The sequence below is a fragment of the Eleutherodactylus coqui genome, chromosome 1, assembly GCF_035609145.1.
Source record: "Eleutherodactylus coqui strain aEleCoq1 chromosome 1, aEleCoq1.hap1, whole genome shotgun sequence".
Classification (NCBI taxonomy): domain Eukaryota; kingdom Metazoa; phylum Chordata; class Amphibia; order Anura; family Eleutherodactylidae; genus Eleutherodactylus; species Eleutherodactylus coqui.
Window position 1 is genome coordinate 393,083,981 of NC_089837.1, and position 72,089 is coordinate 393,156,069.

A 72,089-nucleotide genomic window follows, 5' to 3' on the forward strand; every position below is an offset into this window, starting at 1 on the left:
TCTTCCCCCCCCCCCCTGAGAACCTGCTCGGACGAGAATGCAGTTACTCGAGAAGAGCGATGCTCGCTTGAGTAACTGCCTTATCCAAGCGTGCTCGCTCATCTCTAGTTGAGTGGCTGCTGAATCATTCTGCACCTGAACATTTTTGCTCCTCCATATAGCAATCTGGCTTACGGCATGCTGTCAGGTCAAATGGTGATTGAGAATTTCCTGTAGTACATATCTTGTATCTGGCCTCTTTTTCTGTGACCCATTCTGAAAAAGCAACACAAACCACTCATCTGCGACGTATTTTGAAAACATGAATAATTTATTCTAAATATGTACATCCTGACATGAGTAAAACTGGTGTTAAAACAGCTTTCATACAAAGTGAACATTCTTACAATAAGATAGAAGCCCTTGCAATTTGATTGTGAGCATACTGTCACTTCCGCTGTATCACTTAGAATCGTTTTTCATAGATAGTGTGCTAAGGACTCATTAGAACATTGTATTATCTAATGGATGTCCGCCTTAGTGCGTGAATTGCCACAGGCACAAAAAAAAATGATTCTGCTCATTGGATTTCAGGGCAGATCCTGTATATGTATCACTTGCTGGGATATTGCAATGGAAGGCAACTAGAATTCATTTACTATTGAGTATGAAAAACTTGACCCATGACATTCAGAAAAATACCATCAGTGTACATTACCATAGCCAACCAGAATTAGAAGGAACTATTGCTTATACTCCATTATATGACCATTTATTGCAATGGGTGAAACAATAGATGTGCGGTATAACATAACTGTGGGCTAATCATCAGTCCGCATGTCCCCAATCTAGGAGTCATACCGTAATGAAGGACACTGAGGTTAAACCTGTCCGGCTGGCCCGCAGTAAACACTTTTCATACACAAATGAGGTGAGGATGTGCATTGCCAAGGTAAAAGATAGAAACAGGAAAATAATACAAGCATGCATAACAAGATTAACTACTGAATGAATTGCACACAATAGTAGAAATCAATCTGCTCATCACAGCACATTAAAAAACACAGAATGGATTGTGACAATTACCCCCCAAGAACTAGACCTCTATGTACAGTATGTTAGACAACCTAACAGATACTGCATGTATCTACTGTGTGGAATGCGTTAAAAGGGCCACTCTGGCAGAGACGCACTTTTTCCATCCCTACCCTCCCTCCTCACCTGATTGCCTGCCACACTCTGGAGCTCTCCTATGTATATTGCAGTCACTTCCATACAGTACAGCCTCCTGTCTTGATGCGGAGATGTCTCCCTATTCACTTTCTCTTTGCTCTGATAACACTTCCATGGTGCATCAGCACGACCAGCTAGAGTCACTACCATCTCTGCCCGCTGGGAGGACACTGCCATTACATTCTGTATTCTATATTCACCTAAACTACAGCCCATAATCATACAGTGAGGAAGATGAGCTGTGATCTCCATCATTAATCATCCGCAGTAACTGTGATAGGAGTTTCAGTCCCCCTATGAAGAGCTTGTGTGGTAGGGTCCACTGAAAAACTGACTTCTTGGGAAAATATAAACCAAGAAAAGGAGTGAGATCACATCACCCACCTGAAGAGAAGGATTTCAGGACGTTTTAGACAGAGAAATAACTAACCAAGGTAACAGACGACTCATAAATACTGGGGCATAGCTACAGAATGACTGAAGAAAAAAAAAACAAAAAACAAAATTCACCAGAGTGGCCCTTCAACTGGTGCAGTAGTCTCACTTAACTGGTTAATCCTCCATAACTTTCTCTAGCATGAGCATAACTTTCTTTTTTCTTAAGGAGGACATAAAAGCTGTTCTCCCTCTATTCTTAAAGGGATTATATAGGATTAAAAAAATAGTCTTTTTTTTAAATAACGAATCAGCGCCATTTTTGCCCATGGGCTGTCCCCAATATTGTAACTTTGCTCTATTCACAATACCAGACGCAGCCTATAGACAAGACTAATCCTAATCCCAAAGAACTCTTTCAAAGTCAACTGCAATATTTGTGCCTCTTAGTGTTATTTTCAGAACCGGTGGACACAACCAGGGCTTAAAAATATGTATGTAGAACATAATAAAGACAGTTGAGTCATTCCAGATAATGCCAAAGCTACCTTATAAAACCAGTGCAGCAGTCAGCTCAAAATGAAGGATACGTTAAAACAGTGCATGCACTGAACTGGAGTTTCTTAAGAACTCTATAGAGAAGTGTAAGTCTATCCGAACTCCATAGAAGAGAAGGCTGAAGTCTCAGCTACATAATGGACGCGCTCTCCGCAATTTACCTTCTTATGTTTGGAAAACAAACAGTACAAATGACATTCTTTTAATCAAGTCTCACAAACTTAATATACAACAGTGCAAAGGGAAGAAGTTGGCATTCATATTATTGTCACATTTGATGTTTTTGCATTTTCTTCTGGACAGTGATTACTGGTCAGTTCTTTTATGAATTGTTCAAGTGCAGCAAAGTAGCCTTGGCACTGCCAGGTGTCATTATGTGTCCCATCTGGGAAGATGGCTAATCTTTTAGTCCGGGACGGGGAGAGTTCGTAGAGCTGTTTCATCATGAACGGAGGAATTAATTGGTCGGATAACCCAGAGATGAATAAGGAAGGCATTCGGCACTGAGAAATTTTCCTGTAGGACAAAAACTTATTTTTGTAGCACCATAAAGGAAGGTACCTCATAGGAAGAAAAGAAAAGAGGGTGCTGGCCATGTGAGGAATGCTAAGAAAAGTATTTTCTAATACTATCGCTGATATTCGGTGTGCATTTTCAGATGCTAAATGAATGGCCACTGCACCCCCTAGTGAGCGGCCGAAGAGTATAATTTTTGTTTTATCAATGTCAGGTCTGGTCATGATGTAATCAAGTACAGCTTCAGAGTCTAAGTAGAGGCCTTCTTCGCTTGGATCTCCTTCACTTTTTCCATACCCTCTGTAGTCAACCAACAGTAAGTTCACTTTTAGGTTGACCAGCATCAGCAATGCATTGGGTAACCTATGGCCAATATTTCCCGCATTACCGTGAAAATAAATAATGGTCGGAGAAAAGTTTGAGTTATCACCTGTGTATCTCAAGAGGATGAGGTTGAGGTGTATACCATCCTTTGTTTTAATGAATATATTTTCATGTGGAATTCCGGTGGGCATTGGTACGTAGAGTCGTGATGAAGAAGGCTGGTCAGGAAAATAGAGAAGTACGTCCTGGAATTTAAATAGTATTCCAGCTATGGAGACAAATATCAGAAGCAGCAGAATAATACCACCATACATATTAAACGTTAATATTAATGGGAGCAGACATATCCGACATAGTGCCCATGACCACGATCCTAAAGTCAGTAACCACTGCTCCGCACAAGCCCAAAACTTCAAATGTTTTTCCATTCTTGATCTCTTCTGCTTGTGCGCTGGAAAACAGAGAGAAAATATTCAAAGGCATGGCATGTACATACATTATAGAGTATATATATAGCGTAGTCTATTCCATTACTGTCAACAAATTGGATTACGCAGACACTTGCTTTCACTACACTATAAAAAAATTGTATTATGTAATTAAAACCATTGATTGTTTAGCCCAGTGGTTCTTAACCTTGTTGGAGGTATTGAACCCCGCAAGCCTCCTACTTGCATTCACTGAACCCTTCGTAATTGGAAAAATAAAATGTTTTTTTTTTTCAAATTCAAAACATGGGTATATATTTTATTAGTGCACAAAATGCACCGTGCATCAGCTGTACATAATGAACTCGGTGAATATTTACTGAGACTTTTGCTGTTGTCTCTCACAGACTAGTCCAGAAATGCGCGCCTTCACCGTGGCAAGTGCCACTCTCATATCATTTATCAATAAAGTCTGTTCCTTTTCTTCGTTTTTATATCTATCATTATCGAAAAAGATTGCTTGCAAAGATACGTTGTAACAACTGGTATGAGTATCTCAAGGGCTTTCTTAGCAATAAGAGGGTACGCTACGGTTTGGGGACACCAAAACATTGTGATTGTTGTTGTTCTAAAGAGTTAATGTTGAACCCGGCTCTGCTGAGGTTCAATGATTTCGTCGAGGTATTCATTATTGACGTCTGCTGTCCCAACATTAAACGTGAACATCTGTCTCACCCATGATGGATATCACTCTCGCTCATACAACTGGGGGGAACGGAACAGACACAGACCTGTTCCGAACCCCTGAGACGGACTCACCGAACCCCTGGGGTTTGATTGAACCCAAGTTAAAAAAAAATACTGGTTTAGATGATCTGAATCTACATCAGGCAGATTTCACATCCGCGTCGGAACCTCCGGCCCGAGGTTCCGTCACAGATGCAGCTTCGGATATCTGAAGCTGCATGTAGCACTTTTTCTTCTGTCCGAAAGCCAGTCAGTTGGGCAAACTAGATTATAGCCAATGGGATCTATTCGGCATTGTTCAGTTCTGTCCAGAGACAGAACCATTTGGCCATAGGGATTCCCTTTTTCCTGCAGGATAGCGAAATCCCTAGCACAGATGTGAAAGCACCCTAATGCTGTGCAGAATTTTGGAAGATGACGCCACTAAAATGGTAATAGTTGCATTTTGTACAAAGATGTAAACAATTATTTTATACAAAAGCCATAAACTACAATACCTCACACACTTCACTGTGCATCTTATGGTTAAAAGGTAGAGATGAGCAAGTATACATGCTAAGGCACATTACTCGATCAAGTTGTGCCTTAGCCGAGTATCTCCCTGCTCGTCTCTAAAGATTCGGGGGCCGGCCCGGGTGACAGGTGAGTTGCGGGGCGAGCAGGGGGAGAGAGAGATCTCCCCACCGTTCCTCCCCGCTCTCCCCCCGAATCTTTAGAGACGAGCGGGGAGATACTCGGCTAAGGCACAACTTGATCGAGTAATGTGCCTTAGCGAGTATACTCGCTCATCTATTAAAAGGTATATCTACAAGATTACTTGGTTTCTCTTGCTGGGAACAATCACACTTTGCTCTACTGGCTAACATCGTACCAAACGTTTTTTTCGTTTTATCTTATGATGGGTTCACACATGCTCTAGGTGTGCTGCCTTTCTTGAATTTTAATCTCAATAATTACAAAAATGCATGAAAATGGGTAATACAGTGTATATATTGTTGTAGTTTGAGATTTTATTTTTTTTTGTTAAAAGGCTATGGCCACCTTTTTTTTTTTTTTTTACATATGTTATTGGTTACCTCGAGTTAAAAACATTCCAGGCAGCAATCCCTACTCCTCCATTAATTCTCAGACTTCCTGCTTTACTAGGTCTTGAACGGTTGAATGGTCACAGCATATATATAGAGATCCCTAGATATAGTCTATATAAGCTGTGACCATGCAAACACACGAGCTAATGAGACAGCTAATAAAGGACAATCCAATAAGAATTATTCTGCTACAGTAAACTGGAGACCCATATAATGCCCACAACATTAAAGGGGTTGTCCCGCGCCGAAACAGGTTGTTTTTTTTTCAATAGCCCCCCCGTTCGGCGCGAGACAAACCCGATGCATGTATTGAAAAAAAAAAACCGGATAGTACTTACCCGAATCCCCGCGCTCCGGTGACTTCTTACTTACCTTGCGAAGATGGCCGCCGGGATCTTCACCCTCGGTGGACCGCAGGTCTTCTGTGCGGTCCATTGCCGATTCCAGCCTCCTGATTGGCTGGAATCGGCACACGTGACGGGGCGGAGCTACGAGGAGCAGCTCTCCAGCACGAGCGGCCCCGTTCAACACGGAGAAGACCGGACTGCGCAAGCGCGTCTAATCGGGCGATTAGACGCTGAAAATTAGACGGCACCATGGAGACGGGGACGCTAGCAACGGAACAGGTAAGTGAATAACTTCTGTATGGCTCATAATTAATGCACAATGTACATTACAAAGTGCATTAATATGGCCATACAGAAGTGTATACCCCAACTTTGTTTCGCGGGACAACCCCTTTAAGATCAGAGCACATAGCAGTAAGATCAGTGGAGGCAGAGATTGTGTACACACTGACTGCAGCTCTGAGAGCAGAGTGAGTGCAGGGAGCTGAGCCTGGAAAGACGGCCCCTCTACCACAGCTAGGAAAACTTCTAACACCCTAGTTACTTCTGAAAGTGAATGTCTAACGATAAACAGGGGACTGCAGAGGAGCTGCACTTCACCCTTGGTTTTTTAGTGGTAAAACCAAAAGTTTTTAATGAAAGTATATTACAAGATTGGTGAGATACACAGGTGATTAGATGAGCACAATTGGTCTGAAACATTAGGTACATTTTAAGCACTAGTGGGACATTTGCTCAAATGGGTTCAATCCCCGCTTTAAGGAAAGTTACATTTGCAACCAGTTTTTAAACGATCCTATTATTAAAAATCATTGTAGTACCCAAAAGTAGAGGAAATTCAGAACAGACATACCTGATGTACAAAGAGTCACAGTGGAAGATAAGGCAGGACAACAATCCGGCTATGCAGGTCCGCAGGTTCTGGCGGTAGTCCGTCTGCAGGCTCTAGGTGCAGCATTCACCGGGGTGCAGATTAATGGGACCTATGTCAATAACAGATGTTACATTAACGTGTCAGGAACAACACAAACATTTTACTCCCAGCATTACGTGGGAGAAACTACAGCTTCACGCAATTTAGTGACTGCTGCTGTACCGTAACCCTCCCCACCAGGAGCTTAAAGGGCTTTTCCCACAACTTAACCCCTTAAGGACACAGCTATTTTTCGGTTTTAGATTTTCCTTTCCACTTTAAAAAAAATAAAATCCCAACTCTTATTTATCCATCTACGTAGAGGTCAGAGGGTTTGTTTTTTGTGGGACAAGTTGCATTTTTAATGGTATTATTTAATGTAACAATGTACTGAAAAATGTTCCCATTTCTAAATGGAGTGAAAAAAAGCGCAGTTCTGCCATCTTTGCAGGGGTATTGTTTCTATGGCGTACACACTGCAGCTGCACTGACACGACGACTTTATGCTGTGGGTCAGTACGATTACGATAATTCCAAATTCAGAGAGGTTTTTTCTTTCCTGTACTACTATTAAAAAATAAAATATCTTTTAAAAGCAATTGTTGATGAAAAACGACATGACGCCCTGCTTCACCCTCCGTGCGACTTCTTTTTAAAAGTGCTTTGAGCAATGGAAAAGGAAACGAAATTCGACAGCTGCACGTTGTTCGTATAAATCAGCAGCATAAGGCCGCCTGCAGACGGGCGGAAATTCCGCGGCGGGATTTCCGCCGTTGGAAGCCTGCATAAAAATGCATTAACAAACGCAATTCTATGCAGATGGCCGCGCGGCAAACAAACTGCGGCATGCTCTATTTCTGTGCGGGGCTCGCTCTCTGCAGGCGCTCAGGTCGGGTCCCGCGGCGAGAATTCTCGCTGCCGGATCCGACCCGACTGTCTGCAGGCAGCCTAAAATAGGGGAAAAAAACTGAACAACTTGTTAGAAAGTAAATCACTGGAGCCAAAAACAACCTTCTCTAAGGCCTCCTGCACACGGGCGGATTTGCATTGTGAAATCTGGAGTGGGATTCCGCCTCTGGATTCTGCAGCAAATCCAGCCCATAGCATGCTATGGCAATACACGATTTCCTGCCCACAAACAGAAATCAATTGCGATTTTCCGCTCGTGGGGGAGACATCGCACCACGCTGCGATTTTGTGCGGATACGCATGGCCAGCTTCCATTGAAGTCAATGGAAGCCATTCATCCCATGGCCATTCTGCAATCATCGTCCTCTGTACAGCGCATGTGCTCCGGCCAGCACATTCGCAGCAGAGGAGAAGACCGGCGGACAGGTAAGCCGGGGTCACCATGCAGGGTCCGAACCACCGGTGTGCAGGTGGCCTAACAACGTCGGCCGGCATAACGACTCAGAAGGGTTCACAGACATTCACCTAGCAACACTAGCTGGTCCTACCAACTCCCCGCCCACCAGAAAAAGATCCCTGTCTTTTGTTTTTTTTACCCACTTGTATAATGACGATTATATATGACTACTTATGATAAAGTCAGATACACTATATGGCTTATATGATGTATGTAACCTTCTAGGGCAAGTTGATTGCTCATTGGAAAGCCTTGATACAAACATATCTGACTCCATTTTGGATCTCTACTTCTTAATACAAAGTATAGTACCAGTAACTTAAGTTGTGAGAACATGCCGTCTGCCCACCGTTAGAAAAAATGCTAGTAATTATTAGGAAATTATAGTACCAGTGTTTCTGTTGGTGCAATGCGACACACAGCTCTGCTACATGCATATCACTCACACAGCTCTGTTACATACATTGTTCATCCCATACAACAGGGATCAGAAGCAGCACAGCACTGGAGATGAAGGACATGTGATGACATCACAGTCATGCTCTACTCCTGATGACATGGTGGTGACGCTCATCCCGAGTGACTTACATGCTCCACTCCTAATCACATGACGGTGACGTCATCACAGGTCCTGCATCCCTGTGCAGATTATAGGCGGACTACAAACCCTCTGTGACCTCAATGGCTATGGAATAATAATGAACACCTAGCCGGATAGCAGCCGTGTGCATATAGTACCTGTGATGATGTCACCACCATGTGATCAGGGGCGGAGCATGCAATTCACTCACATTCCCACCCACACATGCATAGGTCATTGTTAGTAGTTTGATGACTTGTTAAGGATGGGGTCCATCTGGTCTTTACTATAGACTGTACCACTAGAGAACTGCCACCGAGTATGCATGTTGCTCATGGGACTCCTCTGTGTAGTCAGTGGCAGGCGATGAGTGACAAGTCCCTCACATAATATACAATACAGGTATCACATCATTGTCATCTCCAATACTAGAGAGCATAAACTAGAGAGCACAGATGTGTTACAGTTATATGCGGACAGCCGACACCCGCTGCCAAGGCTTCAGCTGGGTCACTTTACAACACAACTACCGTACTTCTGCTGCTCACAGCAAACTGCCTCCTTCTAGAGAGCAAATCAATAAAACATGAGTGAGGCTCCATATCACGCTTGTCCCCGTGCGTTTTACCCACAAACGCGAGGCGCTTTTCATGCAAAAACGCCTCATCACTTCTGGGAAGTTGCGATCCTCTGGCTCCTGTTTCCGGATCGCCACGTATTTCCAATGGGAAACATCACATGGCACTTGTGTGCGCCTCACATGGCATGCCATGTGTTTTACTGTCGCGTTGAAAACAATGGGCGATGGGCTCTAAGGGATGTAGAGGACAGGACATGCAGAGATCGTTTACGTCGCAGCATCGCTGTGAGGGGGGAAAACAAACAAACAATCACTTATGTGTATGACCCCAAAGAATGGAGCTCTTATTGGGCACGAGTTTCATGCTCGTGTGAGGGCACCCTTAGGGTGGTTTCACATCTGGGGATTCTACTTTCCTGCTCCATTTGGGGAGAAGAAAAAGGGAATCCCGGGGCTGAGTGGTTCCGTCTCTGGACAGAACTGGGCGGACCCCACTGACTATAATGGGGTCCGTGCGTTTTAAGCCCAGCTGTCGGACAGAAGCAGAAGTGCTGCCTGCAACGCTTTTTCTTCCAGCAATGTAAGTCAGGTCTGTGATGGGACCTCCGACTGGGGCTTCCAACATGGGTGTGGAGCGGACCTCTCAGTTCCCCAAGGTCACTCTCACACAGGCGTTTTAGCGAGCCTGTGAAAAAAAAATGCCGCACTGAGCCTCCATTGATTTCAATGGGGCTTTTCAGACAAGCGTTTTAGCGTGGCATTTCTAGCGCCACAGTAAACAAGCGGCGTCTGTCATATTTTAGTGTTTCAGTGCTTTTTAACGCACATCACTTATTGCAATGATGGGGTGCGTTTACAAACGCTGACGAACATGTCCAAAACGCAGCATTTTTACAAACGCCAGTGTGAGCCAGGCCTAAGGATAAAAAAAAAACATGGTTACTAGTGGGTTATCCGTCACCGCTCCTGGAATCTCACACATTTCACCAGTACATATGTGTAAAAAAACAACAACACTATTTCTTAGCCCCGATGTCCACGGACGGACTTGAAGATCTGCAGTTCAGGCCGCCCATAGGAAGACACGGGCGTCCGCACACAATTAACGACTGATGATTTGTTTGGTGGACCTTTTGGTCCAGAACACAAATCGCAGTATGCTCTATTTCAGTGCGGCTCCCACACAGACGGCTTCTATTGAAGTCAATGGTAGCCATCCGATCTGCGGCCGTCCGCAATTGATTGATTTGCGGACAAGCCACAGATTCCACGGGAAAGCAGGAGTTTAAAAAAAAAAGAAAACTGTGCTGTGCTGGCTGGTGCCTCGGCAGGCGTCTGCAGCAAAGAGGACAGAAGCCCCGTAGTGTCAGATTCCGCTGTGGGCTCCCATAAGCAGAATCCAGGCACCACTGGGCTTGCATTTTTTTCTGCACAGAGGATCCGCTGTGCATCGGTGTACATCCGCGCCGAAAAAAACCCCAATAAATCAGCGATCGCTCACAATCACTTCCTGCAATGAATCGCAGGTCTTCTGCGGCAGAAATCCGGCTCTGCTGTGTGCGCATCACACAAGATATAGTGGAGCGCATGACGTTACCACCGCAGGGAGCAGAGGAGCACTGACCCCCCCCAGATAAACAGGCACCATCACCCGCAGCGACCAGCACTGCTTCCACCGCTGATAGGGTGCAGGTAGGACTGATATCACTACTAATGGAAGAATATAGAATAAATCTTGTTATTTGTATAGCACCAACTTATTCCGCAGTGCTTTCAGGTAATTTATTTACTGGGTACTCATTTTACCGCCCTCAGAAGGATGGAAGGCCAAGTCAACCTTGAGCCGGCTACCTGAACCATACAGGGATTGAACCCGGAACCTTCAGGTTGTGAGCGAGAGCTTAGGACTGCATACTGCTGCCTTAACACTCTGACCCTGTAATGACTCCCAGCAGAGCCCATCACCAGTATTCAGCGGCAGGACGCCCTGTGCCCTACAGATGCTGTTATTACCGGTAACACTGGGAGGCGCCGCATGCAGTTACCTGCAGCGGTTGAGGACTAGGCCATCCATTCACATCAGGGAGAACGGAGTCACCCCAAAAACAGCGCTACTCTTTGGCTGCATCTGTTATTGCAGATTCACTTGCAGGGGGCTGGAGATGCAATTTCAGTGATCGCCCACTGACAAGGGGAGCGCTGTTGTGCTGAAAAAAAAAACCCTGATCCTTTTTTCCATTGGCACAGGCTGTAGATGCAGCACACCCTGCAGGGGCTGATGTGTGGGGGGCTCTGGAGGCAACAGCAGTCAGTGACAAGTACACTAACCTGCTGCACGATCACCTATGCCAGCGGGTCACGTGTGTACAACCTGATGCCAGGCAGCCGATATAAGCGTGGCTAGAGCTGCTGGCACGACAGTGCCCATGCACTATATGGTAAGGCTGCCCCTCCCCCGCACATCACACACGTCCCCCCGCTGCTCACATGGCATGTACAGGTTACGGGCTGCTCTCGGCCTCTCATCCCATCGTACTCAAGCTCGCCCCGCTGTCACTTCCCGCTCCTCTTCCGGGATTCTGAAACGTGACGTAGACGTGAATCTGTCACAAGTCACGTGCTCACCCACAACCTTCCATCTTGCTTAATGGCAAAAGACCTTGTTGCGTTATAAAACGGAAAGAAGCTTATTATTCGCTATATTGTGTCTCTAGTAAGCGTGTTACACTCGAAGTCCATCTGTTTCTAAAACTAAGAGCAAGTCGGTACATTCAAAGATGGCGCAGCCTGTGCGTCGCAGCTATGACGTGCGGGGAGCCCTTGCTTCTGGGAACGGGTCATGGGCGGCGCTTGTTGATGACGTTGTCCGCTTCCGCTGTTGTCAGTTGTTGCACGGGGTCTGCCGGCTGAGTGATGAGAGGCAGCAGGTGAGCGGCGGGGAGGGCTGCTGTCACGTCTGTCCCCGCAGTGCTGTTATTAGTGTAGATGGCCGCCGTGTAAGGGGTGGCACACATAGTACTGCTGCAGAGCTATACAACTCCCATCTGGGCTTCAGAAAAACCCGCAATATAAGAGCCGGCTCACACCAGCGCTTGCGTTTTGCTGCGCAGCACCGCGTATCTCACGCACCCCAACATGAGTCTTACTTTTGTTTGTTAATTTCCCGTGCTGTCACTTAGCACCGGTGCGTGTAAACACCGCACGTACGTAATGTATCGCATATGTACAGTGTTTATTACGCACCCATAGACAACAATAGGCTCGTTCACACGGTAAAATACTCCATGCTGCGTTTTACACGCAATGAATATACACAGGTGTGACCGGATCGATGGGAATCGGCGTACTTACACCGGCTCCATTCACCGCGGATATCGCAATTCGGTTCTGCTGGTGTGAGCCGGCCCGCAGCGGACCTGTAATGTGGATGTGAAGGAGCGCTCTCACACCAGTGTATTTTGCAGCGAGCTACAAGTACGCAATAACGCGCCCACAATTGTCTTGGATTGTAATTGTGCGTAATATGTGCCAGGACAGTGCGCGCCGCCATCTTTGTTGTGCGATGTGTGTGGGAGGCACAATTACAAGTCCATGTGAGACTGTAATACATGGTATAATACACTCGTGAGAGCGCCCTCTTGTGGGCTAAAGTCTGATCAGGCCACACATGGAATATTGTAGACAGTTTTGGGCACTGGTACTCAAGAAGGACGTATCAGAGCTTGAACGGGTACAAAGGCGGGCAACAATACCCAGAAAGGTTATCAAAAGTGGGGTGATCAGGGGACAATCTAGAGATCTCTCCCATGATGTATTTATACCAGGACTGTAACAAGGGGGCAAAAAAAAAAGGTTTCTGCACCGACATAGAAAATGAGCAGTGAGACTATGGAACTCTGTGCCTGAGGACGTAGTGATTGCGAACTCGCTAAAAGAGTGCAAGAGGGGCCCGGATGCCGTTCTTGAGTGACACAATCTTATATGTTATAATCACTAATATCTTCAGAAGGGTCGGTGATTCAGGGATTATTCCAATTGACAGATTTGAAGTTTGGAAGGACTTTTTTTTCCCTTCCTCTAGATCAACATTGGGGGTTAACGGGCTGAAGCGGATGAAAATATGTCTTTTTTTCAGCCTTGCATAGTATACTACCGTGAGCTGTGTTTCCCCCGAAAATAAGCCCTAGCCTTATTTTCGTGGAGGCTTGAAATAGAAGCCCTACCCTGAAAATAAGTCCTAGTTACACTACATTAAAAAACAAAAATGGAATACCTTAGCAGGCTCGCTCCAGGTCCCTCCCGCTCTTCTTCATAGCTGCGGCTCGTGCTTCCTCACAGTCTTCGGCGCTCGTACATCATCACATCCTGGTTACAGGATTCATAAGTTCCACCTGAATGAACTAATGCAATGGCTGTTCATCCAGCGCTGCATTAATTGGCTGAGTAGCGGTCAATGAACCAATCACAGCCATTACTTCCTGGAGAAGAGATTTAGGAATCCTGTAACCAGGAAGGGATGTAGCACGAGCGCCAAGGACTGCAGGTAAGCACACGCCGGAGCTATGAGAGCAGCAGGAGGGACCTAGACCGAGCCTCCTAGGTAAGTATAATAAGACCCTGTGCCTCTTTTGGCGCAAAAATGAATATAAGACAGGGTCTTATTTTTGGGAAACATGGTATGGTTGTCCGCATAGATCCCACCTCTTCAGGCGAGGCCGGGTGGAAACTGTCATAATCCCCACCATTCTGAGCTGGAGCTTCCACAGTGCAAAATCAGCTACCTGCGGATTTAGCCCTGGGCTGGGAAAAGACACAGTCCGTCCAGCTCAGCCTATTACCCCCAATGTTCATCCAGAGGAACGCTTTTCTAAATAGTCTTTATGACAAATTCCTTGTCATTTTGCTGCTGCAGAGCCTGTGCTTACCTTTACACAACAGGCTGTCCTGTTGAATCACACATAGATCCAGCCGCTCGTGGCTCCTGTCTGCATCGGCTTTCTCTGCCATCCTCTCCCTTCCCTGCGTCAGGGCTCTTACACAAGCGTATTGTAATTAGCCATGATCCACAATGGGTTGCAGCAGAATATCCGCAGTTTGTACCGACACCCTTCAGGATAGCAGCACGGGGGGAGCAGCCAGGTTATCATCAAAACTGCTGACAAGACTCTTTAGACTAATTTAACACGGTCGAGAAAATCACACCGGTTTTATGTGTTGCGAGAAATGTCCCGCAAATATGGACCTCATTCTTTTGAATAGGGTAATACAGATGAACAATTTTTATTTTTTTACAGCAAGTGCCCCCGCATCACAGCCCCCCTTGTCAGTGGGACCGGCGGCAGCGTCGCACTACGTGCTAGGTGCATGCAAGTGCAATGCAATGTTACCCCACTGAAAACCGTAGGAGAGACTCTGCGATCCTCTGCTGTGGCGGCAGATCACTACCTCCTCGAAGTGATTCTAGAGGGTTTAGAGCTAAAAATGCCCCGCACCTGTGGGGTAATCACATGTTGGCGAGCGCGATATCGTGTGAAGTTAGCCTAAGGCCACTCTCACACGTGCGCTTTCTGCCGTGATTACCGCGGCATTCAATAGTCCTATAACGCTCCCATTGTTTTCAATGGGGCCTCACAGACATGCGCTCAATAACGGCATTTTCTAACGCCAGGATTTTCGAGTGCTGTCTGCACTATTTTACCGCGTTTAGCGCACCTCGTCACCCATCACAATGATGGGATGTGCTAAATCTCGTTGTCGGAGGCAGAAACCTGCGTCCGAAAACAAGAGTAAAATCACGGGGTTTTGCCGGCCGCATGTTTGAGAGTGGCCTAAGATGTTTCTTGCACTGTACCCTGCAGACCTCTCACCCTTTATGCTCTAACCTGTCGTGTTTTGTTTGCAGGATATAAACCCCCCCGAGTGCCCATTGTTGCCCCCCCAGAGGTTATCATCCGTAGTAGCGCAGCACGAAGCCGACTGAGGACTTTGTTTCATATACTTTTAGGTTTGTGTTATTTATTCTTTGTTTTCGGATTAGAGGGATGTTCCTATCTGCCATCTGTGTCTAATGGGTGCGGCTCCCACCGCTGGTAATGGCACTAATATCTCCCAGCCCAGTGCCAGTAGAGTGGCTGTTTCCATACTCCCAGCGGTCATGGAGTACAGACTGTACTCCCAGCTCGGTCATGTTTGGCTGAGATGGGAATACCTCTTTAAATACTTTGCGAAGACTACTTTCTGTGTAGACCAGATGTTTCTGTGACAGATCTACAATTCTCATAGTGTACAGTAGCCACTTTGGGAGGACCAATCTGCTAGAAGATCTTTTTTTTCTTGCAGTCCTTTGAAAGATATTTCTTATCTCTGATTGGTGTTACTATGCACACCTGTCAATAGGCGGTATGCATCTACGAATATACATGAGCTGCATTGGACTACTCTCTAGTCCAGCCCTGCAAAACTTCCAAAGTAAGATTTGTGAAACCACTAGACTGATTGGTATAAGTGATTGACTGCGGAAATAAGTCTGTTTAACTATACCCTGCTACTTGCAGCTATGGCTGGGCGATTTGGCCCAAAATTAACATTTTTTGTTTTTCAATCTCAATTTTCATCTTTATCATCTTTTTATTTTTTTTAACCGAGACACCTTTTTATGTGAGTGAATCTCATACACAGCAATTTCTTAATATATGCTGATAGTCAGAATATGTCACAATTCTGATAATCGGTACTTATCAAGGAATTCCCTTATGTAAAAGAATGAGGTATGGAGTTGCATACACATGAAGGGTGGGGTTCCACACATCCATGCCCCCCTATTTTCTATGCACACAGCCCATCACACTTTCCATATACTGTCCCCTTCTCCCCCCTCATCGCAGCCCCATATACTGTCTCCTTCTCCCTCCTCACAGCCCCCATAAACTGTCCTTTTCTCGCCCTCCCTCATCACAGCCCCCATAAACTGTCCTTTTCTCGCCCTCCCTCATCACAGCCCCCATATACTGTTCTTTTCTCGCCCTCCCTCATCACAGCCCCCATATACTGTTCTTTTCTCGCCCTCCCTCATCACAGCCCCCATATACTGTCCTTTTCTCCACCCCACACCACCACCCTCATCACAGCCCCCATATACTGCCCCTTTCTCCCTCCCTGAATTTCCCAATTCAGACAAAACTTAGAATCGTGTCTCAGCAAAACGACAGTCGAATGAATTTGATTCATTGCCCGGCCCTAGCTGCAGCTTAGGGGACCTAACAGGTTCACTTTAAACATGATGTGAACAGAGCATAAGGCCTCATGTCCACAGGAAAATAAGAATTAAAATCCGCAGCGTTTTTCCCACACGCAGATCCGCGCCCCATAGGAATGCATTGACCACCCGCGGGTAGATAAATACCCGCGGATGGTAATTAAAAAATTCCTGGAACATGAAAAAAAATGGACATGCTCCATTAGGGCTCATGTCCACGGGGAAAATAGGATTTAGGATCCGCAGCGGATTTCCCGCATGCGGATCCGCACCCCATAGGGATGCATTGACCACCCGCGGGTACATAAATACCCGCGGATCGTCAATAAAAGTGATTTAAAAAAAAATGGAGCATGAAAAAATCTGGACCATGCTCCATTTTCATGCGGGTCTCCCGCGGGGACGGCTCCCGCGGGCTTCTATTGAAGCCTATGGAAGCCGTCCGGATCCGCGGGAGACCTAAAATAGGAATTTAAAGCATTTACTCACCCGCAGCGGACCGCGAAGCTCTTCTCTTCCTCACGGCCGCATCTCCCTTGCTTCGGCTCGGCGGATGTGCCCGGCGCATGCGCGCGGCACGTCGACGACGTGCCGGCGACGTGCCGCCGGCGTCAGGAATTCATCCGCCGGCCGAAAATGAAGATCCGGCCGTGAGGAACAGCTGACCTTCGTCGCCCGCGCCGGATAGGTAAATTCTTTTAAATTGCTATTTTCGGCGCTCATGTCCGCGGGGCAGGAGGGACCCGCTGCAGATTCTACATGGAGAATCTGCAGCGGATCTGATTTTCCCCGTGGACATGAGGCCTTATAGTGCGGATCACGCGTATGGGAGCTCATAGAGCACATAGCTCAATTCATCTCCCGCATGAAAAATAAAAGACAATTACAGTGCATCCGCAGCCCAAATCTGCGTTACAAATCCCCGGCGGATCTGATTTTCCCCGTCTACATGAGGCCTTAGACTAGTCAAAAGAATTACATGCATTATGTAATATATCTAATATTCTAGTAACTTCCATCTGCAAATGATAGAAAATAACGTGTTTAAGAAGTATTGTGTGCTTTTGTCTACAGATCTCTGGCATAATGTCTGCCAATCCCCTGCCCTTAAAAACAGTAGCTTCACAAGTACCTTTTGCAGATCTCTGTAGTACTTTAGAAAGAATTCAAAAATGCAAGAAGAGACCAGAGAAAGCAAATATTTTAAAGCAGTTTGTCGAATCTTGGAGAAAATTTCACGATGACCTTCACAAGAGCGAACCTACAACTACAGACTCGTTTTATCCAGCTATGCGGCTCATTCTGCCACAGTTGGAAAGGGAGCGGATGGCTTATGGAATTAAAGAGACTTTGCTTGCTAAACTGTACATCAAAGTTCTTGGTTTGGCCAAAGATGGCAAAGATGCCCTTAAACTTTTAAATTACAGAACTCCTACTGGTTCTAATTCAGATGCGGGCGACTTTGCTGCTATTGCGTACTTTGTTCTTAAGTCACGTTGCCGAAAACAAGGAACCTTGTCTATAAGTGATGTGAATGAGCAGTTAGACTCCATAGCAAGCAACAATGCAGGTAAGAAAAAGGAACTTATAGAGAAAAGTCTGCTGCACTTAATTGTAAATACCACTGCTCTGGAACAGAAGTGGCTTATAAGGATGATTATAAAGGACATGAAACTTGGGTTCAGCCAACAAACAGTCTTTGGCATCTTTCACCCAGATGCTGCAGAACTGCACAATGTCACCACAGATTTAGAAAAAGTGTGCGTACAGCTCCATGACCCCAGCGTGTGCCTTAGTGATGTCTCTATTTCACTATTTTATGCTTTTAAACCAATGCTTGCTGCAATTGCTAACATTCAGCACATAGAAAAACAAATGAACCACCAGAGTTTTTATATTGAGACTAAGCTTGACGGTGAGCGGATGCAGATGCATAAGGATGGAGATGTTTATAAATACTTCTCTCGGAATGGGTATGACTACACACAACAGTTTGGGGGTTCTCCTCTGGAAGGCTCCTTAACGCCATTCATTCATAACGTGTTTCGTATAGATGTGCAAAACTGTATACTTGATGGCGAGATGATGGCATTCAATCCCAGTACTGAGACATTCATGCAGAAAGGCAACAAGTTTGACATCAAAAGGATGGTTGATGATTCAGATCTTCAAACTTGTTTTTGCGTGTTTGATGTTTTGATGTTTAACGACCAGAAGTTAGCCCATGAAACACTAAGAAAAAGGTATGATAGCCTTCGTGATATATTTACCCCAGTTCCTGGAAGGATTCATATAATTCCCAAAGCTGAAGCCAGTACCAAGAAGAATGTTGTTGATGCACTAAATGAGGCAATCGATAACCGTGAGGAAGGAATTATGGTTAAAGACCCTATGTCAATTTATAAGCCAGATAAACGTGGAGAAGGCTGGTTAAAGATCAAGCCTGAATATGTTAATGGACTCATGGATGAATTGGATCTCCTAATTATTGGAGGATATTGGGGCAAAGGTCAACGTGGTGGTATGATGTCACACTTTTTATGTGCAGTGGCAGAGAAGTCCCTTCCAGGAGGGAAGCCATCTGTCTTTCATTCAATTTGCCGTATTGGCTCTGGCTACACCATGAAAGAATTATATGACTTAGGTTTGAAGTTGGCTCCCCACTGGAAGCTATATCGGAAAAAAGACCCACCCCCAAACCTATTGTGTGGGACTGAAAAACCTGAAGTTTTCATTGAGCCTCGTAATTCTGTTATTGTTCAAGTGAAGGCTGCAGAGATTGTTCACAGTGATATGTACAAGACCAATTGTACTCTTCGGTTTCCCCGAATTGAAAAGATCAGAGACGACAAGGAATGGTATGACTGTATGACACTTGACGACTTGGAACAATTTAGAGAGAAAGCCTCAGGGAAATTAGCTTCAAAACACTTGGATGTTGGTGAAGAGCCACCAGAAAAGAAACGAAAAACTGCCCCGAAGATTAGGAAAGTAATCGATGTGGTTTCTCATTTAAAAGGACCCGATCTTACCAACATCTCAAAGCAGTCAAATATATTTAAAGATTATGAGTTCTGTGTGATGAGTGGAACGGACGAACATTCAAAAGCAGATCTAGAGAACAAGATAGCAACTTGTGGCGGCACGGTGGTGCAAAATGCCGGAGAATACACCTATTGTGTTATTGTAGGAACTACAAACGTCAGAGTAAAAAATGTTATCTCCTCGAATAAGCATGACGTTGTTAGAGCTTCTTGGCTTCTCGAGTGCTTTGAAAATAAATCCTTTGTACCTTGGCAACCTAACCACATGATTCACATGTGTCCGTCCACCAAGGAACATTTTGCTTGTGAATATGACTGCTATGGTGACAGTTATGTCACAGATACTAATGAGTCTGAACTGAAGGACCTGTTTACCAGAATGCTTGACACCAAGGATAAAATCTCTCTGGACATGATTGCTGACCTAGAACAACGCTATTCATGGGAAAACCCTTGTAGCAGTCTATTTCGACAATGTGTTGTATATCCAGATATATATGCAGTCATTAATGACCCACTCACTAAAATTGAAAATTGTACTTTGAGTATAAGAACATTGGAGTTACGCTTTTATGGAGCAAAAGTAGTCAACCACCTTGAAGAAGGAGTTTCGCATGTTGTCCTTGGTGATGATTTGTCTCGTTTACCAGAAATTAAGAGTCTGAGAAGGACAATTAAGACAAAGTTCAAGATAGTTTCAGTTCTGTGGGTAGTTGAGTCGCTGAAGAAGAGAACACTTCAGATGGAACAGGATTACTTACTGTAAAGTCAAATTTTAATTGCTTTTAAATATACATTGCTATTAGTGATGAGTGAGCATACTCGCTAAGGGCAGTTACTTGATTGAGCATTGCCCTTAGCGAGTACCTGCCTGCTCGGGAGCAAAGATTCGGCTGCCAGCGGGGAGCGGCAGGGTAGAGCGGGCAGGGACGGAGGGGAGACCTCTCTCCCCCCTGCTCCCCCCTGCTCACCGCCGCAACTCACCTGTCACCCGCGCCGGCAGCCGAACCTTTTCTCCCGAGCGGGGAGATACTCACTAAGGACAATGCTCGATCGAGCATTTGTCCTTAGCGAGTAGGCTCGCTCATCTCTAATTGTTATCCACAATATTTTAATCTAGATTTTTATGCCCATTGATCATGTATTTAAATGTATGTTTCATTGTTCAGATTTTATTTGTGATGCCTGTATTTTTATATGGATGAACACTGAGCAATTTTGAAGTTTGTTTTAAAGGGGTTGTCTGGTTACTAGACAACATTTCCCGGATAGATGTTGCTGCATTTAAAATAACAAAAAGAGCTGTACTTGCCTGTCCTCTTCTGCCATGATCTAGTGCAGTTGCCCCACCGTGGTCCCTGTGTTATGGTAGGATGGGATATGATGACACTGGAAGTGAGGTGACCTCTGCAGCCAATTGGATGCTGTAGCACCACTGCCCATTCTTCTGGCATGAACAGTCACCTTCTGGGTGCCATGATGCCAGGAGTTCAGAGCATTGACACTTCAGCTGTCACCTGACTTCCAGTGATGAAATCTGCCATAACAAACACTGGGGCGACGGTGGGGCGACAGCACTAGATTTTGGCAGCAGAAGTGAGGGGTAAGTACTGCTGCTGTTGTTGTTTTATTGCAGTTACAGCTAATAGGGGAACGTTGGCCACTAACCAGATGACCTCCTTAAAGGGTACCTTTGTTTAATATGCAAACCCGCTTTGTAATATACATTTTAGGACAATACCTTACTTGGGTAACACAGGACACCCCTACTGCAAAAACTTGTAATACATAGCAAGAGCCTAGGAGATCATGTTGTGCCTTGTTTTAGAAAACAAACTGTTATACAACTCATGTGGTGGGGGGATGTCCATTGGGAATCATTATTGAGTGGAGGGTACACTCTTCTTTGGAGTATATTGGTAAGTGCGTTAACATTTTTTTAAATTGGAAACCCTCTAATGCTTTTATATATTAAAAAAAAATATGCTAAATATTTATTTCTACTTTTACAATGTGCTTTTTAACTATTAATGTAGTTTTTGAAAATAAAATTTTATGTTCTGATTTGCTGATGCGTTTTTTTTTCTTAATGTACAATCCCATGTTGTCCTATGTTCATTTTATTATCATGTGTTTTTTATCTTCTGCTTTGCCCCTGTACTAAAACCAAACTATTACAAACCACTTCTAGTTCTGTAATTCTGAAACCTATTCAACGTGTTCCCAGATTTCAGAAGGAATGTATCCTTTACTTCTATAATGAAAACCAGATATTGATACATTTTTATTTTTCTGATTTGTGGGGTTTGTAATCTTATTTTTCATACATGATTATGCGGGCAGTTTTCTTATCTGATCTGCTGTTGACAGCTGTTCAGATATGCTTTTTCAGCAGCCACTTTGACCGTAAGAACATGTAGTCTAGAGAATGACTTCAATGGAAGAATGTTCTAGACACGATCTGTGTCCTGTGCACAGGTTGTGTATGAAGGGGGAGGAGGTGAGCTGTGCCTGTTATCATTGGTGGTTCTTATGTTATCTTCCTTCAGCTTTTATGATAGAGGTTTTACCTTCCATTGTAATTCTCTCTATGATAAGAAGATCGCTGCTGAGAAGTGATTACTACAGGGTGGGTTAGGCTACCATGATGCTCTAGCAAGAGCGAAAACTGCAAAATATCAGATTTGTTTTTTGTTCTGTACAGGGCTCTATTTGGTGACCAGAATGATTGCCAATGTGTCTTTGCAGATAGTAGCAAACTTTAAAGTCATGATTTGAGACTAGCCTTGTAGTTGCCTTTCTTCAGCTGTGACTTTAAAGAAAAAAAAATGTCTCTGCTGGATCTGGTCTATGTGCTGCATGTTAGGTAAGTCGGATAAACCCACCTCTCGACTAGCATTGCCCTTTGCGTCCAGCTGCTGCCTGCTGGAGAAGAAGAATTGAAAGTCTTGCTCCTCATGATGTTTACAACCATCCTCATCGTCCATGCACATAACCTAGACATGGTGAGGACTAAACAGTGTTGCTGGAGCAGTGGCCATGAGCCTGCCCTGGAGATGAGGACAGCAGCAAAGAAGGTACTGTGAGGTGAACATTCGTGTGGCCCAGTTAAGGCAGCAGTATACAGTCCTAAGGTCTCACCTCACGACCTGAAGGTTGTGAGTTCCATCCCCGCATGGTTCAGGTAGCCGCCTCAAGGTTGACTTAGCCTTCCACGGTCAGTAGAATGAGTAAATTACCCGAAAGCACTGTAGAATAAGTTGGCGCTACACAAATAACAAGTCCCTTTCCCCTTACTAGTGAGTACCAAGTTAGAAAAATGGAGGGTGGAACAAGATCCAGTGAGGGTGGGGAAATGATTCTGGAGTAAAAGTGTTTCGAAGGATGGAGGTGCTGCCAACCAGATAATGCTCCACCTGGGTGGGCGTGAGTACGAGATAAAATACTGGTGTGAAGGCGCAACATTCCAAGCTAGTTGAAAGCTGAAGGTCCAAGATGCCATAGTGAAAGCACTTCTTTTTTTTTATTCAGCTCGTCTTTCCTCGCGGTTTACCTGTCACATACAAGACCTGAAACATCCAAAAACCTTTGGAATTGTGTCACACCCCCCCAGGCCTCCAATTGTGTTTAATCCAGCTGAACTGACGAAGGGGCTCACTTGCTGGTTGTTTATGATGTTTAAAAAGAAGTGCTTTCACTATTGCATCTTGGAACTTTAGCTTTCAACTAGCTTAGAGTGTTGCGCCTTCACCACCAGTATTTTATCACATTCTCTTTCGATATATATATACTAGGGCACTGTAGAGTAGACCGGGGGACACTTTGGATTTATGGATGATTATAGCAACAGTGTTAACCAATGAGAGATTGTGCTGTAATATTTTGCAATGGTTAACCAATTCCGTCTCTATGGCATAAATGTACAGCATGGACCTACTTGCCTTAAGCCTTCATAACATATATTTTTATGCTTATTGTACAAGCATAGGAGCCTGGCATTGATTGCAAGCTGGGCATTCACTGTAATGGCCAGGAATAAAGAGAATGCAGATTCTGTATCCCCAATCCCAACACGCCGCTGTCAACTAGGAATTGCAGCCTTTGGCATAGCCTAACAGCCTACCTGTTACACTGATAAGAAATAATAAAGTGCTCAAAAACGCATTATGGTGGCCTTTAGTAGGACTACAAAATGAAATGTTAATAAAGTTTATTAAAAATGTAAAAGGTAGGAAAAAAATATTTTTTTTCTATAAAATGTGATTCTATTTTGTAAAAGTGTAAGAAAGCATAAAGAGGGTTGCTTATTGACCCCCCCCCCCACCCTCGAAAAAGGTTATGTTCCATCCACCCATCCCAAAGTGGTGCCAATAAAATCTATATCTTATCCTGAAAAGAAAAAAGCCCTCAAATTGCTAAATTTAAGTTAAAAAAAAAAATGGAATGTGGACATACACACATTTAGGGTGGGTTCACACGAGCTGTTTTTGTGCATACATACGCACACACAAAAACATGCTTCTATTTGCAACAATGCATTCCCTATGGTGTGTTCACATGTCCGTACTTTGCAGGTGCGTGCCTGCAAAGATAGGACATGCGTGCACCATAGGGAATGCACGCATTGTTTTCAATGGAGCCTCGACTGCTGCCGGCGGCTCCATTGAAAATAATGGTCTGCCCGCCCCCCTGCATCCTTTTTCAGGGAAGGGCTTTACATATAAGCTCTTCCCTGAAAAAAAAAAATTTTAGTGTAAGAAAAAAAAAAAAATAAAAAAAAAAATACATACCTGTCCACCGCTGCTGTGCCCCCCACGGGGATGAAGAACACATCTGCCCCATGCGGCAGATGTTTCCTTCATCCCCGCTAGGTAAAAGAATTCCCTGCTGCTACATTTGCCACATCTGTGACAGGTGCAGCAGAGGAATTCTTCAATTCTCTACTGCAGCTGTGACACGTGTCAGCTGCGGTAGAGGATTCTGCTGTCGGCAATTGATTTCAGGAAAGGGCTTATATTTAAATCAAGTAAAAGTGGTTTAAAAAAAAATAAATAAAAATACTCACCTTGCTTTAGTTGCCGGGGCTCAGCAGCATCTTCTGCTGCTGTCCCCTGCATTGTGGTGCTGATCTATCAGTAGGCGGGGATTTAAAATCCCCGCCTGCTGAAAGAGCTGAATGTGATTGGCTGAGGTGCTCAGCTAATCACAGGCAGCTCTCCCCCAATTGAATGACTGGGATGTGTGACCGCTGTGGTAGAGAATTGAAGAATTCCTCTGCTGCATCTGTTACAGAAGTGGCAGATGTAGCAGCAGGGAATTCTTTTAACTAGCGGGGATAAAGGAAACTTCTGCTGCATGTGGCAGATGTGTTCTTCATCCCCGTGGGGGACACAGCAGCGGCGGACAGGTAAGTATATTTTTTATTTATTTATTTTACACTAAAATTTTTCTTTTTCAGGGAAGAGCCTATATGTAAAGCCCATCCCTGAAAAACAGTTCAGTGGTACCGGCAGACCATTGTCTTCAATGGAGCCACCGGCAGCAGTAGCGGCTCCATTGAACAGAACGCCTGCTTTTTACTTTTTTTTTTTTTACACTAAAATGTTTCTTTTTCAGGGAAGGGCTTATATATAAAGCCCTTCCCTGAAAAAGAATGCAGGGGTGCCGGCAGCAGCTGCAGCTCCATTAACAACAATCACGCAGCTGTGTTCACGTGTGTTTTTGCTCGTACCTAGGTGCGCACGTATGTACGCACCTAAGTACGCACCAAAACACGTTCACGTGAACCCGCCCTTATTGTGACACATGCTGTTATTGTGCAAATTAAGTAAACCATAATAAAAGATAACTTTTAGTTATGCACACCATAAATGGCGTCAATGTAAGTTGCAGAAAAAATGCAGAATTGCTTGTATTTTTCTCACCCCTAGAGAAACAACTGTTTTTAAGTAATATGTCCTTCAAAATGGTTGAATTTAAAAAAAAAGACTCGTCTCACCAAAAAAAAGTGCTCACACATAGTTACACTGACGGGTAAACAAAGTTATGGCTCTCTTAATATGGCAACATAATTTTTTTTTACTCCTATGAAATTTGCAATTATTGCGTAAAAGCATTAAAAAAACACCATGCATTTGGTATCCCTGTAATTGTAGGGATTCATTGAGTTAAATTAACACACTAGTTATGCTGCAAAATGAATGTTGTAAATCTTAAACTGCATAATCAGTGGCAGAAGTTGTTTTTTTTTCCATAGAAAGAGTTAATGGTGAGTTATATGCATCCCAAAATGGTGCTGTTGAAAAATACAACTCTTCCTACAAAAAAACAAGCCCTCATACAGTTTCCTCAACAGGAAAGTAGGAAAAGATAAAGTTATGGCACTTTGAGCGCATAAATGAACAAATTCCTGTTGGCTTTAATGACAAAATGGGCCTAGTGCTTAAAGGGTTAAAGTAGTGTGCGCCTAATATTTTTCACATATTAACATGGTATCATAGTGTGTAAGGCTGAAAAAAGACACATGTCTACTCTTACAGTAAAGAACCCCCTTCTATGTTGGTGTAGAAACCTTCTTTCTTTCAGACGCAGAGGGTGCTCCCTTGTTACAGTCACCGTCCTGGGTTTAACCCCCTTAGTGACGGCGCTATCGTGTTTTTATGTCCTGCCGTTGCAGGACGTGTATGGAGGGAGATAGCACTGCTATCCTTCCCCATACATCGCGGGTGTCAGCTGTTTATTACAGCTGACACCAGCAGGCAACAGCCCTGTTCGGCTGCGCGGCCGATTGGGACTGTTAACCCTTTAAATGCCGCTGTCAAATCTGACAGCGGCATTTAAATCCCCCAAACGATGTTCGGGGGTCCCGTACGGCTTCCCCCGCGGTAAGATCGAGAGAGTCGTGAGGGTGTCGTGGCAGCCGGGGTTCTTCTAAAAGACCCCAGGGCTATCATGGCAGAATGCCTATCAAGCCATCCCCGTGGGGTGGCTTGATAGGCTGCCTGTCAGAATGCAGTATGATGTAATGCTATGGCATTACATCATACTGCATAAGCGATCTAAGCATCGCTAGTTGTGGTCTTCCAGGAGGACTGAAAGAAAAAGTAAAAATTAGAACAATAAGGTTTTATTAATACATTTTTTTTAAAAGTAGCAAAAGTATTTACAATACTATTGTATACCATATTTACAATAAACAAATCTAAAAATTAAAACAAAAATACATATCTGGTATCGCTGCTTCCGTTAAAGTCCGATCTATCAAAGTAATGCATTATTTACTGCGCACAGTGAACGTCGTCCGAAAAAATATATAAAAAACGCCACAAATGCGTTTTTTTGGTCACCCTGTTGCCAAGAAAAAATCTAATAAAAAGCAATGAAAAAGACCTATGTATTCCAAAATGGTACCAACGCAAACAACAAGACATACCACACAAAGTGAGGCCTCGCACAACTATATCGATGGAAAATTAAAAAAGGTATTGTGCACAGAAGATGGAGACAGAAAATTATTTTAAAAATATATAAGTTGTACAGCAAAAAAACCTATACAAGTTGGTATCCTAGTATTTGCACCGACCCATATAATAAAGTTATCATGTCATATTTTAGTTTGTGCGCCATAGAAACAAGACGCACTGAAAGATGGCGGAATGTCGTTTTTTTTTCCATTTCTCCCCACTTAGAATTTTGTAAAAGTTTTTCAGCACATTATATGGTACATTATATAGTACCATTGAAAAATACAACTCGTCCCGCAAAAAAACAAGTGCTCATACAGCGACGTCGATGGATAAAAAAAGGAGCTACGATTTTTTTAAAAGGGGGAAAGAAAAAAACGAAAATGGAAAAAAGCAAAAAAGTGTGGTCACTAAGGGGTTGAACAGATGAAGGGAGAGATCTCTGTATTGACCCCTGAAATTTATACATATAATTATTTGTCTCCCAGCCATCTTCCCCCCCCCCCCCCCTAAACTAAATAACTCCAATTTTGATATCCTCTCTGGGTATTGTAGTCCGCCCTGTCTGTTTTAATAATTGAGTCTCCCACTTTCAGCACCTGTCTAGCCTGCCCTGCACTCCTATTCCCCCTCTTACTGGAGCAGACATCCCCCTGGCGGCCAGAGGACCTGTCATGCTGCAGCAGTGCTAATCCTATAATGGCATCCCTCTCATCTAACAACTTTGCAAACTTATTGTGGTGTGACAGTTCAGGACAAGCCTCCCTGGCACTCTTTCCTTTACCCTTCCTTCTAACTATCACCCAGCTAGCTGCCTGATCACCCAGGGCTCCCATACTACCATCCACCCACACATCTGCCTCAGTGATTGTCTGCTCAGTGAGCAACAAACCCCTTTCCATGTTGTCGATGGATCTCAGTGTTGCAAGCTGCTGGTTTAGTTCCAGAATCTGGGCTCCCAAACATGCAACACGCTCACATCTCATACAACCATATGCACCCTCAAAGGGCTGTCCAAGGATCGTATACATGGCACAAGATGTACCCTGGATGGCATTGTCAATCATAGAGCACATTGTAAATGGGCACGGTACAAAAGAAAAATAACACATAAGTAAATGGATATGTGACTCCCCTCTAAAGTCCCTGAATCTAAAGTCACCCGATCTTATGTCACACACACTTTAATTAAACCCCATTGTTTAGCTTTAAAGGGGTTGTCCCGCGGCAGCAAGTGGGTCTATACACTTCTGTATGGCCATATTAATGCACTTTGTAATGTACATTGTGCATTAATTATGAGCCATACAGAAGTTATAAGAAGTTTTTCACTTACCTGCTCCGTTGCTAGCGTCCTCGTTTCCATGGAGGCCGTCTAATTTTCGGCGTCTAATGGCCAAATTAGACGCGCTTGCGCAGTCCGGGTCTTCTTCTTTCCTCAATGGGGTCGCTCGTGCTGGATGCCGGCTCCTTGTAGCTCCGCCCCGTCACGTGCCGATACCAGCCAATCAGGAGGCTGGAATCGGCAATGGACCGCACAGAAGCCCTGCGGTCCACCGAGGGTGAAGATCCCGGCGGCCATCTTCAGCAGGTAAGTAAGAAGTCACCGGAGCGCGGGGATTCAGGTAAGCACTCTCCGGTGTTCTTTTTTAACCCCTGCATCGGGGTTGTCTCGCGCCGAACGGGGGGGGGGGGGGGAAGAAAAAAAAACCCGTTTCGGCGCGGGACAACCCCTTTAACTAGCTTTCAGCAGCAGGAACTCCTCCAAGGAATCTTCTGTTTTGGAAAGGCAGTATTGGTCTTTATTTTGAATTAATGGATTTTTTCCCAGTTTTTCAATTACAATAGTAAGGTGTTATAACCAGCAATGTTGTCTATAATATAGTGATTTTCTGAGGTATGCTACCAAAATCAAGTCTCATGTCATGGTGTCAGCATCATATTGTACCTTTTACTCTCAGCGCAGATTCCACACCTAAATCCTGACAGAAGCTGCTGTATTTTTATATTAAAATTTCTCAAAGGATGACTGCATTGTGAATATTAAGATCCAAAGCATGTTTGTTTTTCCTGAGGTTTCTGTGCTGAAAAGCTGCATATTACCTCCATTGAGCTTTAGTTAATCCAATTAATTTAGCATTTGTAAATCTGCGCAGAAATCCTAAGCATCTGCCACAGGATTTCATGGAAAATCCATGCTGGAATTTGCTTCTCCAAATCCCGAGTGTATGATCTAATGCTTCCTGATCTTCTTCAAAACCCTTGCTGTCAATGAATAAGTACTAATCTTAGTTACCTAGTGCCTATCTGACACAGATATGTGACATCACATCCAAATCCTGAAAGCTCTCCTACTTGTATCAGTGTAGGTAAAGCGGGAAGGACAAAGAGCCAACAAGGACTTTTTAGTGGAAGAGGATCTTTTATAGATGGCAATTGAAAGCCATAAAAAAAGTTGGACAGCCCTGGCAGATTTTAAGGTGATACAGCAAGGAAGATTTATGAGGACTGGTGTTTTTTATATGCTGTTTTTTATCAATTTTATTTTTAGTAAACTGCATGAAGTTTATTGAGTGGATATGGCTGTCCTTACGACAGGAATTGAAATTGCATGTTTATGAATAGACTAATGTACACCACTTGCTGGTGTAGGTGATGGTAAACCCGATACCACAATTTTCATATACCGTATATACTTGAGTATTAGCCGACCCAAGTATAAGCTGAGTCAATAAGTTTTACCACAAAAAACTGGTAAAACATATGACTCTAGTATAAGCCGAGCTATACTTACCTCCCAGCTGGCGTCTGTGTCCCCGGCGCGATGGTCTCCCCGATGTGTAAGTAAGCGCTGTGATTGGATCGAGCGCCAGCCAATCACAGCCATTCAGTGATGTCATCCACTGAATGGCTGTGAATGATTGAGCGCCGGCTGTGATTGGCTGGCGCTCGATCCAATCACAGTGCTTACCTACACAGCGCTGACGGTGGGGAAATTCAAAGCTGAGCAGGGAGATGACAGCGGGGAGAATTCTCAAGCAGCTTGCCGCACTGCAGAGGAGACCCTCGTGCCAGGGACACAGACGCTGGCTGGGAGGTGAGTATTGCGAGGTTTCTGTTGTTAATTTTTTTACCTCACTCGAGTATAAGCCGAGGGGGGCTTTTTAGCATTAAAAAAATGTGCTGAAAAACTAGGCTTCTACTTGAGTATATATGGTATTTTTTTTTTAAACAATCTTATTTTTATGGAGTATATCACAGAATCATAATGCAGGTTATATTAATATTCAGGTTGGAAGAGGCAGGAACACGCCGGTCCCGAACAAAAATGATAAGTTTAATTATTTGTTAACATAAAGTTGCAATTAGATTAGTGTTATTAAAGTATAGAAGAGGTCATGACTTTCCTACAATAATAGTATTTTGGATTTAAGACATACAAAACAGAAATCTAAAACAAAACAAGGTAATAAGGTAACAGCTTTTAAATGCCAAAAAACAGTGCTGATTGTGAAATTAGTTCCCCCATTGGGCTAATTTATCCAAAAGAAAAAAAATGCTAAATAAAATCTGGCCCACAGCAAGCAATTGTAGTGCTGCTTTCCTTTTTCTGGCTTCATTCACACAAGTGTATATCAGCTGTGCCTTAATGCCTGGCCGGTATATGCTGCCCATCTAATGCATTGGTTTACAATGCATCACTACAGACGAGCATATTCCCGCAGCGTGAAAGCTTTTATGCCAGCCAGGAAAGATAGTTCAGGAACTATCTTCTGGCCAGAATTTGGCATTGGCTCCCATAGACTTCTATGGGAGCCTATTGTAGCTGCCGGAGAAGGGAGGGGGAGGGAGTTTAGCAGCGTGTCTGCTAAACTCCCACCCCCTTCCACCCTCCTCATCCCCCCTTGCTGGCTGTTTGCAATTGGAGGGGTCGGGACATAGTTTCTAAGCTCCTGCCCCGTCCCGCCACCCCTCCCATTCCTGGCAGCCGACAAGGGGTGGAGAAGGGGCAGGAGCTTAGCACACTAGCTTCTGCCCCCTCCGTTTGCCGAGAGACGGAAAGGGGGAGGCAGTTTCGCAGAGCTAAACTGTCACTCCCACCCGACGGTATTTAGGCTCTTGCGTGGGACCTTGGCTGTCTAAACGGATGCACAAATGTCAGATGTGACATGGCCGACTGAAAACCACTATGCTTGTGTGAAAGAGCCCTCAGAGTGGTTAAATACTATGGTCACTTTTTGGCGGGCGGAGGGAGATTTTTTCCACTTCAGTGCATGTATTTTCTGCTGATAATCATTTTTGCAATACGGTTTCATTAAAAGTTTGTCTTTAGCAGTTTCTGCATATCACTCATATCAACAGAAAAGTAGTTGCAGCTCTTGAAAAGTGTGTGTGTGTGTGTGGGGGGGGGGAGACGGAATGGAAAATTTGAGATATTGCTGGTCATTAAATGGTTAAATAAGTAGCTTATAAAATAAACTGGCTGCCATCCTAGAATGTAACTAAGAATGCTTGATACAAACAAGAGGAGGGGGAATCAGCATGACACCGCACTGTTTCTGCTAGACTGGCAGGTGATGTTAGGCTTCACTCCCTCTTCCCAGGTCTCCTCATTGAGTTAAATTCAAGCACAGGTTTCTCACAGGCTGCAGCTAATGGCCTTTTTAGAGCCTTTTCCTATTGACGGCATCTGCAGGGCTAACTGCTTATTTTGATGCGGAAATGCAGGCTAATTTAGGTCATTTTAATTCCATATCAAGATCCGACTGGAGCCTCGTGGAAAATTCCACCCATGTGAAAGGGCCCTATGGCTCTATGCAGGAACTTATATTGACAGCCGAGCATGGGATAGGTTGCTTTCAGGTATAAGGCTTTGGAAGATTCCTTCTAAAAGCACACAAATTTTTTTTGGGGAGAAATGGCCTTTTGATTAAAGGGGTTTTCAGGCTTGATGACCAAACCTGAAGATAGGTCATCAATAGTTGATCGTTAGGAGTCTACCGCTCGGAATTCCTGCCATTTAACTGATCCTCAAACCCACTGTCTGTGTAGCCAAGCCAGATGTCTGCCTTGGGGTCGGAACCATAAGTGTAATAAAAGGCTTTGTTCCCACACTAAGGAACTGGAAGTGTAATTGTAGTTTGTACAGTCCTTTATAGGGAAGGATTATTTTTTCATTAAAACTTTTACAGTGTTCTCTTGGGATAGTTGTTGGGAGAATGCACAACCAGTAATGGCCTGGTAACTCGTAGAGCCTCATCATGAGATTCGGCAAGGAGAATCATACAGCTGTACTTCTTATTGAAGTAATGTTGGTATAATCATTGTGGTCTATCTGGTCAGAGGTAGTTCTATAATTTTATCCTGAGCATTTTCTCACATTCAATTCAACTCTCTTGAACAATATATTGCATTCCTTTGGCATACAACTAATTGTTTCACACAGGGAGGAAAGTCATGCTCCTGCTGGGGCTACAATTGATAATGATCCAGGCTCTGCTGCAGTTCAGTATTCCAACACCTAAGCCATTAATTCCAGTTATATTTCTGATGATGCCTGATTCAAACCTTTTCATAAGTACGAGGTGAAGCAGGAATATAAAGACAAACATCTCTAAAGAGACTGACATGATATATACTGTAGCTTAAAATCATTCATTATATGTAAGAACGAAATCTCTACATCTCCTATTTACTGCTCTACTCTTGCTATTGGTGAAATACACCCAGCATTCATGAATCATGCTATAACGTGTGAAGATCAGGTGTATTCATTCATAAGGAATATTGCATCAGATACTGTACGTTATAAAAGTATTGCGCCTAACTTGTTTTAGAACCATCATAAGTTAGTCTTGCAGAGGTGCACATTAGTTTTTTCGAATTGAATCAGGCCTGACCAGTTGCATATTAACACCTGCAATCTCCAGGTATCCTAAATAATGAGCCCAAGAAACAAAATTATGAAATAGAACACCTACAAGGTCCCTGGTGTATAGAACAACTATAATAGTTTCCACAAATAGTAATAGGAGGCAGAAGAGGCCGTACAATGACTGCTGATTATAGACATCGATCAGTCTGGAGCTGTCACCCTCCTCAGTGATAGCACCCTGGGTGGGCCGCACCTGCTGCACCCCCTTCCTACGCCGCTGCCTGATGGATACTCAGTAGACTCGCAATTGGCCTGGGACACTCATTCGTGATATGCTTGTGTGAATGCGGCCTTGTACTTGGTCCTCTAATCTTGCAGGATCAACTGTGTATCAATGTAATAATAGTATCAACACTTATAAAAGGCCTCTTCAACGCAAATCCAGTGTAAAAAACCACGACAGACAAAAAGTAAGAAAATGGAGAAATTACAGCAAAACCAACCAGAGGCTGGGCCAAAATGAAATAAAATTAATTTAACAGAAATAGAGCAAAACTGTTGTTCTCATTAAAGGGGTTGTCCCGCGAAAGAAAGTGGGGTTCAGCACTTCTGTATGGCCATATTAATGCACTTTGTAATGTACATCGTGCATTAATTATGAGTCATACAGAAGTTATTCACTTACCTGTTCCGTTGCTAGCGTCCCCGTCGCCATGGTGCCGTCTAATTTCAGCGTCTAATCGCCCGATTAGACGCGCTTGCGCAGTCCGGTCTTGGTGAATGGGCCCGCTCGTGCCGGAGAGCTGGTCCTCGTAGCTCCGCCCCATCACGTGTGCCGATTCCAGCCAATCAGGAGGCTGGAATCGGCAATGGACCGCACAGAGCCCACGGTGCACCATGGGAGAAGACCCGCGGTGCATCGTGGGTGAAGATCCCGGCGGCCATCTTGCTAAGGTAAGAAAGAAGTCGCCGCAGTGCGGGGATTCGGGTAAGTACTAAACTGTTTTTTTTTTAACCCATCCCTTGTGTTTGTCTCGCGCCGAACGGGGGGCCTATTGAAAAAAAAAAAACCCGTTTCGGCGCGGGACAACCCCTTTAAGGCCAAAAGGCAGTATACCCTTCACAGGTATAGACTAAAAGAATATAGTTTATTAGAAACTCTTAAAAACATATACGGGCTGACTAACATACATTAACACAAAAAAGAGGAGAAGATATATTTAGGTGCAAGTTTGAATTATGCATCCAATGTCTCCAATGTAGATGATGGTCACAATAGCATGGTCAGTATAAGTGGATAACTTTAGTGCATATACAGAGTTCCTGCACCGAATGACTGGTGACAGTCGTATGTAGAGGTCGCAGAGAACTACGGCTCTAAATGACTGGTGAAGTCACAGAGAAATACGGCTCAACGCGTTTCTCCGCTCGCTTTAGAGCGGTTCATCAGGAGCCACAGATGTATATTTGACCAAAAAATCTTTAGTGGGATTAATAGCATCAATCATTTAATTTACTAAGCTATCATCCTCTTTTAGGATATATAATTAGTAGGATTAAATTAGCAAGAAAGTGGGTTGTCTGCGAAGATGTCGCCAACAGGTATATATATATATACCAGACACCGTTAGACAAAAAGCCAGCACGGTACGATGGTATAGTGGCTACGTTGGTAAAGAAGGAAGGAGGACTTGGATAAAGAACAATGTCAGCCATCAGGGCCACAGGCTTTATCTGTTTGTTATTTTACTCTATGTTTGGCACACTAGGTAGCCTTATCTTGGGGACCTATTGTTTGAGCAGAAAAATTTGTTGAAGCCTATTTTTGGCTGCCTGCTTGAATATTAGATTGGTTGTCTGAACTTTTGGTAGGAGTCTAGCATTTCTACATTAGTGTTGCTGACATTGCAACACTTTTAGGAGGATAGGTATGCAGCTTTAAATACAGGATCCTCTTTAGCTGACCTATCTGAACATGCACCTGACTTTTCATTAATGTCAGTGCATATGACTAGAAGTTCTACATTAGTGCTGCTAACATTGCAACACTTGTAGGAGGATAGGTATACAGCGCTAAATACAGGATCCTTATAGCTGACATATCTAAACACGCATCTGACTTGTGACTACTGTCAGTGCATAAGTTCTTTATCCGAGTCCTCCTTCCTTCTTTACCAACGTAGCCACTATACCATCGTACCCTGCTGGCTTTTTGTCTAACGGTGTCTGGTATATATATATATATACCTGTTGGCGACATCTTCGCAGACAACCCACTTTCTTGCCAATTTAATCCTACTGATTATATATCCTAAAAGAGGATGATAGCTTAGTAAATTAAATGATTGACGCTATTAATCCCACTAAAGATTTTTTGGTCAAATATACATCTGTGGCTCCTGATGAACCGCTCTAAAGCGAGCGGAGAAACGCGTTGAGCCGTATTTCTCTGTGACTTCACCAGTCATTCAGAGCCGTAGTTCTCTGCGACCTCTACATACAACTGTCACCAGTCATTCGGTGCAGGAACTCTGTATATGCACTAAAGTTATCCACTTATACTGACCATGCTATTGTGACCATCATCTACATTGGAGACATTGGATGCATAATTCAAACCTGCACCTAAATATATCTTCTCCTCTTTTTCGTGTTAATTTATGTTAGTACTGTTAGTCAGCCCGTATATGTTTTTAAGAGTTTCTAATAAACTATATTCTTTTAGTCTATACCTGTGAAGGGCTTTTAAGAAAAATTTACATATAGACTTCCCGTCTCTGTGATAAGCAAAAGGCAGTATAGTATTGAACCCATTTCATCTTGTCTCATGTTATGCCAGCAGTTTTTCACTCTTCTTGCTCACTGTTATTAATAAACAGGAGTTGTTATAACATGAAATCTTTGCATCATTTTGTCTAGAAAGGCTTGTAATATCCATCTGTTTCACCAAGGATTGATTCGATACATTGTCTGCGGGATTCCCTACATGTTAATGTAGATTTAGTTTCAGGATCAAGTTGCATAGTAACCTTTTCCCAAGACGGCACAGTTAATCTGATATGTGAGTCTATCTTCCTTAGGTTTTATGTAAGTTTGTAAACCAAGCGGATCTTGATATTTATGCTTGTTAGACATTTACTACAAAGGGAGCAAACTCCTCTTGAAACTCTGGAACCAAAAGCGTTAGCTACTGTTAGGCCTCCTTCACACATGAACGCGGCAAAGCACTACGATCTAAATTTCTGTGTATTACACTCATTTTCAGCAACGCTGCAGCCGTCCCCAGCTTTTTGCTATCCTCATCGTTGATGAGGAGTGCTAAATGTCCCAAAATAGAACAAACTCCGCTCGAAAAGCGCCGCGATCGAGCATCTGGGCGGCTGTGTGAGAGGCTCCATTGAAAACAATGGGAGCCTCTGATAGCGTTTAGTGCTGCACTGAAAAAAACGTCTGTGTGAGGGCGGCCTAACTCCCTGGTGGTATCTATGCACTTAGAAGGTCACATATATTTTTTAACGTTGATTAATTGGTAACATCCATGAGAGTGTTGACAAAACACAGAATCAACCAATTCTTCCTCAGAGCAGCAGTCAAAACCTATTTGCATGATAATCAAAAATTCTCTCTTCAGATCTGTGCCATTAACTAGGTAGATTTGTCTGAGTATCGCCTTCACATTTTGCACAGGCAGGGCCTGCTTACATGCACGAGCAAAATACCCCCACCTTGATTTAAAAGGCTATTTAGCGTAACGACGTACAGATGCGTTGTATTCTTTTGTGCAGCATATTTCGCGTTTACACGCCTCCCATAGACTTCTATCGGGGCTTTTGTTGGCCAATATACAGAAGAATAGAGCAGGTCCTATTTTTTTTACGTGCACACAAAACATATTAATGAGAAAACAACCTATTGACATCAATGAGTTCTATTCTCTGCTCATTGCGTGCATATATTTTATACATGCAAATATGGTAATCTGGAGAAGCCCTTAGGGGTACTGGTGAAGTTCATGTTCTGTTTGAACTAATTCGGATTCAGCCCAACATTTGCCCAAATTGTCCGAACCCAACGTTTGAAAGGCTTGATCATCACTTTTGACAAGTGTTGAATGATAGCTGGGGACAGCTGATTTGGAGTCCCATTGAAATCAATGGGAATAAAAATCTCTTTCACTAACACGTGTATGTGTGTATGTTTTCTTTTAAGAATGTGGCTCAGTTGTTGGGACTGTTAGCATGATGCTGGGTCCTAGGTTCAAATCTTATCAAGGATAACATCTGCATGGACTTTGAAAAACTACATCCAGACGTTGTCCTTGGCCAGATTTAAGTCTACAACTCCAGCACTGCAAAGCAGCAGTACTAACAACTTAGCCACCACACTTGTCTGTTCTGCTGTCAGAGAAATTCTAATTACAGCACCAATCAGGCCCACCCCACTTGCCCCGCTGCCGGCGGAAAGAAGAAAACACCACACGGAGGTCTGGTATCGTTCCTCACACGGGGACATGACTGCGCTGCCCCCCTTTATTACAGATTACATGAGATCTTATACCCTTTGGTCTCATCACTAGCAATGGGTGATGGGCTCATTGGCTAAAATTCACAGCATAACCATATATGGGAAGTCCGGATTTCCGGCCTGAGACAGTGAAAGTTCAGATGCATAGTTGAACAGTCGTTATCTAGATATGGCGCTTCTGGGAAAACGGCCAAGTACACGCGGCCTTCGTGTCTGGTTATTCCTTGTGTTCAAGATACATTTTGTCTTCGCCTTGCAAGGCCTCTTGGCATATCTGATATAAGGCGAAGTATTAAGTTTTTCATAGAGTTAGTACATATGAGAATAAAGTTAGTATACATATAAAAAGAAAGGCACATAACTATATCTATATAAATGTATATATTCCAGTGTTTTCTTTTCTACCTACAAGGATATATATATTTCCTTCTCAAACCCCCCTAAAAACTTAATACGGAGATCAAGCACCAGACCTTGCACTCTTCGTCGGTCGCCTCTCCCTTGCGTCAGGGTTTCCCCACTGCCCGTAAGGCCCTACTCCTAGGAGGGGGATCCCTACCTCACCTCAGAAGGAGGCCATGGATTCCCTGGGCTCATTTCCGGGCATCCATACCCTCTATCTGTACAAGTTAACACCCCACAGGGTGTGCTCTCGCCGGAACCTAAGGTCTTCTGCACTATCTCTAGGCAAATGGGAATTCCACTGACAGTCCATCTTAGGAGATCGGGGCAGGCGAAGTACTAGTACATTTCTCCATTCTTTTGGTAACGTACGTGGTTGTCATTATCGGAACTGGCTCTTCATCTTTTTCAAACAAGGGAAATTTTGGTGTCACATTATCCAGTCCCTTACTCATACTCTTTTTGATCAAAGGGATAATACACATACAGGAAGTTACATACCCCACCTCTTTCTGCTAAAATCATATCCAGGGCCATTGTATTTTGGAACGTCATGGATGCAGTGGGACCTAACTGGTCAACTAACCCTTGCGAAGCATCCCTGGTGTAGTTTACAAACCTCTGCTGATTGTAATAGATATAATTCATCCAATCTACATTATTATTAACAGTGACAATAGCAAATAAGGACTCAAAACCTGCTTTAACCTGATCTCTAGAATTAAATTCATCTGGCACCCCCCTTGGCACTCCTATTACATCTATGTATACATGTGGATCAAACCTGCCACCTGGAGCGTCAACTTCTCTCTTAGCACGATGCGGTGTTGGATTTTCACCCTCAGTGTACTCTTCATATTGCACATTTGATTGTATTAATTTGTTCTGAAACAGGGGGCTAGTGTACAGTAGTCAAAGGTGTGTGTTAGAGGAATTGTACCACATTATAGCATGTAAAGGATATACAGGGCCGTTTTGCAGTGCGAGGTGTGGATCCAAGTGGGCGTTCCTTCGAGCTTGACTGCAGTTAGGGTGGTGAACAACATCTGATAAGGACCTTCAAACCGGGTTTCTCTCTCAAACTTTTTTACATAGACCCTGTCACCTGGTTTTAGATTGTGACACTCATCTGTAGGACCTGGGAGAAAAGCAGAGACTGCAGAATGCATTATTGACAATTCCTTGGAGAGGCCTATGACAAAATTAACAAGAAAATCATTCCCCAAACGCTGCTACTGTGACATGTACCCTCCGGAGAAAAAGAAAAAACTAATGGAAGACACTCAATTCAAAATTTGCCCGTTTTCTTCATTGCCTTTTGTATCTACTTTCCCCCTACTCCGTGGATGGTAGGGTGTGTGAAAAGCCTGGAATATACCTAAAGCAGACATGATGTATTGCATTATTTCACCTGTGAAGTGTGTACCTTTGTTTGACTCAATCACTTCCGGCGCCCCATATCTGCGGATTACCTCATTCATGAGCTTCTGTGTGGTTACCTGCTTATCTACTTTGGTAACAGAGTAGGTCTTTGACCTGAAAAGAAATCAACAACAACAAGCACATATTCATGCTTCCCAACAAGTGGGAGCTGAGTGTAGCCAATTTGCAATCCCTGAAATGGGTAGAGTGGCCCCGGCAAGTGTTATGTGGCAAATTTACTTCTGCCCTGTTGCTTTACGGCAAAGAACATGCAAAATTGGACAAATGATGCAGCAGCTACAGAAAACCCAGGAGCCACCCGTCCTCGTTCAAACGTTGACATCATTGCTGCTTTGAGAGGTGCGTCTTTCCGTGCGTCAGCTGGGCCATCATGGGGCACAGGGACCGTGGTAGGCAAGTGCTGTTGACTGTTCGCCATACGCTGTCCCTTTTTAGTCCATTTGTCTTTTTCTTCCTTGCTGGCTTGTAACTGTAAAGTCTTTAGCATATCAAAGTCCAAAGTTTTTATCAAAGTCCAAAGTTATTATCAAAGTCCAAAGTTTTTATCAAAGTCCAAAGTTTAGTCAAAGTCCAAATTCATATCAAAGTCCAAGTTCATACCAAAGTCCAAAGTGTAGTCAAAGTCCAAAGTAATTGTTAAATTCTTCTTTTCTTCTTTTCTTCCACGGCTTGAGGGCCGCTGCTTTTGCTGTGTGGTCTGTGATGGCGTTGCCTCTTGCTTCTCCGGTGTAGGAATTGGTGTGAGCTTTCCACCTTGTCAGGTAGAAGTAGAGCCTCTGTGAGACTCTGCCCGCTGCATCATTCTCAATTGGTTGTCCTGCTGAGGTAAAAAACTGTCTGGCCTTCCATGTTGGGCCGTAATCATGAGCTATGCCAAATGCACACCGGGAGTCAGTGTAAATGGTTGCCGTCTTACCTGTGGCCACTCTACACGCCTCCGTGAGTGCTTTTAATTCCGCTTCTTGTGCTGCGACATGCGGAGGCATTCTGCTTTTAGGACATCTTGTTGTGTGACCACTGCATATCCAGTGTGGAGTCGTCAATCACCCTGGGACCATCTATAAAAAACAACTCAAAATATGCATTGTTAACAAGGGCTTTCAGTAACTTTTTTTTTTTTTTTAAACTTAAATTTTCTTGTTGCATCACTGCTAGACAATCAGGCTGGTATTCTATTTCAAAAAGATCAGAATCTTGTTGCAAAAAATTTAAAAATTTAAAAATGGCTTGCAAAAAATTTAAAAATGGCTGATTTGCAATACCTAGATCACCTATGCCTTCTCCTCCCCCCCCCCTTTGAACCAGGGTACTCAATTGGAACAAGAGTAGCCGGTTTCAAGGTAGTATAACATTGTAAAAAGATTTGATGGATGCAGATAAGGCCTGTAAGATGTTAGTACCAATAACAGAGACATGAGTTACATCGGGGAAGAATAATCTACAAACATCTATTAATATTGGAAATGTGATATCCTTTAAGTAAATTCATTATTAATCTGTTTCTGCCTGCAATGTCTTATCAAATTTGAGAGAGAGAAAAAAACACAAAAAAAACCAAACTTTTACTAGCTGCTCAAGATTCTCACCCCCTCCCTTGTGGACAAGAGGGATGAAACATTACGTCCTTTACATCATCTAGCTCCACCCCCTCGATATTGGTCGCTTGCGTCTTTTTTCAAACCTTCATTTAAGCTGTACAGTCTAAGCATCCACACCACAACCAAGCAAAGTCCCATGCATGGGGGGGACCTCCATCCCCAGTCAATATCTGCATCACACACTCGCCACAGCCCGAACACGGGTCACTGACTCTCATCCATCCATGCGCTCAAGTCTGCTCCGTCACCCCCTATGAAGGTGTACCAGTACACACAGACGCACAGACAAAAAAAGTTTGACAAACATACATACATCAGTTGAAAAACATTGAGGTGAGTGCTATAATGTTATAAAGTACATGATTCTATTAAGATGAGATTGTGAATGAGCGCTATTTATGACAAATTATGTGAAAAAATTTGCTGAGTGACTGAGACATTCTATTTTTCTTATGTACTGAAGCTATTATATGCTGTATTAAACACTGAAGTATTTTAGTTTCTGTGACCCTGAGTTTGAGTCAAGTCTGAAAGCCCCCACCCTTGTAAAATATCTGTTATCTCTCTACGAATATGAAACATAGACTGAATAGAGTTGTTTTAGTTTAACTATTCCCTGCATTTGAACTCATAACACATATGCTGGGACCTTGCAACATGTTTTTCATTTTCAACCCCTGTATAAGTAAGAATATATCTTAGAAATTGCTATATTTCCTGCCTACTAAGACAGTATAATTAATTAAATTCATTATAAGCTTTCATTCGATTTAAGCAAGCAAAGATATTTTCCAGGGTCAGTATTTCATTTTCTCTGCTTTGTTATCGCTTCACCTTGAAAACGAGACACAGACTGCAGCTTCACATAAACAAACCCTTCTCCCCTAAAAGCAAGCTCAGTTAACCATTTGCACATATATATATATATATATATACACATACACATACATCTATATCTATTATCTATATCTACTATATCTAGTATTATACACCTTTAAACAAATAATGTGTACATACTTAACTTTCTCTGACTGTCTCTCTCTCCTCCTCACTCCAGCACTTTCTAGCAAACCTTGGTCTTTTAAGGCATGCTTCTTGGTCCTAAAGACCTCCTAGTCACCATACTGTAATCTACCGTGCGGGTCCTTGTTACACATTTTCATAAGTTTTCTTTACATTTTACACATTGGAACTCCTGTCTCTCCTCCACCAATTGATCCGCACGGCGGCGGCCCATAAAAGGCTCCGTCTTCTTTAATAAGGTCTTACGCATATTAGAACATCAACAACAAAAATAATAACACGCTCCATAGAGTGCATCCTTCTGACCCGAATTGTCAGCCCCTTATATACCGGCAAAACAACCGAGGGTCCCTTCTCCTATGGAACCAGCCTCACAGAATGCATCTCTCTGAAATCAAATCGTTAGCCCCATATATAAGGCAAAACAACCGAAAGTCCCTTTTTCTATGAGACCTATCTCATAGAGTGCATCTCCTCCTCAGCTAAACCATTAACTAACTAAACTAAAATCGAGGGTCCCTTCTTCTATGAGACCTGTCTCACAAAATGCATCCCTCTTAATTTTCAAATTGTTAGCCCCTTATATACTGGAAAAACAACCGAGGGTCCCTTCTCTTGTGAGACTAAATGAAAAGAAAGAGAAAAAAAAAATTCTGCAGATACAACAAACAACCTTCACTATCGTTAAACACTACGGACTTCAAAGTACAAATAAACTACAGACTAGTTCCTGGGTGAGTGATTGGTGCGCATATCACGGTCAGTGGTCCATGATGGCAAACCCGAAGCCCACACGAGTTACCGTGTAGAACTCTTAACCCAACCCGTCCGGTCACAAAACACAGATAGTCCCTCCTGCTGCAAGACTCGCAGTGTAAAACACAACATAAATATATGCTGGTCTTACCTGGAGTTCTGTGAGTTGATCAGGCTCGGTTTGCAGCAGGACGGCTTCCCCGTGGCGTGGATCCGGGTGGACTGCGTTGTACGGCTCCGGTTTTACCGCCCCATGTTCGGGCGCCAAATGTCAGAGAAATTCTAAGTACAGCACCAATCAGGCCCACCCCACTTGCCCCGCTGCCGGCGGAAAGAAGAAAACACCACACGGAGGTCTGGTATCGTTCCTCACACGGGGACATGACTGCGCTGCCCCCCTTTATTACAGATTACATGAGATCTTATACCCTTTGGTCTCATCACTAGCAATGGGTGATGGGCTCATTGGCTAAAATTCACAGCATAACCATATATGGGAAGTCCGGATTTCCGGCCTGAGACAGTGAAAGTTCAGATGCATAGTTGAACAGTCGTTATCTAGATATGGCGCTTCTGGGAAAACGGCCAAGTACACGCGGCCTTCGTGTCTGGTTATTCCTTGTGTTCAAGATACATTTTGTCTTCGCCTTGCAAGGCCTCTTGGCATATCTGATATAAGGCGAAGTATTAAGTTTTTCATAGAGTTAGTACATATGAGAATAAAGTTAGTATACATATAAAACGAAAGGCACATAACTATATCTATATAAATGTACATATTCCAGTGTTTTCTTTTCTACCTACAAGGATATATATATTTCCTTCTCACTGCTTCAGAGGAAACAAACAACAAGAATAAACAGAAAAACCCATCCATATCTTTCCCTTGGTCAGTTTTGAGCCTACAACAACAGTGCTGCAAGGCAGCAGTGCTAACAACTGAGTCACCATGTGAGGTCTTCTTTTTCTGGAGAAGGAGAAACACAAAGTTAGACATCCATGCAGATGTTGTCCTTGGCTTGAACCCAGCACTGGAATACAATGGTCTGAATGACTAAGCAATCATTCTTGTTCTTCCTTCTTGTTGCTCTTTCTTCTTCTGCCTCTCTTCCTGAGGAGAGAGAGAAGAAAGAAAAGGAGAATATAAAGGATACGTATTATAAGAAGGAGAAATAGGAGGAGAGAGGAAAAAGGGAAATGAAGGAGAATAAGATGTCCTTTTCTTCTTCTCCTTCGGAGAGGCAGACGGAGGAAGCTTGGTGGCTCAATGACTAGCACTGTTGCCTTGTAGCACTGGGGTTTTAGGTTCACGGCTGAATATGTACAACATCTGCGTGGAGTTTGTATGTTCTCTTTGTGTTTATGTTTCTCGATCTTGTCTTCTGGAGAAGGGAGAAGGAAGAAGTGTGGTGGCTCAGGTGTTACCACTGCTGCCTTGTAGTACTGGTGTTCTAGGTTTAAATCTGTCCAAGGACAACATCTGGATGCGATATTGCAGTTCTCTGTGTTTATTCTTGTTGTTTTCCTCCTCCACTGGAGGAGGACAGACAAGTCAGATGGCTCGGTTGTCAGCACTGCTTTGTAGTGCTGAAGTTGTAGGTTCAAATCTGACTGAGGGCAAAATCTGGATGGAGTTTTACAAAGTCCATGCCGCTGTTATCCTTGATGGGATTTGAACCTAGGACCCAAACACTGAAAAGTAACCATGCTAACAAATGAGCTACATTCATAGAGAAAAACCAGACTCTGAGTTATCTGCAGTCTCAGCTATTAGAGTGGGGTGTCAGCACTTTCATACACTTGGCAGACTCCAGAGATGCCTGCACATACCTGCCAGCGCCATCACTGCATCATAATAGTACAGAAATTGGTACAAGCGAACCACTTACTGCTACTTGCTATTGTGATTCTGGAAGAGTTAAAGTCAAAAGTATATTAAGTAAAAATGCAGTTTTTTTTTGCAATTTGTAATCGTTATACATACAAAAATGAAATTCTGTTGTCTGTTCTTTATACACGGGCACCGGTAGAGAAGATCATCTGACTGTCCGACAAGCACAAGTAGCTCCAACTGTTTCATTGCACACAATCCAGAGATAGGTGGCACCAACACTACAGGCCCCTGTGTCTGTGGAAACTATTTCCAGGTGCTTGACTGAAAGGCATTTGGTCTCACAGCAACTATTACATGTGAGAGGACTGGAATACCCAGGGAGGCTATCAAAGTTGGGATCATTCACCCTGGTAAAAAGACGGTAAAGGGGCGATCAAATAATTATATATAAATGCATTAGGTGACAATACAAGGATCTCTCCCATGATCTGTTTATACCCAGGACTGTGACGGTAACAAGAGGGCATCATCTACATCTAGAAGAAAGCAGGTTTCATCACCAGCACAGAAGGCGGTTCTTTACTGTAAGAGCGGTGAGACTGTGGAACTCTCTGCCTGAGGACGTGGTGATGGCAAAATCCATAGAGGAATTTAAGAGGGGACTAGATGTCTTTCTAGAGCGCTACGATATTACAGGATTTAGACATTAGGTGACCAGTGGGGTTGATGATCTCAAATGTTGACCCAGGGATTACTCTGGCTGCCATTATGGAGTCAAGAAGGAATTTTTTTCCTCCAAATGAGTTAAATGGTTGCTTGGTTTTTTTTGCCTTCCTCTGGACCAACAAGGGGGGGTGAAACAGGCTGAACTAGATGGACATTAGTCTTCATTCAGCTTAACATACTATGTTACTATGTATGTCCCACCTTTGATACTCCCTGTCGCCTCCGTTTGCAGAATGATCAAACTGGACTGCTACAGAGTGGAACCGAGTTGTATTCAGCAATTGATCCAGGCTTAGATTGGGAACTGATGATGGCCTTGTTCGTGTCTGGAGATTTAGGGGTGAGTACCTCAATCCTGTCTTTGCTGTGGAGTGGCAGACTGCCTCCACTGTGATAATCTGGGAGACACCATATACGACAGTCAGTCACTCCTAGTAGTGGTACGAGAGACCATTACAGCTCAGCAACCTGTTCAGGACATCCTGCAGCCACATGTGCTGCGTCTTATGGCAGGGCCTCCAAGAGGCATTTTCCAGCAGGGTAATTCTCGGCCGCACACACAAGGGTGTGACAGGAATGTCTCCACAACATTGTCACACTGTGATCTGCCTGGGTGCCAGGTTTATCAATAGACCACATATGGGACTGTTTAAGACACCAAATTTGACTGCCTATGAGTTTTTATGATCTAGAGTTACAGCAAATGTGGGGCGATATGCTGCAGGATACCATACAGAACCTGTATGTCTCCATGCCCGCCTGTATCACATCTTGTATTCAAGCTAGAGGCGGTACAACAGGGTACTAGAGCCTCCATGCCCACCCGTATCACATCTTGTATCCAAGCTAGAGGCGGTACAACAGGGTAATAGAGCCTCCATGCCCGCCTGTATTACATCTTGTATCCAAGCTAGAGGCGGTACAACAGGGTACTAGAGCCTCCATGCTTGCCTGTATCACATCTTGTATCCAAGCTAGAGTTTGTACAACAGGGTACTAGAGCCTCCATGCCCGCCTGTATCACATCTTGTATCCAAGCGAGAGGCGGCCCAACAGGGTTCTAGAGCCTCCCTTCAAGTGTTCAGTTTTACTCAATAAATTATCCTTTTGCTCTCATATCACCTACCTTACTTATATCTACATTAGAATCACACATATAAAGTTGCATTCAGTAGGAAAATTAGTATGTAATATGTGTGATGTCGGCTTCATATCAATATCAAAGTTTTTAACCAGACACACACAGTTACACGAAATAGACTTATGCAAAACTGGATAATTTTGCTAGTGTTTAATAAATACTGTATGGCTTTAAGTGCAGTTTCAAGAACTCTTCAATCCCAATGTGGTGGCTCTTACCTTGTTTTGAATTAGATGCAAGTGATTATGACCATAAATCTTTTGAAGGTCTGCAGGTAATGGTCAGATTCCACGTGCATCCAAGATAGCAACAAGCAGAGGTCAGAAACCAGCCAGGATTCAGTACATTGATATCAGTAATGGAGGGATTAAACAACGTGTGGTCAATAATTATCAGCCAGAGTTTGGTACACAGGTGTATATAGCAATGTTGGCAAGGTGAAAGACAGAAGTGTGTTCAATACTTAGCAGTGATCAGTATACAGGTAATCTGTACAGATTGGCAGCAGACAAAGTAGTGAGCTACCCTAACATAATATAGCAAAGCAGAAGGGGAATGGTGGGGCTGGTCAAGAAACAAGGACCTAACAATAGGTTTAGAAAAGCATAGAAACAGCAGCTCAGTGAGAAGAGCCTGGGACACAGAAATCTTCGGGTTTAATTCCCAAGAAACCTAATGAGTAACTTTAGTTGAGCATATCATTTTCCTGACTGTGCCCCTCAATCGTAGCTGGCTTCTTTTCTCATGGATCTGTAGTGTTTGGTCATGGGCAGTACAATATTCTTGTAACTGCAAGAAAACATGCGAGGAGCTTGAGCATAGAGCAATGCACTGTCCCAAACATAGCTATATGATCTGTGCTTGGCAAGCTCCATTCTAGCAGCAAATCATGATGTAATGTCTAATTGGATGTTTCAATGAACCCTATCGTGCAATAACATTCTTTTACTGTCTTAAGAGTCTTTGAGAAGTCCAGTATCAACTGTCCACATTGATTCTAATTGTTCTTGGCCAACAATATTGAGGACATTTATAAAACTGTCCAAAATTGTTTTTAAAAATCTTGTTATTTGTATAGATAAAAAAGTGTCTTTGTTATCCATAGAAACCAATTACAGCACAGCTTTAATTTCTCATAGTGCTCTTGAAAAATGAAAGCTGAGCTGTGATTGGTTGTTATGGGTAACTGTGGCGTCCGAGCAGAGTTTGCCATCACGGGGGAGACCATGGGGCACTAAAATGGTTGTCACGGGTGGCTCTGTGATTTCTCCCAAAAACGACAGAACATGGCCCAGCTCATTTGCGTGCAGTGCAAAAACAAGTAAAAGTCATCAGTGGTAATAGTTTCCAAGTAATATGTAACGTGACACCAGTACCTCTTCTCGAGCGATTGGTCACTTGGTTTAAATAAAAGAGTCCACAGCCAGAAAGATAGTCTTCAAACCAGAGGTACAAGGTTGTTCTTTACTCACATAATCCAGCTTTTCCATGCATAAAGTACATTGACAATCTCATAATTTCTGATAATTTCCTTCCAATTCAACTTCGTTACACACATGTTCCTAGGAGTCAATTTCCTTCCCGATATCTAAGTGTCCTCAGTCTCAGTTACACGGTGATCCTGACACAGTGGGAAATACACAACTCTGCCTTTCCTTACTTGCTAGTTACTTACTCCAACTGCCATAGCAGGAATCCTCAACTCTGAGCTTTAGTCCCTGGAGGGGATATATGCCACGGCAAAGTGAGATAGGCCTGCGGCTCTGCGTAGGCAGCAGGAAACGAGCTTCAGCCTCCTGTTGACATGCCCTCCTCCACCATCTACTTCTCTGAACTCTCTCTTCTACTCTAGACTCCACCTCCCAACTTTTCTAAAACTCCCACAATGCCACACACACAAAGTTAAAGAAGACAGACTTAGCACCAACATAGAACATAAGCCAACACGAGTACACACAGATGCACAAAAAACAAGAGACGGACATATGCACACCTAAAAGGCATCCAAACTCTTGGCCACTATTCAACCAAAAACAGTTTTTTCATTTAGACAGTTTTCTGAAATTTCCCTAAATTATTCTAAATTTATTTGACAAAGACTCATTGAGTCGAAACGTCACACTTTGGGAGGAATAAAGACCATTTATACTTGCACCGCAACTGCTGCCTACATCAACTTCTTTTGTGCAATAAATTATTCTAAAAGGCACAGTAATGTACCATAATGATATAATAGCTAAAAATTATATGTAATAGTTTGTGGAAGCCAGATTACATAATAAATGCTACATACTTGCAGGTATTTTCATGTGAAATTTGTACATCTGACATTCATTGTCATTCAGACATACATGACAATCATGTGTTTGCGTTCCTTCTTGCTTTAGTATAAATGTAGTCATTGATTTCATTCCTATTCAGACAGAATTCAATGTCATTGTTCTGTTTAATACATGTAAAGGGGTTAAATCTGAAAAAATATATGCACAGAATAATGAACGCGTTTTTGATTTTAAAAAATCTATAGCATGTTCATTATTAATGCGGGTTCTCTTCAAAAAAGTTGCAGATTATCTCCGTTGACTACCAATGGAGACATCTCTGTGTGTATCTACTGGCACCTCTACAGGTATCAGCTTTGCATTCTTTGAAAAATTGACATTCATTTTGACTGTGACAAAGCAATTGCATTTGAAAAGAGTGGATGGAGGTTTCAGATGGGCCACTATGTTTTTAGCATCTACTGTATGGGAAAACCAGCATGGATTCCTGCTACGGATTGGCCAGCAGATCAGCTGTGTATTTTGCTTCAGTATTAAAACCCAAACCAGAAGTCTTAACAGACAGCAAAAAAGTCTTATCAAAAGTTTTTTGTTCCCGATCCACTCTTGTTTTAGTCTTAAAAAAATACTGATGCCATATCATGAAATAATACAGTCATGTGAAAATGGTTGGAATTCCCATTTCCCTATGTATGGTGGTTCCCTGCCTCTCCCCTGATAGCAGATGTTGGGTGAAAGAAGGATCAGACATGTTCACATTTCACTATGCCCAATTCATTGTTCTTGTTTAGAATTTGACTATGGTAAATCTGACGTGTGAGAACATAAGATGCCTATAAGCTTGACTGGTGTGGTGCTCTATGGGGTTTTTACTATTTAAACGCTATATGGGGCCATTTCCAGCTGCCGGAAGAAGCCCAAAAATGCTGATGTGGCAGAAGCACTCCAAAGTTCAAGTGCAGGTACTCTTTAAGTGACTGCGAGTTATATAATTCATACAAATGGTGGTTGATATATGTACAGTTATTAACTATTTTTTGTTGGTAATTTCCAATTAGGCCACATTTTTTGGTTTTTCATACTGACGTTTAAAAAAAATAAATAAATAAACATGATATATTTTCATATTTGTTGTTCTGGCACTGAGCTTATTCTTATAGGTACTGTAGGTGTGTGTGACATTGACTTCGGGTCATCTTTTCTCCTTAGGGAGAGCATCTAGCTGGGGAGGGAGGAGACTTAAAAGGCCATTTACACTCCTCTGGGTAATATGCAAATAAGGGAGATGAAACAATACCGCCACAGTGCCTGCCTTCCAATAGGTGGCACTGTGGAGATATTGTTTCATTTCCCTTATTGACATTGACCTTGTTACATTCAGTAGTTATTAGTATTGCACCTATCAGCATAATGCATCTGGAAGCTCTGCATTGTCCTTGGGTTGACATTATCTTGTTGCTATATTCTGCGGAGCTGTCACTGAGTGACATCCCTTTTTATCTTATTATTTGGGTTGATGATGATTTTTATAAATAACCTGTTTTACAGACTGTAATAATGTCCTTCGTCAAATCTAAGTAACTGTTTAAAAAGAAGATATAAAGATTAACATGGAATTTGCTGTGTGTTTAGCAATGATTGATCAAATAATTACTGCTATTACCTCTCATGCACATACAATGCATACAGTTGTAGTAGGCAAAAATCATGGTTGTTGCAAGTATGGCAGATTTGTCACAATTTCTGAATTTTGTAATTACAATAAATTACATTCATGGCATTTGAGGTATGCTGCAAAGTTTCTAATTCTCAGCATGCATTTTAAGGGAATGTGTCACCAGATTTATACTGCTCCATGTTACGCTTGTGCGGGGTGCAACTACAATGTACTCGATGGATGTCACTAAAACGTCACACTGAGACATCATAATTAGAGATGAGCGAGTATACTCGCTAAGGCACATTACTCGAGCGAGTAGTGCCTTAGCCGAGTATCTCCCCGCTCGTCTCTAAAGATTCAGGGCCGGCGGGGGGGCGGGGGGGCGGGGCGGGGGAGAGCAGGGAGGAATGGAGGGGAGATCTCTCTCTCCCTCTCTCCTCCCCCCCCCCCCCCCGCTCCCCGCTGCAACTCACCTGTCACCCGCGCCGGCCCCCGAATATTTAGAGACGAGCGGGGAGATACTCGGCTAAGGCTCTACTCACTCGAGTAATGTGCCTTAGCGAGTATACTCGCTCATCTCTAATCATAATGTAGACAATGGACCAACATATACATGTATAACATCACCGATACAAGGAAAATGCCAAAAACAGAAGGAGCACTCTCCCTATCCAACTACAGCTTGACGTACCCTGTCTAAAAGCTATGTGATTGTCTGAATATGCATCCCCCCATCTCATATCTATGGTATCTAGGCTGTACTTAGATGGAGGATAGAGAGGAATAATGCTAAAAGAGCTAGAAATAAGTACATACTGCCAGGAGACCACAGCCACACCAAACACCAGTCAGGACAGGGTACAAGCGTCCAACAACCATTTGCCAAAGTGTGTGTGTGTGTGCGGGGGGGGGGGGAACATACAAGACATTGTTCAGGCGTTCACAAACCTTATGGATGGATGGAGGGAATTCAAGTGTCTGCCAACCACACAGAAGAATGAGGTTCAAACATCTACCCACCAACTGACAGAAGGAACAAACAGGACATGACTCAGGTGTCTGACCACCATTGGATGAATGGAACAAAGATAGATAACAGCAGACATACAGACACAGGTTAACACAGCATGCATGCACACACGAGAATGACCAGCACCCATATGAGGGTGGGACTGAAATAAATGCACGGACAATAAATGGTTGCAATCAGTGTGTCAGTCACGGCGTCTCAGAGAGGGAAGCATATCGGTGCTGACAGGTTCCCTTTAATAACATCATCAAAAAGAAGTCATTATCTTCATCTCTGTTTTTGTTTGTGATATTTTAAATGCCGTTCATTAGCATAAGTCTGTTGGTTTTCATATAGAAGCAAGCAAACAGGAGGCAGTCTATTGTAAATTGTTCTTTGAACAGACCAGAAGATATTACATTTGACAAATATGTCATCAGATTAAAAAGTGTCCCATTGTTAAATTCTCTATTTGCACACACATCCTATCTCCCTGCATTATAAAGTACTTCATTTTAATAACAATAGATTTACCCTTCTGCCTTTCCCAGTTGTGCTCTGTAGTAGAATACCTAGAAATGACCAATGCTCTGCATACTAATGATCCTTTGTACATCAAGCCAATACATGGCTATTTGCCTAGAACACTTGATTGGATTACTTTGGTTTCACAGGATGCCATTGCTATTTTATACATATGGAAAGACATGCCCTTTATACAAAACATATACTGTGTCAGCTTATGTTTGTCAAAGGAACTAAAGAAACTGTTTTGCTTTTCTTTAAATCTGCATTGAGTTAAACTATGTGGTATGCTCAGGGGTGAATTGGAGATTAGTTCTATTGGGATAAATCCTATACCCCTGATGACGCCAGAGTTCTGGTGAAACTAGTTGGGGGAGCTTTAGCACAGAGCCTCATGTAGTCTATCCTGCTATGCTTATGTCAGACTCAGTTTATCTGGTAGCATTTATCACACATGCTGGCAGTTTATGCAGGGATCTAATCACTTGCTGAATCTTCAGTATAAAGCAGTGTATTGCTGCATGGTAGTGCGCACCATTTGCAGCAAGTGTTACAGCTGTGACCCTGATACTTGTGCATTTTCAGCAAGGCAGGATATTGTTTCCAATAGACTGGTTTTGTCTAATATATTACACTTACTCACAATATAGCAAGACTCTGATCTTTTTAATTCATTGCTACCACAATATATTTTACTACATATCAATAAAGGTTACTTTTTAAGGGGACCCAACTGTGGGTTTCAGCTTATGGCAAAGGCTGTGGTGGGATTGATTTAAGGTGTTGTCCTGTTGACCTAGGAGATTTGTGTCACTGGCCAGAACTACATGGTGGCATATGGGAGGCCAGGTTGGGTTGGCACTTGTAGTGAGTTTAGATTTGGTCATTTTACCCTAAACATTTGCTGTAAGCATGTGGCAAAAAATGTAAGCTCCTTATAGGCAGAGTCCCTCTGTTCATGAAAACTTTGAGGTTCACAATTTCATAGTAGAAGAGACCTTTTTTTCCATTAAACCTACCTGGCCATGGCTGCTAACTAATCACAGTGCAGCTTTTATTCCACACAACTAGCGGCAGCATGCTGTATCCAATCAGAATGCTGTGACAGCAGAAGAGTTGTTGGTAGGAAATGAGTGAGGGCAAAATGGGAGTTCCTGCTTCCCACGGGCAGTAGTTGAACTTATGCCTTAAGAGTTGACTGATATTTTGTTGTTATTGTTCCTTTGACCTTAAATAAATGATATAAATGGTCTCTATGATGGGTATGTTGGTGTGGAAGATACGCAGTAGAGGGAGGAACACAACGAACAGACCACCGTCGACCAACTTCGCTACCGGGTCATCGACCAAGTACCAATTGATGTCAGAGGGGGCGATAGATTAAAAAGATTACAGTATTTGGAACTCAAATGGATTTTCAAATTGGACACCTTACAGCCTAGGGGACTTAATATAGAGTACTATGCTGCCCCTCATATGTGAAATTTCTTCTGCACACTGTATGTTGTTCATTTGATCTGTCACCCTGTTTGCCTATTGTTTTTAAGTGATTTTAATTTTTGTATGCCTCTACTATTGCAGGTCTTCGACGGTGGTCCGTTCGTTGTGTTCCTCCCTCTGCTGCGTATCTTCATTCCCTTCATGAACCATCTATGACTGTTATGGATTATGTACGATTCACGTCCTTTTGACACGCTGATGCGATTACTTGGGGGCTATTGGGGGTGGTATGCGCACAACACACTCTTGTGTTTACTGCCTAATAAATTGAGTTTTTGCAAGAATTTTGTCTTGGGATCATTCCTCTTTAAGGGCTCAGTCTGTTTAATTATTTTGGTTTAACAGTATATGTTTTGTGATTTGTGGGTCCTTGAGAGTGGTTCCTAGAGGGAAGGTATGATGCAATCCGGTTTTATATATTGATGTGTTGATAAGAATAGATGAGTCACCCTTTGGGTGGCTATATTAGATCCGGTATTTGGGGATTGACTATTAGTTGTGCTATTAGCAGTGTGTTTTTTCCATGCTCAGATGCTGCCTGTTTTTCTCAGGTGCTATGATAACTCTGCGGTTTGTGTAATACATGTACTATACTACACCCCCTGTTAGTATCTTTAGCCCGCTTTATATCATCTTCTAAATTTATACAGTGGCAGATATCGCCCAATTAAGGTTTTCCAGCTCTGCTGCATCCGGTCAGCTGACTGGAACAGATGAGGCTTGATAGCTGCTGTGCAGAAGCACTGTGTTAACGCGGTGACTGACACATTCGGCTGGGTGACGCCCCTATTCTGATGCGATAGGTCAGCTGATTATGACGGCTGGGTCAGCTGATGCGTCATGTGACGCGGGTGAGTGACGTCATCATGGTGCGCTGTTTTGCCGACACTGACCTTGGGAGGCACTGATGCTGGAGGACTTTGCTATGCAGCTGAGTGGGGGAACACGCGATAGGCTCCCTTGATACACCTGTAAGTAGGTTTTAATTAACTGTGGGCGTGCACTTTTGTGGTGATTGGTTGTTGACACTATTTAATGTGACCAGGGTTGCCTGTGGTATATGCCTGAGAAAGACCATAGACACTTTGGTCGAAACGTCGCCTTTCATGTGGACTACGATTAAAGAAATGTATTTTGTCATTTAAACGACTGGTAAGGAAATTCATTCCTATGTGCTGCCTCTCATCGTGTTTATCCAGTGATACAGCTGATACTACTATACATTCAGTGAGAACCAGCACTGGAGGTCCACCTGGAACAGCTGCAGCCAAACTCCTGGACAAAGCATCTGCCCTGACATTTTCACTACCGGGATGGTATATGACCACAAAGTTGAGCGCGCCTGTCTCAGATTAAGCCTTTTTGCTGACTCGATGTAGATCAAGTTTTTATCGTCTGCAAACACTGTCACTTTATATTGTGCTCCTTCAGGAACATGATGCCACTCCTCAAAGGCCAACTTGCTGGCCAACAGTTTTCTGTCCTTTATATCATGTTGTTGTTCAGAAGCAGAGAACTTTTGTGAGAAAAAGCACTGGGACGAAGGTTCCGCAGTGTGTCCGTTCCTTAAGAAAAAACAGCCCCCACCCCAATCTCTGAAGCGTCCACCTCTATCATTAAAAGCCTGGACACCTCCAGCTGAACCAAGACCAAAGCGGTCACAAAACTTCTTTTCAATGACTAAAAAGACTTTAATGCTTCTGGAGACCATTTTGACAGGAAGCAACCCTTCCTAGTCATGTCCGTTAGGGGTTTAACCACCCCAGAAAAACCTTGAATGAACTTGTGGTAATAATTTTTTTTTTTTTCTCAAATCAAATTTTATTCAAGATTTTTCGATACATACAAGGAAAGTTACTTGTCATATAAACATTAACCTATACACAGGTATCTACTGCCCTGACGAGATAATTCACAACAAACGCGTATTACACCAATTCAGGGTACTGCAGCCGCAGTATATCCACCCCCCGAATGGACCTATTGGCCCCGGGGATAAGTGCTTGTATTCAGTACCTGTATAACAACTTGTGGGGGAAGCCGGGGGCGGTAGAGAGGGGTGGGGTGAGGGTATGGGGGGGGGGGGGTATAGGATAGCACATTGACTACTGGGCTAGTATGTCTAAGAGCCTCAGATCACGCCAGGGGTGCCACGTTGTAATGAATTTCTCTTGTGTATTGTTTTGCCAGCTAGCGAGCTCTTCTAAGTTATAAATCCAATCCACCTTCTCCTTCCAATGTGAGAGAAGGGGAGGAGACTCCTCCCTCCAATGCAACGGAATCAGAGCTTTAGCTGCGTCGATCAGTTGAGCTACCAATCTGTCTCTCAACGGATGGAACGTTTGGGACGGTCTCCATAGAAAGATCATCTCTGGTGTTAAAGCAAAGTTCTGTTTTATCTTACTCAGCACCACGTCCACTCCTCTCCAGAAGGTCTCAAGTTTCCCGCATGACCACCATATATGCAGATAGGAGCCAGTCTCCACTCCACATCTCCAACATCTGTCATCTGGAGCCAACTTGTATGCATGCAACCATTGTGGAGTTTTATACCATCGAACCAATAATTTATAGTGAGATTCCTGGGCGAGGATGCATGGAGAGAGGCCATACGCGGAGGCCAGGATTGACTTAGTGTCCGCTGATGTCAGCTGGATACCCAATTCCCTTTCCCATGAGGTCAAGAAAGCGGGCTTATTTATCACCTGTGGAACTATAAATTGACCTCTAAGCCACGAAATTCTGCGCGCCCTGGGGTCAGGATCTATTAAGGAGCGTTCGAATTGTGTTTTGGGCCTGGTGGATCTACTTGTACCAAGGAAATCCTCAAGGACTCTTGTCACCGAGGCTCTCACCAGGAATGAAGGGCACCAGTCCAGCAGAAGTGTTTGAATGATCTCTGCCACCGGCTTATGAGCCATCCCTTGGAGATCCCCCACCGTAAAACGATTAAATTTTTTCCAAATGGAGGAAGAAACCGAATCTCCTTGTAGAGTCAGATATCTAGGTAATAAATTTAACGGGGTCACTGGAGATGGTCTCGGAGTCAAACTCTCCCTTAGTTTATCTACTACTTCACATGGGCCCTTCAGCAGTAGGGAAAAATCTTTTGCGCAATATCTTTTCCTCTCCGGGAACCACAAGTCACCTAGTGAACCGCTCTTAGAGTGGTCCAGTGCTAATTTTGGAAGGAGCTTGTCTCCTAAGGGGTGTGTCAAATCCATCCAGTAATTTAACTGGGCCGCCCGGTAATAATCTACAATATTAAGTAGACCTATACCTCCTTCCGATTTCCTCCTGATCATTAGACTGTATGCTAGTCTAGGTCTTCTTTGCCTCCACACGTAGGCTGCAAATAAAGTACGGAGCGTCTTGAAAAAGCTCGGGGGAAGATATATTGGCAACATCCTGATCTTGTAGAGGATGATCGGTAATATATAGGATTTAAGTATATTGCGTCTCCCGAACCAGGAGATGCTTGGTAAATCGTAGTCCTTAACCATTTTTTTCACCTTATCCAGTAGTGGGGCAAAATTAGTTGCAAATAAATCATCTAAATTTTTGGGAATTTTAACTCCCAGGTAGTCCAGAGCTGTTTCTGACCACGCGAACAGTGAAGAGCTAGAGAGTCTTTTGCCAAGCGCAGGCGGGATAGAAACGTTCAAGACCGTGGACTTGTCGAAATTGATTTTGAAATTTGAAATCACGCCGTATGCTTTCAGAATCTCGACAAGTCTACAAAGTCCTTCCTCCGGGTTGGTTATAACGAAGACAATGTCGTCCGCGAAGGCCGCGGTGGATATGGAGGTATCACCCACAGATAACCCCGCTATACCTGGGTCTTGTCTGATCTGTGTCAGTAGGGGCTCCAGGGCCAAGACGAATAAGGAGGGAGAGAGGGGGCACCCCTGACGAGTGCCATTCTTAATTTCGAAGGGGGGTGACAAAATGTCGTTCACCCTAATCCTGGCGTGAGGGGCGTCGTAAAGGGAAAAGATCGCTGATACGAAGCTGACTGGAATATTATAATTAAGAAGGGTACTTTTCATATACTGCCAGTCCACCCGATCAAACGCCTTTTCTGCGTCGGTTCCAACAAATGCTAAGGGGATCTTGTTTAAGCGCGCTATGTGTGAAGCATGCAATAGTCTTCTACAGTTGTCCTTTCCCTCCCTTCTCCTCACGAACCCCGCCTGCTCCTCGTTAATGAGGTCTGGTAAGTATCTGCCAAGCCTCTTGGCCAGGAGTTTAGCCCAGAGTTTAACATCCAAGTTAATAAGGGAAATAGGTCTGTAGCTGCTACAGAGGGCCTCATCTTTTTTATCTTTGGGGATAAGCGTAATATGCGCCTCTTGTGTCTGTCTGGGAAGTGGGGCACCCTCAAGCAGGGAATTAAATAGGTCTGTAATTCTGGGTATCAGGATGTCTTGGAAGGTTTTATAGTACGGCATGGAGAGGCCATCTGGGCCCGGGCTTTTGTTTGGGGGGGAGGAAATTATTATTTCTTTGATTTCGTTTTGTGTAACCGGAACTAATAAAGAATTTGCGGCTTCTTCACTTAGTCTCGGAAGGGGGATTTTTTTGAGAAAAGCGTCAATCCTGGATTTGGCTAATAACGCCTCCTCAGGGGAAGGTTGGTTGTGTAAGTTATAGAGGCCTTCATAATATTGTTGGAACTCCTTGGCAATAACATTAGTGTCTGAAGATACTTTGCCCGTTTTTGTTTTGATCGCGGTGATTGTGTTTCTAATCCTTGCTTTTTTGATTAAGGAAGTTGTTAGTTTGCTTCCCTTATTACCTTGGATGTAAAATATGTGCTTCCAGAACAAATGTTTCTTATTAAACTTGGCGTTGAGGCAGAGCAACAGCTCCTTTCTTATTTCCGTCAACTTGCCTAGCTCGGTCTCTGATTGGGAAAGTTTAACTCTTTGTTCTAGCCTGGCAATTTGATTTAGTTTGTCATCAATTTCCTTTTGGGATTTCTTCTTGGCCCTGGACCCCATTGCAATCAGTAAGCCTCTAACATAGGCCTTGTGTGCCTCCCAAACCGTGGGTTCGCTCACTTCCCCACCTGCGTTTAACTGAAAAAACTCCTCTATTTGAGCTGAGAGTGTGGTTACATTTTCTATTGAATCGAACAATGAAGCGTTCAATCTCCAGCGCCACTCTCTGGGAGATTGTCTGAAGGGATGTAGTACCGCATGAACTGGAGCGTGGTCGGAAACAGTCTTCACATCTATGTGAGACCCCTGAAGAGCCCTTAAAAGCCCCGGGGAGACTAGGATATAGTCCAACCTTTGATGTGTTCGGTGGACCTGTGAAAAGAAGGTATAATCCCTGTCTGCTGGGTGGAACAGGCGCCATACATCCACCAGGCCCAACTCCTGTAAACTTTTATTGAGTTTCCTCAATCTCTTTTGAGGTATTTGAGATCTACCAGTGGACGCGTCTAAAAGGGGATTAAGGGTTAGATTCAAATCCCCGCCCAGGATAATCTGTCCCACAGCAAAATTCTTTAGAATCTCCAGTTGGGCTATCAGCCATGGAACCTGATCAGAGTTGGGTGCATACAAGTTAGCAATGGTGATCTGTGTATTTTCCAACTTCCCCTTCAGGAGCAGAACTCTTCCCTCACCATCTGTATACTGCGAATCGCAGGTAAAATTAATAGATTTGTGGAGAAGAGTTGAGACTCCCCTGGAGGCGGAGGTCGCGTGCGTGCTGTGAAAGTGTTGTGAAAATTGCTTACCAGGCAGAGAGAAACACCTGATCCCCTTATAATGGGTTTCCTGTAGGAGTAGGATTTTCGTCCCATACTTCTTGATCAGACAGGCGGTGTTGTGGCGTTTCGCTGGCGTGTTGAGGCCCCGGACATTAAAAGACGTAACCTTAATCTCGTTCATTGGGTCACTTGATGCGGAGACACAAGAGAAACAATAAGTAACAAATAACCAGAGCGTTCACTTGAGGTAAACAATTACCCGAGTCAATGTGCTTGGGAATAGGGTAGGGTGGGGGAGGGGGAGAAGGGGCAGGAAAAATTGGGGGGGAAGTTGAGAGCACCGTTAGGTGCTTCTTGAGAGAACCACCGGGGTAGCCCCTCAAGAAATGTAATTTAAAACGTTTCAAACTTCACACTAAGTAGAGGACGGCCTGCTTCCAAATTTGAAGCGCAGTACTCAGTTAACTATATAACCAAGTCAGCCTGACCTGACAGGCACGGTCGGGGACCTGTGGAAATTACTGGTGATAATCCAGGAGATAACAAATAAAGTTACACATTATAACAACAACTATGGGGGAGTGATTGTTTAAAGCAGATGAGGCATATTTAAAACAACATTATATGCGAAAGGAGGAAAAAGAAGCAGAAAGAAAGTCAGGAGGAGGAGGAGTGGCAGATAGGGCAATATGTCTGGCCCTGCAAGCGCAGCAGGTCACGCTGCAGTGAGACCTGCGTCCTTACTCCCAATTCTCCTGCTGCTGCCAACAATAACCTTTAAACCGGAATGAACAACAAGCCGCCACCAAGGGCTAAGGGGGTTGGCGTGATCCGTGACTCACGCCAAACAAGTGGACTTGTCAGGCTCGCTCCAGCCGGTCTTTCAAGTGTCCACCGCTGCTGTTTCTTCCCTGGGCTTCCCTTTCCTCCCCTTTGGGGATTTATGGTTGGTAACCGGTTGCCAGCTCCCTGCTTCTGCTAAGGTAGGGAATCGCATCTGGTCAGGCAGTGGGAGCCAGCTGGGTATTTCGATGGGTTCCATGTCCAGAAGTTGCCAACAAGGTAGCAAATCGTCTGGGGATCTTATATTTAGCCTGCGGCCCTTGTGGGTCAGCCCCAGGCCGAAGGGGAACAGCCAAGCATATCTGATCCCCCTGTTCCTCAGGACTTCTAGGAGAGGGCGCATCATCCTGCGCTTAGCCAGGGTAGTTGGAGAAAGGTCCTGGAAGATGAGTAAAGAAGCATCCCCATAACGAATGTCCTTTGCTTGCCTCGCTGCTTTCAATATTTCCAGTGTGTCTGGGAATGCAAGGATTTTACATATAATGTCTCTCGGTGGGTCTGAGGGGGGGGGGGTTTAAGTGCTCTGTGTACTCTTTCAATGCAAATGGAGGCAGCTCTCTCCTCTCCCACAAGCTGGCAGAACACTTCCTTGGTGACTTTATGTAGGCACTCTGCAGCCCAGGACTCAGGCAGTCCTTTAATGCGGACATTATTATGCCTGTTCCTATTTTCAATGTCCTCTTGCATCAAGAGGACTTTGTTAATTTGAGATCTGTGTTCTTTTAAGGTGTCTTCTACCCCATGTGAGTGACAGATGATAGCAGCTGCAGTGGACTCTAACTCTTCCACCCTGCGCCCCAGCTGCCTCAGATCCTCTTTGATGTCAGCCAGATCTGCTTTAACTGGGTGCAGTGCCTGTGAAAGGAGCTCCCTCATGAAGCTCCTCGATATATTTCCCCCCTCCTCTTCATCAGAAGAGTCCCCATCTTCTCTCTCCTTACTGTTACTGCAAGCTCTTGCTGCTGCCGGTGCCATCTTGGAGGGAGCACGGGGAGAGCGGGTGCTCCGGTCTTTTAGGTACCGCTGCATGTCTGCTTGTCCCTTCTGTGCTTTGGGGGTACTCTGGACTTCTCCCCCTCTTTCCTTGCCGATTTTCCCCATCAATAAGCCTCCTGGAGCGGCTGTTAGAGGTCCCCGCAGGTGCCGATGAGACAGAGCTCTGGGCTCAGCACTCCATCTTCTTCAGCGGTCAGGCTCCGCCCCCTCGAACTTGTGGTAATAATTGACGAATCCCAGAAATCTCTGAAGGGCTTTAACATTTTCTGGTCTCACCCAAGTCTTGAACTGCCTGAACCTTCTCTGGGTTCATCCTGAATCCTTTTGGGGTGACAATATGACCCAGAAAGGAAACGTTTTGAACAGCAAAGACACATTTTTTTCCTTTTGCATATAATTTATTCTTGCATAGTGCACAGAGAACAAGACAAACATGAGAAAAATGAAATTCATAGTCTGGTGAAAAAAAATAACACAATCATCCAAATACACGAGTACAAAGTAACTGATAAAGTCATGTAGAACTTCATAATTAAACTTTTAAAATCCTCTGCCTTGACCCGAATCAAATTATGAGCACATCATAAATCCAACTTAGTAAACAAGCTAGCCCCAGTGTTACGGATTAACAGAATCTGGATCCACTGGACCAACCAACCAAGCATCGAAAGTCCTGGTATGGTTGGTAGCTGACTCCTCAGATATGGGGAATGTGGCCAGGAAAAGGGAGACTGACACTTGGCTGCAAAGGGAATGGAGGGCCCCTATAAGAGCGGCCCTGTACTGGAACCTCAGGTCTGACTATCCCTGATGGGGTAGCACACATAGGAACTGACATTAAACAAATGAACAGACAGATCAGATATGCAAGAAGCGTCAGACAGATCAGAAGGTCTGAAACAGACCCCACACAAAAGAGGCTTACAAGATACAGATAAGTGGACCAAAAGCTCAAAGAATAAATCTTAGCAATAAATCTCTGAACTTTATCTGAAGAGCCGCTGAAAGAACCACAGAACCCAGATCCAGAGATGTCCTCACTCCACAACAGAAGAAGACTGCACTAAAAATTGATTAGCACAGAACTAAGGCCAGGAGGGAACTAAAAACCCTTCCTAATTGCCCCAGGTGTACACCAACAGCTGACACACCCATCAGAGTCAAAGAAGACCAAATGCACAATCAAACTGACACAACAACTGGAAGCAATTAAGTTAGCAGATTTTGTGTTTGGACTTTCTTCTTTTTGATAATTTGGTACATTTGATAATCCAGCAACTATTACTTCTCATTGATGTTATATTGAATTTTACTGTATATCCAACGAGACTGTAATTGGGCTCTGTAATTCTGATGCATAGTTTATACATAATTAAAATACCTTGAATAATAAAGTATACATACACTCATAAAGGTATTTTGTCTGACACTGCACAGTATTATATTTCACTTGCTAGAGAAGCAGTTTGTGCTCCAGAGCTACTCTTCTGCTTCTGAATAGGGATACGGAATTACACACCATTGTGTGCTATTTTTAAGAGGAAATGAGAAACTGTATTTAGTCAAATATACAGAATCTCTTCACTAGAGAGGGAATCTGTAACTACTTGTATAATAATGGTTGACACTATAGTGGTGCTTGTGTTAAAAGGGTTCTTTACTTGGGACAGAACTATATATAAAAAACTGGAACTTCTAATAACCAATCAAAATATGGCAGGCACCTAAACTGCCACTAAAGAACATCTTTACCAAGTCTTTCGTAAATATCCATGCTTGGCTCATCCAAGTGTACGTGATTATGTTAATGGGAAGAAGGTAATAAAATACCTTCCCAGCTGCTAGTCTCCAGTGGGAATAAAGAATTGGAGGATTGGGCGTGTTAAAATCCACTATGCTCATCCTTCTTTCTCCTGATATTGGCTGTCATTGAAGAGTTGGGTGGTCCCCATAGACATTAGATAAAATCCTGTTGAAATCTGTAGATTCATACTGATTAGAGATGAGCGAGTATACTCACTAAGGCACATTACTCGAGCGAGTAGTGCCTTAGCCGAGTATCTCCCCGAGTTGCGGCAGGGAGCAGGGGGGGGGGGAGGGAGGGAGAGAGATATCTCCCCTCCATTCCTTCCCGCTCTCCCCCGCCACCACCCGCCGGCCCCCGAATCTTTAGAGATGAGCGGGGAGATACTCAGCTAAGGCACTACTCGCTCGAGTAATGTGCCTTAGTGAGTATACTCACTCATCTCTAATACTGATGTGTGTAGGCACTTTCAAACTTTTATCTTTGAGATATAAAGAGAAAATCTCTTCACAATTATATAATAGCAAGATACTCAGTGCTATGAATCTGAAAGGCTGTGTAGTTGTGAAGAACACATTACTGAGAAAAAGGAATGGACAAGTGAAAAACTCTAACATGAGATGTGGGGTGTGTAGGGCTGATAATTCCAAATTTTCTATAGAAGTAATAGAATTCACTATGTACGTGGCCACTATTGTTTACAGCCATTCTTCAAGCATGGTGAACGATCATTGCACTTTATGTATATATAACATAGAGTTGGTGGCTTGCTTTAGTTAAATAGGTTTAAAAAAAATAGTTGAATGGCGCAACATTCCAAAGATATAAATGTAGAGACAAGACAGAGCATCTTCTTCACTAATGCTGGAATAGTATACTAATAGGTAATGGTAATAGACAATGAAAGGTAGGATGTGTAAGGTTATGTATTACCTATTAGTACACTGTTCCAGCGTTTCTGAAGAAAGGGCTTATCTGCGTTGAAAAGCATTAATTTGCTGGTTTAAACACAATAAAGGAGAAGTTTATCTCTGTATTGGTATCATTGGAAGGGAAAATAATCAGTTTTCTGTATTCTCGTACCCACCACCACACGCAATTTGCCAGTTTTTCTGTATTCCCATGTCCCACCCCACATGGGAATTTTCTTGATTGGGCAGCACCTCCGCACAATCTGCTTCTATATTATATTACATTTTATATCTTTGCACCTTCTTGGTTATATCAGTCATCAAGTATTCAGGCATTACGATAGGGTTGCTCTACCCATTTTGCTTTTTTGGACCTGTCTATGGTTGAAGGCATCATGGATACTGAAAAGTATTAAAAATACATTTTTATTAATTATGCAATTGCTTCTAAAATACTTGATGGTGATTATTAATTCTTCATATAGCTATCAATGATACAGCTACTTTTCTCCTGGAGCCCACCCCCACTCCAGAGCCCAGGTAGTACTTAAAGGGGTTGTCTCGCGCCGAAGCGGCGGCTGGAATCGGCACACGTGACGGGGGCGGAGCTACGCGATGACGCGTAGAAGGGGGCGGAGCCAGAACGCTGCTGCTGCCGAACCGAGCCGAAGGCAGAAGACCCTTCTGCGCAAGCGCGTCTAATCGGGCGATTAGACGCTGAAGTTAGACGGAGCCATGGAGACGGGGACGCCAGCGCAGGGAAGGTAAGTGAATAACTTCTGTATGGCTCATATTTAATGCACGATGTATATTACAAAGTGCATTAATATGGCCATACAGAAGTGCTTAACCCCACTTGCTTTTGCGAGACAACCCCTTTAATTTTGACCAGTTGTGATTAACTTGGGGTTATGTGCTCAGTTTCTAATCCATTTCTCAGACTGTGTGATGCTATTACATGGACCCTACCACAGTAACTGCTTAGAGTGGGACACAAACACTACAGTCACAGTTACTGATGATGATTAGAGGCTCCTGTCAAACAGTCATAATAAAGGGGAGCACAGCTCATCCTCCTGACTGTATACATATGGTCTGTAGCTTATTTAGAAGAATATAGAAGGTAATGATAAATAAACTGTCCCACCAGCAGGCAGAAATGGTACAGACTGTAACTAATACTGTGCTGATGGGTCATTGAAAATGAAAGCAAAAAATTCACCATCAAGATAGTGCCTAGTAAGCATCAGACAGGGGGCTGCACTGCATGGAAGTGGCTGCAATACATAGAGGAGACCTGCAGAACATTACAGGCAATCAGGTGAGGGAACAAAGATGGAAAAATGTGTTTTCGCTGGAGTAACCCTTTAAAGGTAAAATAATATCAAGACTGGACTGACTAACATATGTGGGGGATTAAGCACTGCCTGAGGACCCAGAGCATTTTGGAAGGGTGGAACACAGCCCCCAGCTAGAAATTGCATCTTCTTACTGAAGCTCTAAATCCCCTGTTCTTAGTCATAGACTTACACAGTAAAATTCTAGCTATCACTTGGGAAAGGTAACTGCATGCAGTTTCATACAGCAACTACTGAGTTCAGTTAGAGCAGTTAAAGTCCATATATACAGTAAGCTTCCATTGGTGGCAGCTTCAGGCAGCCAACATATTATTCAAAGGGAGTTTCCGACCTCTTTAAGTATTGGTGGCAGTGGAGGAGATGACCCGCTGCAGCTCCCAGTCCTCCGGTGCCTTATTTACTAGTGCTGTAGCAGGCATGTGGGTTGTTTACCCACGTGAGCACTGCAGCCAATAGGAAGCTGGACAGAATCATAGAATAGTAGAGTTGGAAAGGACCCCCAGGGTCATCTGGTCCAACCCCCTGCTCAATGCAGGATTCACTAAATCATCCCAGATAGATGTCTGTCCAGCCTTTGTTTGAAGACTTCAATTGAAGGAGAACTCACCACCTCCCGTGGCAACCTGTTCCACTCATTGGTCACCCTCACTGTCAGAAAGTTTCATCAGTGACATCCCGTAAACCTGCCTAATGTAGAAGCCTATGTGACAGGTTTACAAGACGTCATCAGGCCTTTTGACCTGGTGACATCTCCTGTCAAATGCTGCGGCGCTGAAATGGCAGTTCAGCACAACCAGTGAGTGGGCACTTGAAAAATTTGAAAAAAGAAAAGGTAACATTTTTATGGTCTACTGCTTTCTGATCTCCTAGAATGAATAGAGCACAGTGACAATGCATTATGTGATATGGCTGCATTGTCTACTGTCTTTACACGGCAGTGATATTTAGTCTGTAGGCATTGGGTGATAAGTCTGTGTTACATGACATTACTATAAATTCGTGCTCATTATGAGTTAAGGTGGGTTTACAAGAGATAACTATCATTCAAATAGTCACTTGAAATAGTCATTACAGTGAGTAGCTAGCATACAAACGACTGTTGTTTATGGCTTTTACCCATAGCCATTGTTGTTACTGTTTGCAGTCGCTGAAGGACATACCTCTCTGCAAAATTTCTTGGCTTGTTTTTGAAAGACTCAGTTGGACAACTCCTTTAAGGTTTAATATCATGTATTATATTGTGTAAGAAATGGACAATCTGCAAACTTTTCAGTTTCTACAGTGAATCTGGATGGAGATAATAAAGAGCATTTAAAGAGTATTTATATATTGAGTGAGTGTAAAAATTTCTGAGGCCTACATGAATATATGACATTTTTGTTTAATTGGAGAAAAATGATTTTTTTGATTGGCACGGTTTACAGCATTATTACGTGTGGGATCTGATATAGAGAGTACATCTTGAGTTAACATCACTAATTTGCTGACTGCGATAATGACTTTCATTATGTTAATTCGGAAAGGAAGCACAAGGAAAGTGAAATGGAAGGAAATATGTGCTTGGAAATTCTTACTTGGATAAAATACATTATTTTCTCATTACACTGAACACAGCAAATTAAGGAAAGAAGCTTTCGTCAATGTTAACTATTAATTTAAACCCACAGAAGAATGATGTGCATTTATATCAATTTTCTGCACAAACATTTAGTTTCCCACAAGCAATAAAAACAATATCCAATGCAGTCTTAAAGTCACTGAACCCCTTAATGCTAAAGGGCATACATGTATGATATTCGCAGCAGGGTTTGTATGGAGCGGGTCCAGAAGCTGAGCCCATTCCATACTTTGGTCTCTGCTGTAAACCTATAGATGCCACTGTCAAATCTAACAGTGGCATTTAAAGCATTTAAATGACCAACAGAGGGCATAAGCTCACACTGTTTCCTGAATGTGCCCCCTTGGCCCTACAATGATATTGTGGGGTGCCATTCTAGTGTCATGGTAGCCTGGGGCTTTCCCTTGTTAAGGCCCTCAGGGTTGCCATGCATTAATGCCTATTAAGATGTTCCTGTGTTTTGTCGAAATAGAGCACATGCAGAGATACAATATACTTCGGTATTGTAGTATATTGTATAAGTGATCACATAATCGCTAGTTCAAGTCCCCTGTGGGTACTAAAAAAAAACTGAAAAAATAAGCTTCTTAAATTGTAAAAAAATATATTAAAAGTTAAGAAATAGAGATGAGCGAACCTACTTGTTTTCAGTAATTACTCGATCGAGCACCGCTATTTTCGAGTACTTCCGTACTCGGGTGAAAAGATTCGGGGGGCGCCGAGGGGCGGGGGGAACGTGGCGGAGCGGGGGGTAGCAGCGGGGAACAGGGGGGAGCCCTCTCTCTCTCCCTCTCCCCCCCACTCCCCGCTGCAATCCCCCACTCACCCACGGCGCCCCCCGAATCTTTTCGCCCGAGTACGGAAGTACTCGAAAATCGCGGCGCTCGGGCGAAAAAGGGTAGTGGCCGAGTAGGTTTGCTCATCTCTATTATGAAACCTTTTCACATTTTTTAACATAAAAAATAAGAACAAAAAAATATTTTTGGTATTGATACATCTGTAGAATCCGGTAAAATTATGTTTTATTTATTCTTCACGGTGAACACAGTAAAAAAAAATACATAATGCCAGAATTATGCTTTTTTATCACACTGTCTTCAAGAAAAAAACGTATAAACTGTATAAAACGTATTGTATTTTACCACTTTTTTTAAAATGAAAAACTAAAAGATAATCATGGTGTCCTACAAATTTATTGGTACCCCAAAATTCTGCAGTTTTGGCATTGTGTATTCTTTTATACCAGGATAAATAATGAAATTTCATAGTTTGATCATTTAGAATTTTATGGACGCCTAACCTAATAATGTAACCTAATGCCAATTAGGTTTGCTTTTTATTTTTTATTTATTAATCTGATAAAAGGATTTTTTTAACTTTTAATTTCTTAAAAATATGTATTTTAAAATTTTGTAACTTTCTAATTTTTTTGTAGTCTCACTAGAAGACTTGAACATGCTTTCTCTTGATTGCATGCATAATAGACTGCTGTGTTTCTGTGTATGTACTGTGCTTGTAGTGTCACATATTATATTCTGAGGCAGGGTCTAATAGAAGTACTAAGGTGGTAAGCCTGGAGATCTTAATTATGCTTCTAGCTGCCATTGCAACTGCTCAGCATCTTGCGATCATGTTATGAAGGTGACGATTGAGTGGTTCCTGTTTAGGGCTTAAAAGGCAGGGATTGGAGATAGTTCTAATCCCATTTGAGGCAGGCAGGTAACAGCTTTATAATACAGCCGACACCTGCCCTTTGTGGAGTGGGCTTCATGGGAAAGGGGAGAAAAGCTGCTCCAAGCACTTCTTATTTTCCAGCAAACCAATTGCTCAGGCATGTTATAATCTCCCACATCTACCATTAGGGATGAGAATTGAGAGGACTCTATACATCTTAAATTGTCAGCAGATGACACTAAATAGGCTCTGGTTGAAATACTTATGGCCTCACCCCGGAGAGGACCGCATTCAGTGCTTGTGCAACCCGTGTCCCCATGACACTAACAGAATGGAAGCAAAGTTAAGTTTAAAAAAAAATTGAAATGAATGGGGAAAAATGGTTAAGTTTATTTCCGTTTTAATTCTTGAGATTGGTGGGGATTCCAGCTGTCAGACTCCCAATGATCTATCAGTTTTCATCCACCCATGGATGGGTGTAAACTTCAAATTTCGGCCACGAACCGGAATATGCCTTTAAGTGATGCACCCATGCTTTTCTATTACTATATTCATTGCTTTTTGTTGCGCACCCATATTATGTAGAAGGCCAGCCTTAAGGTTAAGACACGCTATTCTAATTTAGAAAGTGATCACTAGTTAGATAGAATAAGGATAAACCTTAACTACATAATCTCATGATGTTACATTCCAAAAGCCCTGATGTTATCGTGGGGGCATTATTTGTCTTTAGAACCAATTCAAAGATAAAGAACATAAAGTCCATAAACTGCTATTGTCATAAACCTGTTTTAAGAAAGATTACATCAAAGTCAAATCTCCTTAGGTTGATAGAAAATCTCCATTGCATTAACGTATTATTTCAATTGACTTTTCTAGCAAAATTGGAAAGAAAGCCACCATGTCATATAAGGTAAGTTCTTTTTTCCTCGTGGCGTAAATTATTTCCTTGCAGTTGGATATCTGCAGTTGAATACCCATTATAGTAAAAGCATGTTTGCTCATCACATAAGAGAAGGAAATACAATGTGCTCCAATGCATTATAATAATAGCACGAGTATTAAGGAGGATTAACTGCTGTGTATAAGGAAGAGCCAGAGGTACTGTAATATAAGTGCACAAGCTGCTTTGCAGTTACATAGATATTGTGCTTGCTGGATTCTGTGAAAAGCCACCCTGAAGCTCATTATTGATATAGAGATCTGTACTTACCGTACTCGGTAATAACACAAATGCATTATTTTTACATCCAGGAATCTGATCAGTTAGGAGTTTAATTCTTGCTTATTCTTTACCATCCTGCATAAGCACAACACAGACTCATTTGATTATGTCATTCAGCTGAGAGCTGCCCCTGATTGGTCCCTGCGCTGAGCCAATCCGAGGCAGCACTCACACCCATTCATGAATTCATAAATGGGTGAGTGAGAGCTGCCTCTGATTGGTGAGGGCTGTGACCAATCAGAGGCAGCTCATTCAGCAGGCGGGGATTTTAAATCCCCGGCTGCTGAATACTACTCACAGCACTTCAGGAGAACTGCCGGCCGGCCGCGGCTGAACTCCGTCTGCTGGGACAAGGTGAGTATATATATATTTTTTTACTTTTTACACAGTTTTGGATGATTTTCAGGGAAGGGCTTATATTTTTAAACCCTTCCCGAAAATTCATCCCGCGCTCGCCGGCAGCCCATTACTTTCAATGGAGCCGGCTGTATTGCCGGCTCCATTGAATTCAATGGGCAAACATCATTCTTCTCTGCCACAGCTGTTGTAGCTGTGGCAGAGGAGAATGATTTGTCTAGTATATGTTCTCAATGGGGTTGGCGCTGCTGCCGCCAGCGCCATTGAGAGCTTATAGAGAAGAGGAATCGCAGATTGCAGATAGGTGCGATCTGCGATTTCTGTTCTATAATTAATCGGACGAGTGCATAAAAAGCGCTCATGTGTCCGATACCATTGCAAAGCAATGGTTCTATAAAATCGCCGGACGCATGCGCATGCGCAAATCGCGCGAAAAAACGCCCGTCTGACCGAGGCCTTAAACTGCAGCAAGTTCAGTTGTGCTCCCCTACCTTGCTCTTTGTGCAGGGCAGCTCCTGTAAACAGGCAATCTAACTTTAAATATATGGGAAATAATACCATGGAATAAAAAATAGAGCATGTTTCAAAAGCAAAAGAAAAAACACTAAATGCAATGTCTTACTATGAAGATGGTATGGTGAATCGTTGTAAGATACAATATTGTGCCACAATTCGGTGTCTTAATCATACCACCATATACTTCGACCATATGGGCAACATGGAGGCAATGTGATACTCCATACGCAAATTTAGATCATATAAAGTGGGAAAATAACATGCTATACTGTGCCACATAGTGTCTATTCAAATAATCAAATAATATATGTATAGCCAGTTTAACACTGCTATATGGTGCCCAAGTATAGTTCGAGGTGCATACAGTATAAATACACCAATAAGCAATAAAATTAAAACCACTGGCCTCATCAATCAGCGCCTTCTGCTTTGCATCTGTGCTAGTGGCCTGCTTGTTTGGACCTGCATCTAGGGAGGGAACTGGTGCAGATGTAGTGCATTTCCATTGGAGGCGCTGGTGGAAAGACTTGCATCAAGTGACCCTCCATCTGTGGGAAAGGGAGTAGCTTTACAAAAAAAGGGAACAGCACAGACCTACTAATTACATTGCATTAGTAAGTTGCCAAAATACATATCTTAGTTTGTAAAAAAAATTGTTTAGACAATTTTACGGGTACTTGAATGATTTGAGCTGAGAGCAATCTGCGTTTTCGATAAACAACCCTTGGTGGTTCTTGAAAAATGGAACCTCTGACAATGGATTGACTCTGAACACGAGCAGTGGCCTCTGACAGAGTTACTTTTCTTTAATATGCGTTCTTCTTCCTATGTGACCTTCACTACATTTTGCCCTACTTTTTAAACCTCATTTCTAGGGAATACTCTTTCAAACAGCTTTTCTACCAACCTATTCATGCTGCCATAATACTACTGATCATTGCTATAGATGCACAGCCCTTCTACTGAAGCCACAACCACACAATTCACACTATGTACCTACCGTTTGGGCCAGTTCCCGCTCAGTGATACCAGTGTCAGTCTGCCAGTATCAAAACTATTATTTAAAAAAAAAGGTTTGGTAAGGTGTTAGCCAGTAGAGCAAAATGTGACTGTTCTCAGTAAGAGAAACCAAGTAATCTTGTAGATATGCTAGCTTTTAATGGCTAACAAAAATACATGATGTTACAGCAAGCTTTTTGACCTCAGGCATAATGAAACAGATCTGGATGGGGCATATATACGAGTAAATACAAATGTACACACATGAAAAGGCATAGACGTAGCGAGACTAATTTGCACTTAAAACAATACCAGACAAGATGAGCAGAGAAGTAAATACTTAATTAGTCCCCTGGTATGGAATGTGACAGTTTTATGATCTCTGAATTGGTATTAGGGGGTCACAAGCCTGTGTGTTATCTCTTCTTCAGACCTGCAAATAAGGAAGATGGAGTAATACCTATGCAGCGCCACCTATTGGATGGCAGCATTCCTTCAAATCAATGTATGACTTTTTACCAAGTCTGTAAAACAGACTTCTGACTGCTCTCCTTGGGGAGAGAATATGCCCTCTCCCGACCTACTCACCCCCAGGTGTCTCCACCTCCTCTATATGTGTGTACTGATTTAATATATTAGTATATAAGGATGAGGTTGTCTGTGTAATATCTTACTGCCTGAGGAGGAGGTCATCTGTGTAATATTAGTATTTGAACAGGAGGAAGTTTTTTTGTGAAAGATAGTATTATCTGAGGAGCAGGAGGTCGTCTGTGTAATGTTAGTATTTGAGGAGGAGGAAGTTGTCTGTGTAAGATGATATTATCTGTGGAGCAGGAGATCTGTGTAATACTGGCATAATTAAAAATCCCAAACTCACCGACTTCCTCTGTAATTTTTGTTGCCAATAGCAACCAACCACAGCTCAGGTTTCACTTATTATGCTGCTGAGGTAAAATGAAAGCTGCGCTGTGA

At 43.2% G+C, this 72,089-nt stretch overlaps 2 protein-coding genes across 4 annotated transcripts; one reads left to right on the forward strand and one right to left on the reverse strand.

Annotated features, from left to right (window-relative positions):
- Positions 1-289: 289 nt before the first annotated feature.
- On the reverse strand, positions 290-11,631 carry ABHD13 (abhydrolase domain containing 13). Of its 2 annotated transcripts, none has more exons than XM_066579968.1 (3): positions 11,522-11,631; positions 6,449-6,578; positions 290-3,436 (listed from the first exon to the last, which is right to left on the reverse strand). In XM_066579968.1, exon 3 carries the CDS (start codon positions 3,411-3,413, stop codon positions 2,403-2,405), a length of 1,011 nt encoding a protein of 336 aa, XP_066436065.1. In that variant the 5' UTR covers positions 3,414-3,436; positions 6,449-6,578; positions 11,522-11,631; the 3' UTR covers positions 290-2,402. The 2 variants fall into 2 exon arrangements, with proteins under 2 accessions (XP_066436065.1, XP_066436074.1); XM_066579977.1 differs by lacking the exon at positions 11,522-11,631 and adding an exon at positions 11,363-11,509.
- A 264-nt stretch (positions 11,632-11,895) lies between these two features.
- Positions 11,896-21,401, forward strand: LIG4 (DNA ligase 4). 2 transcript variants are annotated; one of them, XM_066579934.1, is made up of 3 exons: positions 11,896-11,961; positions 14,937-15,038; positions 17,364-21,401. In XM_066579934.1, the coding sequence occupies exon 3, from the start codon at positions 17,376-17,378 to the stop codon at positions 20,097-20,099; it is 2,724 nt and encodes a 907-aa protein (XP_066436031.1). In that variant the 5' UTR covers positions 11,896-11,961; positions 14,937-15,038; positions 17,364-17,375; the 3' UTR covers positions 20,100-21,401. The 2 variants fall into 2 exon arrangements, with proteins under 2 accessions (XP_066436031.1, XP_066436040.1); XM_066579943.1 differs by lacking the exons at positions 11,896-11,961; positions 14,937-15,038 and adding an exon at positions 15,408-15,502.
- Positions 21,402-72,089: the final 50,688 nt, after the last annotated feature.

Bases quoted from the DNA above. Each gene is read 5' to 3' on its own strand.
- LIG4 (XM_066579934.1), top strand. From the start codon at position 17,376: ATGTCTGCCAATCCCCTGCCCTTAAAAACAGTAGCTTCACAAGTACCT.
- ABHD13 (XM_066579968.1), bottom strand. From the start codon at position 3,413: ATGGAAAAACATTTGAAGTTTTGGGCTTGTGCGGAGCAGTGGTTACTG.